Genomic DNA, 72,089 nt, shown 5'->3' with positions numbered 1-72,089 from the left:
GATCAAGAGATTTGGAGATGTTTTTAGTAATAATAATAATAATAATAATAATAATAATAATAATAATAATAATAAATTTTAGCATAGCATACAAACCAGTTATCTTCTCGTTTCCATTGTCTTCTTATTTTAGTTCTAATATATCTAATATGTACCATTTTTGTTGTTTAATTTTTACAATATCTAAATTCTGCATTCAGAACTTTGTATTTTATACAGAGAAATTTAACTGGGAAAACATATAAAAACACACATTACATGATTACAATATTCATTCAACTCTGCAAGCTCTTGGTCATCAGCTTTGAAATGTCACTTCAGAAGAAGATTTCACACCAAATGTTTTTATATCCAAAGGCACCGAGGGAACATCTTCCTCTGTGATGAAGCCCTCCCCTGCATTTTTCCACATTGCTATCCTCAAAACCAGTAATCATTGCCGCAGGCAACATCATCAGCTTGTGAGGATGGTGATTGTAAACCTTCCACAATTCATGTAGAGAAGAATTCTTTGATGAGATTGAGGAAGGAGGAGTTAGGTGGAAGGATCTGCATCGCAATCTGGGTGTTAAAACATTCTGTGATAATGGCCAAGTTATGAAACTTACATTGTCCCAAACCACTACATAGTGTCAAGTCATCCCTCACCAGCTCTCTCTATCTGCTGTCTATGAATTTATGTGTTGAAATGTGGAATTGTGCTTGGATAACTGTTTTGAATCTCCCTGAGAGGAATGGCAATGTCTGCAACAACCATATTGACAACAGCCCTTTTCTGCTCAGGGGTGAATACTTCTCCTTGGCCAACAAAATGGGGTAGTTGCTCAAATTCTACAAAACAATGCAGTAAGAGGCAATGGAGGATTTCCTGACATTAGGTTGTACCCTCAGTTTAGCTTCTCTCATATTTGGATGTCTTCACCTTCCTCTTCCCCTTGGCCTTTCCCCAGCTCTACCACCATGCATATGGACTTCCATTTTTCCTGCATCTCAGCTCATTACTGTTCAGAACTTCCCCTGTTCTAACTTGCTGATAATGCAAAACATGTGTATTTAAATTCTGATTGTTCATTGAATAAATTTGCAAGTGCAGTTTTCAATCTGTAAAGTACAGTTGTAAGCACATGAGATTGGTTGCTTTCAGCCATGAACAGATACATTCTCTTAGTTTTACAAGGCTTACCTGATTGACATTTGTGTCAATTGCTCTAAAATGTATTTAAGAATTTGCTAAAATGTGCTTTGCATTTTGTGTGAAATATGCTATTGCTTTAGGCTTTGCATTTACTGCTTTGCACTAGTACATAGCATTTCAGAAAATGTGTTAAAGCAATTGAGAAAAATTGTAATATCTGATTTATATCAGAACTTTTTTTAGCTTGTCATTTTTTTCTGTGTGGCTACATTTGGGGACATGGAACTGTGTTAAGCTTTCTCTGTGAAAATATGTAAAATGTTCCAGAGACATTTTCAAATTACCGCTAATAAATGAATGATAAAAATACCTTATTATCTCAAGCATTGGGTTATCTGACAGATCAAGGCTTTTTCAACAGAAAAATGCCAAACTACTGGGACTGAACCTGACTTATGCATCAAGCCCACAAGGAAAAATAATTGATTATTCAAAGACAGTGAAATGCCTTCATACAAACAGGAAAATGAAAAAATCATCTTAGATATAGCATTTGTTATCTTCTTTTAAAGGACCTGACCCGACCAAATTTATTTGGCAACCAGACCAATTCATTTTAGATTATCATGGTCTGCAAATGGATGTTTTGGAAAGCAACTGAGACACATCATTCCTAAGGCATACTTGGTTATGTATTTCAATTTTATATATCAGCAATCATTTTCTTGCTCCACTGACCCAAAAAATTCTGGCATATTACTACATTCCCCTACATGTGTGAGAAATGCTTAATCTCATTTCATACTTAGCAGCACAGTGCGGTTTAACAATGGTTTATTAAGCAATTATGCTACAAATGAAAATGAATTTCTGATTAACTCACACCAATATCAACATTTCTTAACAATTTTAGGTTTCAGGCTTTGAGAGACAGATAAAGAGACTCAGTGGTCCGCTCAAATGGGTGAAAGATTTGCAATTTTGAATATAGCTGTTTAAAACAGTGTTACTTCACTGTTCACAAATATCACCAATGGATAATGCATTTGTTAGGCACTAAGGCAAGCACAAGTACTGTATATTCATTATGAACACTAAGCTATTGCACATAACAAAAGACAAGACAGCAAAACTGTGACTCAATATTATTTACTGTACAAAAACTAGGCATCAGCAGCAGAGGAAGTTATTAAATGCACTACTTTAAAAAACTTAGAACATGTCTCTAATTACATAATATTTCATCATTAATAACTTCTTCAAGGAGTTTGAACTTCAAATATTGTTTGCAAGGTATTTCAAGGTTAAACAGTAATTTATACAACCCCTTTCCTTGAACATGATTATCTCAAAATTAATTACTGCAGTACTTTGTCACTACCTGTGTACAGGAAAAAAGAGCATTACATTTTATTACTTGAAACATCCTTAACAAATAGCACATATAAGTACAAATATTTCAGAAACCCCAGGGTCCTCATTTTCAGACTCATTTCTGAAACAAGATCAGCCTTTCCATCATACTTCCAATTTGAGAAAAATAATGAATTGCCCACATGCAAGTAAAATCATGTTTTGCCAGGAGAAAACCATAAAAAACAGTAAGAATCATTACCATGTCCTGCAGATGAAGATCTGATATAGCTCAGCTCAAAGTTCTACTCATGAAACATCTCTAATAACTGAAGTTCAAAACTCCTTTGCCTAATTGGATCTATATGCACAGTGCTTCTCTAGATACAATAGACCTCTTCTTCACTTTTCCCTTTGCTTGTTTGCCCATCCTTGCTCCTGCCCCTCACACTCCTTTTTCAGCAATAAAGCTCTAATTATTAGAGAGATCTTATTAAAACAGAGGCAATTCATCAGCAGATCAAAGCAACATTTGCATCATAACCTATTAACAAATGGCGTGTCTCTCTTGAAACAATTTTATACACGTATAGAAGTTTTATTGAGGACTTTCAAGAAAATTGCCTGAGAATCCAGGTGGGCAGTACAGATAACTGATTTCCTATTATATGTCATTGGAAGAGCCTTCAGGTAAAATAAGTTGTTCCCAGCAGAATCTGTACACACAAAAATGTATGAATGCTTATTTAATGGAAAAATAAATTACTTATTGTGTTCTGTAATTTTTCATGTAATCTGATGTATTATCAACTTATCTAAGTACCTTAAAATAATAATACCACAGACTTAAGTCTTTTATTTTAAAATGTGACAAGCCTGTTAACAGCCTTTGTGAATGCTAATAATGATTAACTGCTCACTGTTCTGTTAACAAAATAAATATATATCAGCGCTGCAACTATTTGGAATAATATAACTGTTCATGTTGTAGCGGCGAGGCTTAATAATAAGGCAGAATTAAGTGTTTCTGAGCTTCCCAAATGAGGCCCCATTTCTCTGTTCATCTCTGTGGTGCAGCCACAGAGAAACCATTCATGCAAGATGTTTTCTTTTGATAAGGACAGCTCCCAAAGGGGGATGCACTTAGCTAAGCCTGGCTATCATGATCAATGGTCACCCATTGGCGCCTATCTGTCTAGGGAGTGCCAGTTGGACATCTGGACTGCATTACTAAGTGTCAGGAGTAAGTGACTCATATCTCACCTTGATCAACCAATCAGGGACTGGTAGGGCCGAGTAACCCACGTGGGACTCTGATGCCCATGGAACTTTCAGCCAATCAATGAGCTGAAGTTCCTCCAGGTAAAAACAGGCAACACAGAGAGCCTGCGAGATTCAGATTCAGATTCAGATTCAGATTCAGAACAAGATTCAACAATTCTAAAGGGAATTCAAAGGAGAATCCCAAGGGCAGGACATTCTCGCAGCGTGCCTCCTGACCATCCTGAGACTCAGCCCGGACAACCACGGAACGGCCAGTGTGTCCGAGTGCCAGAACATTCCTTTGTTCTAAGAGTCTAGAGTGGAGGTTGCCAGAGAGTAACCAGCAGCAGGCCTCGTGAACAGGTCGGAACTGTGGACAGCTGAATTACTATTCAGAACTAGCTCTTCATCATAAACGAACTGGTCCTCTTCCTGACTTGCTGGGACCCACAGTCATCTTTTCTCCTGTGCACAAAGTGTGCTAGTTAAACAACACCAACTAGCCGGTCAGTGAGCATCAGCAGCGCACCGTCGCATATCGCACAGCACAGCCTGGCACGGAGCCAGAGAGTGCGGATTGGACAGCAACAGCCTGCAACTGTTTCTTTGTGCCCGCAGGAGATCTGAATCCCCAGAGATTGGATGAGTATTCAACTTCAATGCATTACAGCTCGAGAATTCAATTGTTATCCCAACCAGTTGATATCAATTTAATTCCTAAGAGTTATGTACTGGTTTGAGTATCTAATGTAGAAGTTGTAACCAAGTTCACTTTACGAAACGGTCTTAGTGAATGATATACTGAACGTATGTCCTCTTGATATGTGTAACTCTTTGTAACTGATTGAATATATATCTTTTGTATTCTGATAACCCTCTCGATAAGATCTGTTAGGTTTATATGCATATTCTATGTATTAATAAATGTATCCTCATGTATTAGTACCTGTGTGTGCGCGTTGTTTGAGTTATGTCGCCTGGTTGGATTCTAAAGCCATCAAAAGAATCAACTTTGTGATTTACTGCTACAATTAATAATTGTCTCGGTAAATGCCCAAACCCTACAGAACTGGTGCCTTCAGAGAGCCACTTTTCTTACATATTTGGCGTCCCTGAACCGGTTTTCCCTACATTATTTGGCGTCCCTGGGTGGGCGTGGCAAGACTGAAATGAGTCAACCAAGCGGAATAATTCAATATAAAACGCCGCGGGTTTCATACACGACAATACAGTGTGCTGAAAGCCGAAAGGAAAAAAGTTCCCCTTGCTCTTTAAGCAGTGCTTGATTGTTTTGTGATCTTTTGCGATCTACCGGGTTGATTGCATTATTGATCTTGTGGTTTTCTGTGGTAAAACTGTGATTTCGTACTTAAAAGTAATACTCTTTAAGTTTAACGATGGTTGCTAAAAGGTCTGAATTCGAGTCGCTATTAAGCACTCTCTCTAGCAGCGACAGGTCTGACCACGATCTCTTCCATATCTCCGTCAGCGGAGAAGCTAGGAGAATAAACCTCCATTCTCTGAGAGAGCTAGCGAAGGACATAGAGAGATTTGACCCCGCAGTGTCAGAGAATAATATCGAGAGTTATATTCAGGACCTCAGGTATAACCTGCAGTACCTACCAAACGCCACAGAACAGGAGAAAGTGTTTCTGGTCAGGAAAACTACCAGCAGAGCTGTACATGAGTGGATGGCTAGGCAGATGAAGAAAGTCTGTAATGACTTTGAGCAGCTTTGTCAGGCACTTATCGAAGAATACAGTGCGTTTATTGACCCGACTGCTGCGATAGCCGCCGCTCTTAACATTAAGCTCGAGAGAGCAGAGTCCCCTCGCGAATATTACGAGAGACTTAGACGAACTTATTTTGCAGGGCGAAATGATGAGGGTTGCGAAGAGAACACACATTTCAAGGGTTTATTCATTGCGAATCTCCACCCATCAGTCAGAAAGATGATCTTAATGCATACAGATGCACAGACCATGAAAATGACTGATATTAAGAGATTCGTGCAGAAAGCCTGGGAGTATGATGTCCAAAGTCGCTCTGAGCAAAAAGCTGCTAAAGCGACTGCGTTCGCTGTCAGAGCCAGCAGGGTTAATTCCCCCCTGCTCGAAGGAGCACAGGCTCCTGAGCTGGCTAAGCCCCGTTCCAAAGCACTCACACAGGACCGCACCCAGCGTCCTAAGTGCCATGAGAACACCGGGGGAGGGAAAGGGCTAGGAAAGGCTGAACAAAAGGATTCAGTAGCCGCCCGCCTGGCCAGGCTTGAACAAGCTTTATTAGGACAGGGACAACCGCTCCCCAAGGCTGCCGGAAGCGTGAATGAGCTGATACTCTCCACTGGAGGAGGCGGAGACCCGCCCCCTCTCCCTCCCTCAGTCTATCTGATTGAGCGGAAGGGTTCCTGCCTGGATGAATTCAGCCACTCCCAAGTGAGTGCTGACTCCACCACTGAAGTCACAGAGCAGGCAGTAAAACGCAGAGGAAAAGCAAGAAGCTTTTACCTCAAGGCTGCCATGGGAGATGTCTTACCCAGTGAGACACTGATTGACACTGAGGTTGAAAGGTGTTTGATGTCACACGGCAAGCTCAAACGGGTAGAAAAAGAAAAGGGCATGCGACTCAGAGAGGAACCTTTGGTGGATCACCAGAAAGGCAAAGTGTGGAAACAGGTCAAGGCTCCTAAGCCTTCTGTACAGAAGGAAAGGGGGGCCAAGAGGCAGACTGTGCTCACACAGTGCCCACCGAACACAGAAGCCCATGCGGAGATTCCTTCTGTTCCCTCTGGACAAGAAATAAAAATATTTTCTTGTTCCCCAGATATACAGGGAAGTCGTGTCCCGGCTGAGGTCACAACAGCCTCCATGCCACAGGAGCGGTGCTCCAAGCAGCCGCCTGATCCACCAGGTAAAGCACACACCTTTTACGTCCCTAAAGAGGAGCAGATCTCCCCACCTGGCGATGAAAAGGAGCTTTCCCTGTGCACCCTGGCACTCAAGAGGGGTCAGGACCACCACCCCGCAGTGGTGGAAGGGATCCAGATGGCAGGAGAGCAGGTTGGTGATGTAGCCCTCACCCTTAGCCCTGAGAGGTCCTCTATTAGTGAGGATCTGCTTGAGCAGCTGTCACGGGGCCACCACCCCCGTCACCCGAAAAGTCCCCCAGAAGGGACAGGGAATGAAAGCCGAGACGGTTTTCTTACAGCCACCAGCTCAGTCTGTCAGTCTGAGTCTGACCAACAGTGGTTCAGCCAGACTGGAGCTAGATGGTCAAGTCACCCGCCTGCCAGTGCAGGACATCGCAAAGAGAGGTGTCAGAATCCCCGCCTGCACTGACATGGGCCTGGTGAGTGATAGTGAGTTCAAAGACAGTGAACTAGCTATCCCAGTGCTGGGGCAGCTCCCTGAACCCCTAGCGAGGGAAGGGGGGAGCGAGCAGGTGTCCTACACCCACCCCCAGCGAACGATTGTAAACATGCCGATAGAGGGATTCCTCAATCAGGAAGTGTGCAGGGTGGACCTGAACAGTGAGAATGGGATAACAATCCCAGATCACTCAGGTGCTCCAGATGACCACTCAGCCGAGGGTCAGGCATGCTCCACCGCTGCACCGCCCCCTGCAGGGTTCCTAGAGCACAGGCATGAACAAATCGAAAAAGCAGATGCCCTGGAAACGGAGGAGCAGCATCAGCCGCTGCGTCAGATCTCCCCAGATTTCCAGGATGTTGGTGCCCAAGATGCCACAGGGCATACTGAGAAAGACACCATGTACACGCCACGCCAGCTTAGAAAGGCAACAGTCACTCAGAAGGAGATGACTGGGATCAGCCACCCGAAAAGACTTTTGGGAGGACTTATGGCTGCCACCACTGTTGTGCATTTGCTATTTCTGGTAGGTTTGTGTGCTACTGGCACTCTCACCCTGACTGCCCCAAGAAGGCAGGTGTCAGAGATGCCAGAGGGTAGTGACAGACTGTATCAACAGCAGCAAAAGTTGGAAAGCTTAGGGGAAACCCTACAGGCAACTTCCTATGCAACAGGGTTAAACCTTATTCCCCAACCAGTGGACATGATTGTTGGTGTTATACAGTGGGTTTATGCTTGTGTGCAACAGGCCAGAATGTTGACACAAGACCTGTTAAGGGAGCTTAGTGCCACTGTAGCCAGTCTAGACATGGCACAATTCCCAACCCACTTGATTCCACTCTTCTCAGTAGAGGAGTATGTGACATTAACCCCATCGCTCATAGCTCACCCAGAAGGCAAACCAAGATTGAATTCGGTTCCAAATCTTGAGATGGGTATGGCTACCAAAGCTATCCATTGGCTGTGTCTAAACGATTCACCAATGAAGGGTGTGAAGCTACTAATGGGCAGAGGGAGGTTAATGAACCCCATGAAGAGCAGGTGGGAAGTAAATGGCTGGTCAGCACACCACATTTAACAGACACTGTGACTTGTGACAGGTATGATACAGCTACCACAATGCAGCTACTTAATCAAAACAGTTTTCCTGTAAGTTCCCGAAGAGGCCATAGTACAGCATGGTAACTTAACACTGTACTATCTAGAACCAGACAATATAAGACCAAACTTGAGGTCTAAGATGCCTTCAGGTGCCACACTATTCAATTGGATAGAAATCCAAGAAACAGTAAGCCCTGAAGAGGTACAGGTAGTTAGTTTGCTTTAATGGAACAAACCTCCAAACCACCCTAGCAGATACCCAACACAGGTGTTGTGGTTTATCGCGGGCTGGGAACAGGAACTGTTGTTATTGTAACACTACTGCCAGGTAGCTGGATCATGACTGACAGTGTACTCTGAATGATGTAGTCTCACATCAAGATGTACTCTGGGTAGCATGAATGAGTCAAAGGTAGCATGTCAAAAGAAAGAAAGTGACTTCTCCCCAAATATCTACTACAGAGGTATCAGATATTGACAGTGAACTTCCTCATGTGTAATTCCTAGACTGAGATAATGTCTCCTACCGTGTTTATACATGCTCCAGATGTTATTCATCCTGTTTGTATCCAATGCTGGTTCCGGTATGAATTCTCGAGGAGTAATGTAGACATTTAAGATTAATGTTCTAATGGCAAGGGACATCACTTAACTCTGTTTTGTTTTGAAGGCAACAATGCCTCGGGACCTCGTGGCCTTCAAAAAGGGGGGATATGTAGCGGCGAGGCTTAATAATAAGGCAGAATTAAGTGTTTCTGAGCTTCCCAAATGAGGCCCCATTTCTCTGTTCATCTCTGTGGTGCAGCCACAGAGAAACCATTCATGCAAGATGTTTTCTTTTGATAAGGACAGCTCCCAAAGGGGGATGCACTTAGCTAAGCCTGGCTATCATGATCAATGGTCACCCATTGGCGCCTATCTGTCTAGGGAGTGCCAGTTGGACATCTGGACTGCATTACTAAGTGTCAGGAGTAAGTGACTCATATCTCACCTTGATCAACCAATCAGGGACTGGTAGGGCCGAGTAACCCACGTGGGACTCTGATGCCCATGGAACTTTCAGCCAATCAATGAGCTGAAGTTCCTCCAGGTAAAAACAGGCAACACAGAGAGCCTGCGAGATTCAGATTCAGATTCAGATTCAGATTCAGAACAAGATTCAACAATTCTAAAGGGAATTCAAAGGAGAATCCCAAGGGCAGGACATTCTCGCAGCGCACCTCCTGACCATCCTGAGACTCAGCCCGGACAACCACGGAACGGCCAGTGTGTCCGAGTGCCAGAACTTTCCTTTGTTCTAAGAGTCTAGAGTGGAGGTTGCCAGAGAGTAACCAGCAGCAGGCCTCGTGAACAGGTCGGAACTGTGGACAGCTGAATTACTATTCAGAACTAGCTCTTCATCATAAACGAACTGGTCCTCTTCCTGACTTGCTGGGACCCACAGTCATCTTTTCTCCTGTGCACAAACTGTGCTAGTTAAACAACACCAACTAGCCGGTCAGTGAGCATCAGCAGCGCACCGTCGCAAGCCGCACAGCACAGCCTGGCACGGAGCCAGAGAGCGCGGATTGGACAGCAACAGCCTGCAACTGTTTCTTTGTGCCCGCAGGAGATCTGAATCCCCAGAGATTGGATGAGTATTCAACTTCAATGCATTACAGCTCGAGAATTCAATTGTTATCCCAACCAGTTGATATCAATTTAATTCCTAAGAGTTATGTACTGGTTTGAGTATCTAATGTAGAAGTTGTAACCAAGTTCACTTTACGAAACGGTCTTAGTGAATGATATACTGAACGTATGTCCATTTGATATGTGTAACTCTTTGTAACTGATTGAATATATATCTTTTGTATTCTGATAACCCTCTCGATAAGATCTGTTAGGTTTATATGCATATTCTATGTATTAATAAATGTATCCTCATGTATTAGTACCTGTGTGTGCGCGTTGTTTGAGTTATGTCGCCTGGTTGGATTCTAAAGCCATCAAAAGAATCAACTTTGTGATTTACTGCTACAATTAATAATTGTCTCGGTAAATGCCCAAACCCTACAGAACTGGTGCCTTCAGAGAGCCACTTTTCTTACATATTTGGCGTCCCTGAACCGGTTTTCCCTACAATGTGAATGGAAGAACGATACACTTACTAAAACTATTGTAAAAAGAAAAGATAAGATGACAAAGGTTTTGATTATAAAGATCTCACCTTCTCCATCTGAGAAAAATTAATTCTGCAAATATTTGATCTCATAAGGTTAAATATGCCTTCTGAATATTTCAAGGGGCTTTACTGAAAGTGAATGAATACCATTTCCCATACTTCCATTTTTCAGATGTAACTAAATAAGTGACTCTTTTTTACTCTTTCAGGTCAATCAAAATATAAAGTAAAAAAAACTTTTTTAAATAATGCAAACTGGTTGTAGCATAAAGTGTAAGTAGGCCTCAGAGGAAGTACATTAGTAGGGTGTTGCAAAAAACAAGCTGGTCCTGATGCATGTACATAAATGAGAAACATCATAAACAGGAACAACCATCAATCTGTCAGGTCCAGTGAAAAAAATTAAATGAAAAGCATTACAGTATAGACTGTCGGTACAAAAAAGGAACCACCACCAATGTCTTAATAGTTATGCTGCAAAAATTCCAGGAAGTTCAAGCAATATGGTTTTACTTCAAATGTTATTCAGAGCATAGTGAGGCAAATATTAGCAGACCTTAGCAGATTGTGGTAACCACATCTACAAGCTATAGTTCCTGTACCCCAAAGAAACAACACGTGGATCGAATGTTAAGCCAGAATTAAATATCACCCCTAGGTTTTTCAATTTTGACTGAAGTTCAAGTGCAGAACTATCTACAGATAGGAATATAAGATTGCCTTTATGAAGTTGATGGTGGGTTGCCAATAAGCATAACTTCAGTCATGTCCCAGTTAAGATTAAGGAAAGTTTGAGTCATCCAAGTTTTTATGTCAGAGATGCAATTAGATAGAATAGAGCAGTGGTTCTCAAACTTTTTGGACCAAGTACCACCCCTGATCAAACCAAAGCATCCACATACTACCTACAAGTCATCTTCTCATAGGAACCACAGATAATCTCAATGACCAACATGAGAGCGCCATTCACACACACATATAATAAAAATAGCACTGAGCATTTAAAAAAAGAGTGCTATTAAGTAACTGTATTTTGTTCTCTAAATGGTCAGAGGAAGAGAAATGAGATAAAGAGGATAGAACAGAATTTGCAAACCTTGGCTGATCAATTGATTGCCAGTTGTGGGAATTTAGTCTGAGGGGGAAGTGTTAGAAACAGGTAGTTCCAGATTGAAGAGAATACCTAAGTGGTCAGAGAGGCCTAGTTCAATGGAAGAGCTGTAGGGGACAAAAGAGTAATTTCCAATTATTAAATCTAGGGTGTGTCCATTGTTATGTGTAGGGCTACAAACAAACTGAGTAAGATCAAAACATCCAAAAAGAGGTAGGAAATCTTTAGCCAGACTGAAAGACCTTGAGTCAATGTGTATATTAAAGTCCCCAAGAATAAGGATCCTTTTAAAACGTAAAGCATAAAAATGAGAGAAAATCAGCAAACTCACCTAAAAAGGTTTTGCTGGATTTGGGTGGCCTATAAACTGTGGCAATGATAGTTGATTGAGAGATAGAGACATTTTAAACAAGGCACTCAAAAGAATAGGGAGTGTATAGTAATAGGACTTAAATTGTAAAAAAGGTTGTAAATAACAATGATGCCCCCACCTCTGCCTGAGAGACTGGAAGGTCAAACAAACAAACAAACAAACAAAAGAACAGAAAGTCTTGTTGTTTATGGAGTGGGTATTGATTGCACTGATCTGAATGCACAGGGAAGTGGAGTGTGTTCGAGGCACGGTAGTGAGAGAAGATTTTTGAGGTCGGCGCTGGTACGGGCTGGACTTACAGTCTTGTGCCGAAGGGCAGGGATAGAGACTCTGCTGGCAGACGAATGAAAGAAACGGTGTCCTGTGCTGCAATGGAAGTAGTGCCTTGGTCATAAAATCCCAGTAATACGGCAATAATCAAATGTGTATTCTACCTGGAAGTAATTTTGTAGTAATTTTTAGTTGAAGCAGTTTATGCATCAGTGAAAGCATTCTGAAGTCTCAAAAATGTAAAAAATGTAACCTAATACTGTAGGTCACAAACCTACCTGTCCTGGATAAAGTGGTTAGAAAATAAATTGACTGGTAAATTTATACTTGTAAAAACAATCCAATTTAAATGCTATATTGAAGATATTAATATTAGTAATGAACATGAAGGACTCTACAAACATGGATTCTGTCAATGGCAGGGGTAAGAACAAGCCTTAAAACAAAATCGTATATATATATATTTAATAATTATAATCTAGAATAACAAAGTGATATTAAAAAGGCCACCTAAACATGCACTGAACCATGCTAAAAAGTCTGCGTTTAATTGCTTTCAAGTTATACATCTGCATTTAAATAATTTATATTTTGTCTAATGCAAATCCCAGCAAAAAGTGTACTATACTGTAAACAGGCGCCCACTATACTGTGAACAGGTGCTGTCCTTCGGATGAGACGTAAAAGCGAGGTCCTGACTCTCTGTGAGTAGGGGTGTAACCCTGGCATCCTGGCCAAATTTCCCATTGGCCCTTACCAATCATGGCCTCCTAATAATCCCCTTCTATGAATTGGCTTCATTACTCTGCTCTCCTCCCCACTGATAGATGATGTGTGGTGAGCGTTCTAGCGCACTATGGCTGCCGTCGCATCATCCAGGTGGATGCTGCACATTGGTGGTGGTGGAGGAGACTCCCCAAAACCTGTAAAGCACTGTGAGTGGAGTGTCCAGAAAAGTGCTACATAAGTGTAAGCAATTATTATTATTATTATTATTATTACTTTTAACAAATTGTCACTTATAGTGTTTAGTGCTTTCATTGTGCTTTGCCTAATCACAGTGGGGGAAGGTGTGTGGGGAAAGGTTTAAGTTTTAAGTTTCTTATTAGCTTTAAAACCATATGGCATCATGCTGTATTTATTGTATATACAGTATATTTATATGATATACCCTCAGTTAATTGTACACTATGGGTTCAGCAAATCTGTAGATACAGTATTACTTAATGTGATTTGTGCATATTGTACGTTGGTAATGAAGTCTTTGTTCATGTTTTAAAGTTACAGTTCAGGAAAAATTAGATACATATATTTTCATAATTTAAAGTTAAATTGTTTGCTGATTACTTTTTGCTGGGATTTGCATTAGACAAAATATAAATTCTCTTAATGCAGATGTAAACCTAAAAGAAGCTCATCACATTCACAGCAAGCCACAGTATAATGATAAACTATTTTTTCTATATCAAACTGAGTAATTTTGTTTTTGCGGTATGCACTGCATTATCTGGCATGCATTCAGGATGGCTGTATCAGTAACTGACTTTATATTTACCACGCTAAATAACAGACAGCTATAACTATCCTGATGATATTATTAAGATGTCTGCTTTATAATATTCTGAGAAAACAAAGTTTCAAGTGAACAGAAAAATACATTACTTTTCCTGACTAAAACTGTGTTGTTCTCAGCATGGTTTTTTAAACTGTTCAGTGTCTTCCATTGGTCCTAGGTCTTTCTGTTGTTCAGTATCTCCTTCTTATCTCAAGTATTCCAAGTTCATTTTCTTCCTTCTGTCTCAGATCTGTGTAAATGCTAAAGCAATCCTTCAGCGTTCTCTCACCCTGAACTTCTTCCAAGTTAGCTTACGCACTCACGATTGGCTTGGAAGTCTATTTATATAGGCTAGAACAGGACACGCAGTTGTTCCCTGTTCCAGCAATCGATGGCTGATGCCCCATTTGAGTATTGGTGTTCTCTTGCAGCCACACTAAAAACTGTTAGTGTACTGGATGATGCTTCATGGAAAGTACAATCTCTCAAGGACAATGCCCCTGTAGCGGCAAGGCTTATTAATAAGAAATAATTAAGTGTTCTGAGCCTTCCCAAATGAGGCCCCATTTCTCTGTTCATCTCTGTGGTGCAGCCACAGAGAAACTATTCATGCAGGGTAATTTAAGGTTTCCTAGGACAGCTCCCAAAGGGGGATGCACTTAGCTAAGCCTGGCTATCATGATCAATGGTCATCCATTGGCGCCTATCTGTCTAGGGAGTGCCAGATGGACATCTGGACTGCATTCCTAAGTGTCAGGAGAAAGTGACTCATATCTCACCTTGATCAACCAATCAGGGACTGGTAGGGCCGAGTAACACACGTGGGACTCTGATGTCCATGGAACTTTCAGCCAATCAACGAGCTGAAGTTCCTCCAGGTAAAAACAGGCAACACAGAGATTCAGTAAGATTCAGAAGGGATTCAGAAGAATTCTGTGGACTTTTCTAGAGGGAATTCAAAGGAGAATTCCAGGGCAGGACGGCCCAGGAGCAGAAGGCTCCCAAGGGTAGGACATTCTAGCAGCGCGCCTCCTGACCATCCTGAGACTCAGCCCGGACAACCACGGAAAGGCCAGTGTGTCCGAGTGCCAGAACTTTCCTTTGTTCTAAGAGTCTAGAGCGGAGGTTGCCAGAGAGTAACCAGAGGATCCACCCGAGGTTAGCACCAGCAGCAGGCCTCGTGAACAGGTCGGAACTGTGGACAGCTGAATCACTATTCAGAACTAGCTCTTCATCAGGAACGAACCGGTCCTCTTCCTGACTTGCTGGGACCCACAGTCATCTTTTCTCCTGTGCGCAAACTTTGCTAGTTAAAGCCAACACTAACTAGCCGGTCAGGGAGCATCGCAAGCCACACAGCACAGCCTGGCACCGAGCCAGAGAGCGCGGATTGGACAGCAACAGCCTGCTACTGTTTCTTTGTGCCCGCAGGAGATCTGAATCCCCAGAGATTGGATGAGTATTCAACTTCAATGCATTACAGCTCGAGAATTCAATTGTTATCCCAACCAGTTAATATCAATTTAATTTCCTAAGAGTTATGTACTTGTTTTGAGTATCTAATGTGGAAGTTTTAACCAAGTTCATTTATGAAACGGTCTAAATGAATGATATACTGAACGTATGTCCTCTTGATATGTGTAACTCTTTGTAACTGATTGAATATATATCTTTTGTATTCTGATAACCCTCACGATAAGATCGGTTAGGTTTACATGCATATTCTATGTATTAATAAATGTATCCTCGTGTATTAGTACCTGTGTGTGTACGTTGTTTGAGTTATGTCGCATGGTTGGATTCTAAAGCCATCAAAAGAATCATTTTTGTGATTTACTGCTACAATTAATAATTGTCACAGTAAATGCCCAAATCCTACAGAACTGGTGCCTTCAGAGAGCCACAACATTACATATTTGGCGTCCCTGGGCCGGCTATGATTACACCCCTCATGGCATCGCAGTTTATTATGGTTTGCTCTATTTCAGATGTGAAGGATGCAGTCAACAGTTTAAGATTAATGGTAAGCAGTTTAAAAAAAGGATTTCACATTTTTAACATTTGATCATATAATTGTTTTAAATTATTTATCAATGACTATAAATTACTTGTCTGCCTTTTAAATGTAACCATAGGTTTGTGTAAAATAGAAGTGTGCTGACAAATGTAACTGATGTAAAATTCATGGTAGTAACAGGTTTTTAGGTAGAATTCTAGGATGATCACATTTTTGTACTTTTACTCAAATAGTTTTTTTATGGATTTTTTGCTTGATGGAAAAGTAATTGCTCAAAGTAACAATATTTTTACTCAAGTGACACATTTCAATAATTTTATACCCCTGTTAGTCTTCAACTAGAGCTTTGCCATTCTCACGTACCTCAGATTTTACTTACTGCCCAGATGAATTTTTACCATATTTTTTAACCATATGATCAAAGATTGGTTGAGCATTCATGAATTATCTAGGGTGACACAGTGTGCTCCTTAACAGATTTTGGGTGCTACACTCAGTTCTGGAATGGGTAGTCTGCATTTTATGTCCAGGATTTTGCTTGGTGTTTTGCCTTGTATTGTCCCACTTCCGAACACATGAAGACTGATTAATGTCAATTAATTACTCCAGCAATCATATTACTGACAACTTTCATTATAAAAGATATCCAAGTTTCTTTCCAACCACAACTATTCTACTTGACTATTTTTTCTTCTGCACTGCTTGAAATGTTCCCTCTCTCCATCTTTTACTGCATACAAATTTAGAAATCCACTGTTGGTCCTTTTGACAACTCCTGGCCTCTACTTCTTCCCTCTGTCCCTCCAATGTCCCCCTTCTCTACCAATTCCCACTGCAACCTTATAACAGAAACTCTGTTCACTGATTCACTCTACATTTTCTGTCTCCACACTCTACTATGCTTTCACTACAAAAACATTCTGGAAGCTTAATGTAGAATCTGTGGTTTCTACAATCTCCCCTGCTTCTATCATGGCTTCCCTCTGTCCACTTGCATCTTGCCCTGGCTGAACCATCTCCATACTGTGTACTCAGTACTGTTAGAACTATGCTGCAGTCAGTTGAACAAAAATGGAAGATATTTAATTTACCTTCTGCTACAGACTTCATTTGTGCTCTTCTGTAATCCTTCTCTTCAGCAGCGGCCTCAGCCAGGCATTCCCATTTTCAATCTATCTACGGTACTTGTAAGCTCATCTCAACCCTTTCCCTTCTCAGATCTCCTCTTTTATTGTTCCTTTTTTCATCTGACATTTTTGCCTTCATTCTTTGCCATCTGCAAGCTTTTCATCAGTTTTTCTTCTCCTTCATCCACAACCTTCAACCTACTTACTCCCCACCTCTTGCTTTCACAACTGGTCCTCCCTCCTTCTACTCATTTACACCCTCACTGCATCTTTTGCATACAGTACCTACTCCCCACTCACCCACTTACCTTTTCCAGGTTTCTGCCCCCTTTCTCCTCTTTAACACCTCTTTACTCTGAGACTTTTTTTCCTTTTCTTTTTAAACAGGTCACAATTTAAAACAAATGCTCTTGATCTATAATATCTTCTCAACTATTGTCCTGCCTCCCTTTCCTTTCTCTTCAAAATGTGTGAGCAAGAGGTGAACTGCCAACTCTTCATGTTTCTCTTGTACAATTCTATTATCAACTTACTCTAGTGCAGCTTTAGACTCACTATACCCTACCTTTTAGATTGCCCAACTCTCTTTAACTGTTGCTTTTCATTCAGCACATACTGTCTCCCTCTGCTTCCCTGTCCTCATCCTTCTCAATCTCACTTCTGCCTTCTATGTAATAATGATTATATTGTCTTGTCAACACTTTTTCTGATATTTTCTGATATTGCTTTCATCTGGTACTCCTCTTATCTTACTGATTTTATCTCTACAGACACATAACTCGCACTCATTTCTTCCCATTGCTGAATTTTTTCTTTCCCACCCTCAGATCATCAGATCTCTCGCATCTCTGTCTCTTAGCTCACTCCTCCTGGATCCTCTCCTGACACATAACCTTTTCAGAAAGCCTAGTCCTTCTATACTGCTGTCTCAACCAATCTAATCCTGTATTCAGTCTCTTATCTCTCCTCTTGAGTGCTATTGAGGAAACCTAAAGTAGTGTATAGCATATTACACACAATGTAAAACTGAAGCAAAAACAAAGTGAAAGAAAAAAAAGTATATTAAATCGATTTACTGTAAATAAAAGTAAGATTGAATTCCACATATAAAGCTATAGTAAAAGGATTAAACTTCAAGCAAGTTTAAAAAATCTCAACATTTACAGTTAATAAATGATTTGGGTAACAAGTTCCATAGACACAGAACATCTTCTTTAGGAGAGTTAAAAGGCCATAATCCGTATCACCCTGCAACTCACAACTGGCAACCCACCAAAGCTAAGCAGGTATGAGTCTGGTCAGTACCTGGATGAGAGACCTCCTGGGAAAAACTAAGGTTACTTCTGGAAGAGGTGTTAGTGGGGCCAGCGGGGAGCACTCACCCTGTGGTCTTTGTGGGTCCTAATGCCCCAGTATAGTGACGGGGACACTACACAATAAAAAGGCACCATCCTTCCGATGAGACATAAAACCGAGGTCCTGACTCTCTGTGGTCATTAAAAAATTCCAGGGCGTTTCTTGAAAAGAGTAGGGTTGAAAAGTGCTATATAAGTATAAGCAATTATTAATTATTTTAATCAGATCTCAGATTGAGATCTGTTGTATATTTCTGCAATAAACCTTAAAATAATCTGGAGCTACATAATTAAAGGCCTTAAATATTCATTCAGAGGATAAGAGTTATGTACTCAGAGAGTACTTTCGGTTGTACTTTCAGTTAGTAGATGAAAATTCAGAACATAAAGAAGGCTATTTAATACCTTAGAAGACTGCAGCAACAATGCTTATTAATAACACAGAATTAAGTGTTGCTGTGCCTTTTCCAGGGAGTCCCCTCTCCTTCATCTCTGTGGTGCAAGACAGAGGCCATTCCATGTTGTTTCTGATTTCAAGTGTTTTCGTACTGATAAGGAACCATCCCAGAATGGGGACACGACCCAGCTATCATGATCAATGGCCATTCCTGGCACCTATCTTTCTCTGAGATTATTAGGAACATCTGGATTACAGTCCTAGGGTCAGAGTTGATTGTTACTCACTCCTAGATGGGACCAACCTATAAGGAACCTGCAGAGCACATGGGTCCAGAATGTCTGCCAAACTCCTGACCAATCAGCAGCCGTATTGTTTCTAGTTAAAAATGTGTCCACAGGCCTTAGACCTTTCTCCACTCTCACACTCTTTCTGAACTAATCATGTGACTGCCAGCACTTGTCTGAGTGTGAGACTTGCAACTTAGTTCCAAGCACCGAGCCAGGGGGAAGCCGGTACATAAAAACAGAATTCTGGTGTGGTCTGCAAGCCTGCAGCACAGACCTCGTGAACGCTAGCAAACTGCCGTGGATGCCCGCCTGATCAACAGAAGCATTACAGTTGGAACTGTGATGAGAACTGAATCCATAAATTCAGATGTAGCGCTACCAGTTTTCTACCACACAAAAGGCTGACTTGCTCGGACCCGCAGTCACTTTCTGTCCACAGACTAGTTCAGCCAGGTCTAACTAGCCAGGTCCTTGGAGAGCAACACTGTCTAGCACATCGCAACAGCAGATATCTCTCCTTCCCACCACTCTGAGCTACACCAGGACTTGGTTGATAAGTATCCCAATATTCTACATTGCATCTCGAGAAGTCAACTGTTTTCTCAACACAGGTTAATATCAATTTAATATGTATGAGTAAGTGATATTTACTTATAAGTATCTGTATTAAGGAGACTGATTATCGATATAGTATAGCCAGATGGTATACTGAAGCATATTCCTTGTTTGTATCTCTTTGTGTTTTGTATCTCTTGTGATATTCCATAGTAACTTGATAACCCTCACAGTATGATCTGCCATATTTATCCAGGCAGACTGTTAGATGTATTTATATGCACATTTGTATGTATTAATAAATGTATTCCGTGTATTTGAATCCATGTGTGTTGCTGATTGTTCTGACGATTGATCCTCTAATAGCCGTTAAAGAATCACCGCGTGAACTACTATTACAATTAATAAATTGTTCCAGTAAATTCACAAAACTCCTTCAAGACATACCAGCAAGGAACAGTTTTTAGAAGTTTAATCTTGAATAAATAAACAAATGCATCAGTATTTCAACATTGGAAAGCCAGAACAAGGGTTTTAACTTACAAATATTATGTAGATGGTAGAAAGATACAATTGTGACATTTTACCTTTTATTCATTGGGAAGAACAACAAGCAAGAACAAAGTATATTAAAGATTTGTTGAGTATTTTAAGTTATAATATCTTGGCAAATATACAAATACACAAAAGGAAAATATACAAATATTTTCCTTACTTTGCATGGGGATTCTAGAGGTTTCAACCCCCCTGCAAAGTAAGAAATAACCAAGAGGCAGTCACAGAGGTTGCGATGGGGTGGAGGAGGAATGCAATAAACATGCAACTTAAGGGAGGGAATGGAATTACATATAGTATTTAAAATGTTTAAGTGAGGAAATTGTATTATGATATATTACAAATTACAGACAGCTCTGGCTGAACTTGGCTATTGTCATCACTCCCTAACTTTCTCATAGACTCCATTAATAAAAGATGCACACACAGGCAAACACATATTGAGGTGTGCGATTAGGTGTGTGATGAGGTTCTATGATGTGTTTTATAGTATTTTAAATAATTATATGTAAAGTGAACCTTATACAGTAGCATTTAATCAGAAATCTGTTGCAAACTGTTACAAAGCACACTATAGCAAATAAAAGATTGAATTACATTTTTATTACCACTTAATGAATGTCTTCATTATATGCTAATTATATCTATAATATGCACTTCTAGTTTTCACTTTCAGCCAGTAAAAGATATCTTTTAAATGTCAGTGTACTGTTATGTAGTAAATGATTATTACAGTAGGTAAGAAGAATTGTTGTATTTTTTAGTTTATCACATATAATTTGTTTAACAGAGTAATTGAAGCAATAACATAGAAAACACATAGCCCACAGCAAACAGATGTTACCGAAGCTCATCAACAGGCTCTAAAAGTATGCATATATTTAGTGCAAACAATGTCTTTAAATCATTTGTAAGAAACAAATACTTAGAGAGACTGGTATTTGCTTATATTCTAAGTGGAAAATACATTGCAACATAGAAAATTTGAGGGAGCTCTACACATCTTTCAGTTCATGTACTTTTACTTACTGTTCCTTCCAAATTATTTCTCTGACAGTAATTATAATATATCAATAAAAAATGAATAAACAATATTTTAGTTATAATATAACAGGATCATACATAATGTATGAATAAGTTATATGGTTAATATTTAATTATAATAGAATTGCCATATTGTACATGTTACCTGTAGAATGTTTTCTTCTTTTTAGTTGCACCTTCATGAAAGTTCTAAGTTTCTATAACCACAAGAAAGACATCGTAATATGTTTATATATTCAAAGCAACAGATATTTCAAATGTGATCCTTAATTTATCTAGCTCTTTTTTCCACTGAAACTTTGCTGTTTCTGCCTTTAAATTACTTTTACTTCACAGTACCTGTATTTTACATACTGAAAGACTTTATTTTACCTTTAAATGTACTCTCCCCAGTCATAGAAATCTCAGAGTTCATAATACTGAATATGTAAGATTTCTACAGGTAATCACTGATTTCAGTACTTCAAGATATGATCTAGATGTTGTTATAAAATATACTGAAAAAATGTCCAAGGAGTCACTGCAAATTGTAGTCCCACTAAATTTGTAATTTATCACCGAACCTGTGTTATGTTAACACCATAAACTGCTTTAGGTTTCACCTACAGCAGACATTAATGAGAAAATTTACTTTACTTTTTTCCTCCTTTTAATATCAGCATTTAGGGATAAAACAATGATCACAATGTTCACATAATTATAAATGTTTAAAATACCTGTATTTATTCTGGAATTAACAAAAAAAAATACAGTTGTTAGTTTACTGAAAATTCTCATTGTCTCTTGTACTTATAACAGTAAGTCTCCCTGTGTCCAAAAGTTGCAACATTTTGGAATTAAAATAAGTAGCCAAACAAAACCACTATAATAAGAAAATGAGGTTGTGAAGAATTAATGATTACAATAACTTCTTTCTCCCTGTTGTGAGTGTACAATGTCATGTATTGCCTCCTGCTCCTTCACTCATCTTTTTTTTTGTTCTCCAAAAGCTTAAGAGTTTATTTTACTAGTGCACTTCTTTTGTTTGCTTAATATACATTTTTTACTAGTTATTTAGGATGTCAAGGGTTTCTCATTTATTTGTCAATCTTCCCCCTTGTGATCTGTACAGTTCCCATGGTTGGCTTGATCTCTGCCTTCTTGCTGCTCCTTCTGTTTCCCCTTACTTTGTTATGGGCCTTTACCACCTGTCCCACTGTTTGAGTGCAGCATCAGTTCACTGCTTGTTGTTATGGAGTGTACTACATTCACCACTTTGTTGGATTATTTTCCAATACTATTGCAGTTTGCTGGTATATTAATAGCTGCTGTTGGTCAAGCCTGGTCTTTTTCTGTCTACAAAGAGCCCCTTTGCTAAAGCATATTGCTTCAGCAAGGGATTGTTTGTTTGTAGAGAAAACTGCATTGCTCTGGATTGGCTGTGCAATTACAGTTCTCCTATTTGTTTAGTGTGTGACCCCTACTCCCTTTGTTAATAAACAGAGTAAGCTGTTTCATCACAAACTGTACATTGGCAATGCTGTGTTGCAAACCATCTCAGCACAGCAGCTGTGTCACCGTTTAGTCTTTAATAATGCTTCAAACTGTAATATTACTTCAATATTTTTTCATCAGCATTAGTATTCACCCATGGATTTCAGCATCCATTTTGGCTGTGTTATCCCCACAAGAATACATGTGCTTTATCTAAATCTAAGCTCTCTTCTGTAGGGATTGCTACTAAGTTTAAGTTTTCTTTGGTGATCGTTAAATAAAAAGGCTCTAATTTCAGTTTATTATTTATTTTACAAAACTGTAGTCAGGGTGGTACTACTCAAAAATAATTCCTGTGCAGAATGTTACATCTTTAGAATGGTAGGATTTTAATCCTACAGCCTCCTATCCTTGGTTATTATTCTCTTCAAATAAGTAAGAGCCTGAGCAGTTGTATTGTAATTTGTAATTTAAGGATGTGACTGAGTAATACTAAAGGCATGTTAAAGCTGCACAGTATGATATAACTGAACACAAATATAAAAAATAATGCTTACAAATAATAACAAAGATAATTCCTATTGGGAATTACACAATAGCCAGAAATTTCACCAACCTACAATATGTACTTAGCACATTTTAATCTAACAAATATTTCATCTCTTTCTGAATATGACTTTTGATTGTAAGCAAACAATCAGACAAATTCAAGAATGCATTTGGTAGTGTTAACAATACAAATACAATACATCAAAATCCATTATCCTGTTTCCTTATTTCAGTTTATTAGTGCCAGTATATAAGCAATTTATCATGCAAAATGCTATAATTTTAAGAGGTTATTTATGACCAATTTTTATAAAGCAATGTTTATTTCAATGTGGTTTAAAAAAATTAACAGAACAGCATAGAGATCCAACTCTGGACAATGTTACAAAAAAGGTGGTGTGAATAACAGAATAAAGGGTAAGTAAAATTACAAATTAAATCAAATTAAAATCAGAATCAATATCAGGTCCTGACACCATCCTGCTTCACAAGAAAATGAATGCAATTTAATAATGCTACTTCCTATTATAAAGAAACACCCTGATGCTCTTGTATTGTGTTTCAGTGGCACAGCATGATGACAAAGTAATAAATTACAAGAATCATTTTCCATAAGTGTGAAATACCCATGCATTGGTGTGTAGTAAAAAGTGATCTTTATATAAGTGTATTCCAAAACACACACAAATGTATCCATACAAAAACCTATACAGAAACCAGTGCTTCTTTATCAATTGTGTGCAGAAAAGACAAAACCAGACAAACTAACTAGACTTCTAAGGAACAACTAATAAGTTTATTCAATGCTGAAAAGAGAAGAGAGAAAACGCAACGTTTCAGCTGTGAAATCTTCTTCAGGTGTGAGAAAGACAGGGCAGACAGCGAAGATTAAATAGCACAGAAGAACAAAAGCTGGGGGGGGGGGAGAGGCAGAGAGGCCACTCAGGAAGTGCAAAGTAGAGAAAGGTGTGAAGTCAAAACCGGCATAAGAATAGAGAAGATTACACAAAAATAACTCGGTAATTGGGAGAAGAGGGGAGGTTTGAACCTAGTTTCAGAATGAGTTTTGTTTTTGTCGTTTTTCTGCTGTGGAAGTTTCTGAGAGATCAGTGTGATCATGGCTGTCTGAGGTGAAACAAGAAACTATGGGCTTGGAGAAATCTTTAATCTTCACAGACCTAACTTGTTCTCTGAAGCGGTCTCCTAGTCTCCTTCTGGTTTCCCCAACGTAGATATCTGGGCATTTTTTTGCAAGAGATACAGTAAATGAGGTTGCTGGAGGTACTAGATGTCATCTTGGTGATCCAGAATTGACCTGGGGGTTAGAAATATTTTTGCAGGTGATGCAGCAAGTTCTGTTGCAGGGGAAGGTGCCTGGTGGGGATGATTGCAGAGTGGTAGAGGGAGCTGTGAACAAGAAATTTACATAGATTGAGTGATCGGCCGAAGGAGATGATTGGGCGGTCAGAAAAAAGCGAACCAATGGAGGGATAGTCCTGTAAAATGGAGTAGTTGTTAATAATGGTCCTGGGGGTATAAAGTGTGTTAGAGTGGTAGGGAAGCACCAAAGGAATGCTGTTGTGAGACCGGGAGTTCCTGGTCGAGTTTATGATCCAAGTGCTGTTTTTCGCCAGGGTGAGGGCCCTATCCATAACATGGGTAGGGTATCCTCTTTTGATGAAAAAATAATACATTTTGAGTGCTTGGTTCTGGAAATCCATGTCGTCACTGCAGAGTCAACGTAGCCTGAGGAACTGTGAAAAGGGGAGAGAGTTTTTGGTGTGAGTTGAGCTGTACAGGAGAGATAGCTGTGTGAATCTGTGGGTTTCTAATAAATCAAGGTGGAGAGTCATGGATGGTTAAAAAATAAATTTATGTCTCGAAACGGAAGAGTTTCTTACAGGCATACAAACTATTATACTGACTCATACACTATGTTACCCCATAAAGACCAAAACAGTCAACAAAAGTCATCTTGGATCCCAGAACTAGCTAACCGAAGTCCATTAATCAAAAGTAGCCTGTTGCAGGAAAGAAAACCAAAAGAAATGAACTATTTCTACATCTCCAGAAGCTGTACAAGAAAATACCTCTCTACTTACTCTGCATCTTAAGGCCCTCTTGTCATCATAATATAATTTGCACAATGGCAGCAATCTTCAAAAATTGAGTCACATTCTGCCTCATGAATTACCATACAGCCATGGACTGATGTAGTGTGTGTACTGGATCAAGAACAGAGGGACAAAAAGGAAACAAAAGAGAAAGAAAAAGAGAACTGCATGACACTTGACAGTTATAATACCATTACTATCCAGTGAGTTACCATGAAATTCACATACAGTTGTATGCTTATGCCTATACTGTACCTTTAAATTTAAATACAGTATATTGATACCCCTGAGATGCAACAATATACTGTAAATAATGGTTTTAAGTAGTGTGAGATATTATATCAATTATAGGAGTTTAAGAATCTTTCAAGATACCATAGTGTTAAATTTGTGAGTTATTCTGCATGCAAATATCTCTGTTTTATTTAGAATAATGAAAATCTTTCCTGTTTCAGGAGCTTACAAGGCTCCATAGCATTAGCTTTGTGAGTTGTTCCACATGTGAAGTCTGGCTCATCTTATTTAGTATTCTGTCAAAGTCTTTGAGTTTAAAAATTATCGTATCTGTGAAGTCCCATCAACAAAGCAGTTTTATATTACTTGACAAAAAAAGAATTTAAAAATGTGTACAAAATGTAAATGAAATGCACATAAAAGATGTAAATGTTGCCGCCTGCCACTTTCATGCAAGGCACAGCAGACACAGATCAAATGCAAAGCCTGAAGCTTATGCAGATAGCAGCAAAGAGTCTCCATAAGAATGGAAGATAGAAAGTGTCTGTGTTTTCCTTTAAGGCAATGTCTTGCTTCATTATCAGGAATAAAAAATACATTTGACATGGTTGAGTGTTTCTTTTTTCCTTTATTGAAGTTTAATATCTTAAAACAAAGAATCATATATTTGTTTAACTGAGCTAGACTCAGTTTGAGTACTTCTTGCCTTACAGTCTTTGCTTCAGGCAAGCACTTTTAAGATCTCTGAACACCATGAGGATTAAAACTTTGAATATCAATGAGGATTAGAATAAACTTTTTGCCCTGAATTATGAATTCAATAATATGGCAAGAGGGTATAAAATACACATTGTATGAAGTATTGAAAGATTTCTGTCCTGCCACTTTCAAGAAGTCTGAAGTCTGAACCAAAATAAGATGTTAAACGTGTATGTCTTGGATATTTACATAATATTTAAGACAAATTCTGTATTTTAACTGATCGATTCTTGAAGCAATTCCAGAGCTTTGAAGAATCCCTGTGGCTTTATGACCTCCATAACAAGATTTCTTATCATGCATATATAATTGACAGAAACTCTCTTCTGGCAGCTGAGCCTTTTGGTTTCCTCAAGGCTTGGTTGTGAACCTTGTAACTAAACAGCATAAGGCATATATCAAGTTTAAGTTTAGAATGTGAACTACAGATGTCACAGTCAGTGAGTAGTTATCTGTCTGTCTAGTGCAAATTATTTTTCCTGAACTTAAGTTAGTTTCCATTGATTCTCAGAGAATAATGGTCACAGTAATGTCATGGTTGGTAATTAGTCATGATGTCATCAGGTATAATGTTCTTACCCATCTAGCAGGTTCCTCATTAGTGGGTCATCCTTGGATGATTGACACATGACATAGAGAGATACTACCCTCCACCTAGGGATCTACTCCACGTGTGCCCCCCACACCCTAAGAGCTGCAGATAAAAAGCCATTTTATCACTGGAGGGATCACAATTGACCCAAACTATGTCCAGGTCTGTGTTAAAGTCAGTATATACTGTTTATCAGAGAGAACTATCTTAGCCACATTCTTAGGGTTACTCAAAAGAGCTAAGTTGTACCAGGGTTATTGTCTGCTCAAGGCAATACAATGATTTCTAAAATCTTTTTGAACACTTCATTCTAAGAATAATAATAAGCTTTGCTCATACATACAGCATATCTATATATAAAGAGTATGTATTTTGCTCTTATATAGTAAGCTCTACATAAAGATTAATATCTTACAATATTATTCTGATTATAATATACAATATTAAGACAGTAATGCTAAAGTAAATAACAGAAAAAATCACCATTTATAACGTAACAACAGAGTAGTATAAAGAAAGAATGTGTAATTAAAATTAATTAATAACATACATTTATATTCTGTTAATATCAAACAATCATTTTTTTTAAATTCCAGGGACGAAGAAAATAGTGCATATAAAAAAAACAGATAATAACACAATGGTAAAAAACTGTAATGTTTTCTGCCATAAAGGACTGACACAGTAAAAAAAAAACAGCCCATAATATTGGGCTCCAAAGTTGTATACAGATTAAAAACATATATCAAACTGACACTATCTTCTTAAGCACACAAACTAATTCATATTTCTAGTACATAAAAAAAAAATCTTGACAATGTCATTGTCTGATAAGGGAAAGTTCTGTCAAAGAACAAAAAAATATGTAAGCACTCTATCCAGATGTGGAATACTGCAGAATATAACTGCATCATTAGACATGAATTTTGCTTAAAATAATTTCATTCAGAAAATTTCCAGAGGTGCGTTGAACTTGATTTCTTTTTCATATGTTTGTTAGTTTCGTGTGTGGCATGTCACAGTAGTTAACACTGGCGCCTTACAGTGCTAGGACCTTGGATAGAATTCCTGGCCTTAAGGTTGAAGAAAGATGTGAAGACGGGGGTTTGAATTTAATCTTTTCTGTAGGGGGTTTAGACTTCCAAGTCACAAGCAGGGGTTTATGGCAGGAAAGGGGGTTAACTGATAAGGATTGCAGATGCCAGCTAGGAACCCCCCTGGGTGTAATGTTAAACTGACCATTTGCCCAGAACATCGTAAACTGGCCAAATACCATGAACCCCCCTCTTTACCATCATACCGAGTGACGTCAGAAACGGAGAAGAAAACACTATATAACCCAAAAGTTTGTAACAGTACGTTGAACAATACTTCGGTTTTGTTGTTTCTTGCGGGAAACAAGACTTCGGCTTTATTGTTCCTTGCATGCAATAAACTCATCTGTTTCACTTCATCTCGGGATCAAGAACCTTATTTCTTCTGTTACAACAAATTTGGCGTAGTCGGCGGATGCTCCAGAAGGCGCAGAACTTCCCATCGGCAGGAGAGACGGTCAGCGCGCACATAACTAAGAGGTAAGGACTCCTCTTTTATTTAAAAGTCCCGACTCTCTCTGACCGATTGGGAAATCTCTGCTCCCTGCGAGAATCGCCCGAGATGACGGAGTAAACGTGAGTTTCTGAATTCCTCTGGCCCGGGGAAGGCACCGGTGTATGTAATGGGTTGTTTGCTGTAAGCCCAGAATTTGGTCTGGCAGGGGTTCCGCGGTATTGTGTACAGGCGTTCGAAGCTGGTGTATGCCTTAATTGCGCGTGGAGTTTTGAACGGGTTTTGGACCCTTACCGTGAAGTCAGGACTGGTGTGGGTCTTAATTGCACCCGGAGTTCTGAAGCTCAGAACTGGTTTGGGTCTTAATTGCACCCGGAGTTCTGAGGCTCTGAATCGGTGTGGGCCTTAATTGCGCCCGGGGTTCTAGAGCAAGTGGTGCATTAAATGCACGTAGTTCAGGACTGGTGTGGGTCTTAGTTGCACCCGGAGTTCTGAAGGTCAGAACTGGTGTGGGTCTTAATTGCACCCGGAGTTCTGTGGCTCGGGATCGGTGTGGGCCTTAATTGCGCCCGGGGTTCTGGAGCTGAGTGGTGCATTAAATGCACGTATAATCCAGGATTGGTGTGGGCTTTAATTACGCCCGGGGTCCTGAGATTAGCTACGCCTTGATCGTGCACAGATTGGCGTGGCGTGGTTTTTTTTTGTTTTAAAGGAAGCAGGAGTGGAGGAGATATATGTATGTATGTTTTTGGTGTTTTCCTTGTTTGTGAAATACATATACACACGCACGACACTAACATAAACACACCTCATAATAAAAGAGCAAAGCATTAATTAGCAGGATTTCAAGGACGTTGAGACCCGAGAATCGCCCTGATTGAGCTCAGTGCGTAAGTCCACCCCGGGGCAAAAGCAGCGATGCTGGTGTTCTGGGGATGGTGAATTACTGATCAAGAAAGGGGGTTTTCGAGGTCTCGTTTCTTACCTGTGAACAGTGCGGTGTAAATCCTCTCTAAAGTCTCTGAGAGGTATTTAGATCCGGAGGTAACAGACGCCCTTGGCTGAATGAGTGCAGTAATGCACAGGTTTTTCCAAGTGAAAACATCCCCCTACTGAATGAGCTGTTACCTCACACACGACAAAAGTAAATCTTAAAGAGACTGAACATGTGCGCTAACTGATGGTTTGAGAAAGTGGTGGAAGGGTCCGTTTAAATATCGGAAAAGTGTAAGTTGACGGAAAAGAAGGAGAAAAATATGGAAAAAGCTGAGTTTGTCAGAGGGAATTTGGGGCGAAGACGCCTGTAAAGAAAGCATATATGAGTATTGATTGGCAAAAGCACAAGCATGTAGCTCCCACCCTGGTGCACGGCCGGCACCAGTAGTGGCAAATACATGACGAAAAAGAAAGAAATTGGGATGTGACTTAAAAGTGTGTTTACGGGGAAAATAAAAACCCGGAAAAAAAAATATACTTTACTCACTACGAAAGAGTATAGGAAAAAAAAGCTAAAAGAGGCAGTACAGGAGAGTGAGAAACGAATTAGGAATTAACTCCTGGTCACGCTGCACTGGTAAATGTGCTGCAGCCAGCGACTAAGTTATGTCCTGCTCTCCCACAGGGGAACAAACAGGCAGGAAACGAAAATAATTGGGATCAATTCCCTCAGTGGCCATATGGAGAAGGGGGGTCTGATTGGGATAACACTTGGTATGAGTGTGATAAAGACGGATCAGGGTCTCCCCTGTTAGAGGGAGGGCGCCCGCAGATCTGTACTCTCACTCGAAGTGGGGAAGGACTTGATGTAGCAGGGGCTGGTGCCGTTGATGACAGCGCCACTCTAACACTGTCTCGCACCCCGTCGAGGGGGGTCTGCAATCGCACCTATCTTCCCTGATTTCCCCCATACGATCAAATCCAAAACCGTAAGATATTGACCGGTGGGCTAAAGTACCGCACCCGAAATTAGAAATGCAGCGAACCTGGAGTGCGCTTCAGGAATTAAAAGGATTCATGTAAAAGTAAAACAAGAATACAGCACATTGTATTACGAAGAGAAAAATATATTCTCGATGTGTATGTGTGTTTTATGAATTTGTGTGCCGGCATGTATGTGTGTAACTGTGAGTTTTGGTCTACTAAATGACGGTGTGAGTGTGTTTAGCCAGCGGGACTGGCTAGAGACGTAACTAAAGAGACTTGACGAAAATCAACTTAAGGAGATTGGAAAATATAAGAGCGTATAAGTACAGTACAGGTGGACGTAAAAGTAGTTAAACAGTTTTTGTATTATTATAAATTGTAATTTATACAATTAGTTGTAATAGTGGAAACAATTTGGTTTTATTCGAATGTCTCGAGACCAGACATGCTGAAACGCTGTAGGTTTAGAATCGAGACTGGGGAGAATAACGTCTGGTGAGAAAATCTGTTTACCTAACGATTAGATCCTGTAAATCCCTTGTAGCCTCCCTAAGTCTGTCCCAGTCCAGTGGATAAAAATGTACTGTTAATGGAGTGTTGGTTTCTCTGTTAGGGGATACTGGAGCACTACTGTCCTGCTTGTTTCACTCCTCTGTTCAACAGTGTACTATAGAGCAATGTATATGGGAAGATGGCAGGAGGCCACAGGAGTATTGGGACAGCAAGTTTTACTTGCCGAGTACCAGATTTTAATGGGTGGTTTGATCCCAGATCTATTGGGTTGAAATATTATGCATTACAAAGAATGACTATGCAGAACAGGGTATCACGTGGCTTCAACTGGCTGTGATCACTCAGTATGTTGATGGTATTCTGAGTGCTTCCCCTGACGAGGAAACCCACAAGTCTGAGTTGCTTCAGCTTTAGAGTGTCTAATAGAAGCAGTTATGATAAGGCCCTTTTGTGTCTAGCATTGTGGAATTTTAACAGGGCCTGGGTAATATGTTTTTTGCAGGGTGAGCACAACTCTTAACAGATCTGCTTAAGGAGGGAGTGCAGTACAAGGACAAGATTGCCTTGGTTCCTGCAGCAAAAGCCGCCTTTAATAATTTGAAACAAGTTCTCTTACAGGTGCTGAGACTGGGGTTTCCTCAGAGGGATCAACCATTCCTTTGTATTATTGCAAGTAGCTGACAGAGGCCACCCAAGGAGCCCGCGAGCAGGTCCTGGAGGCGTGGGGACCACCACCTGAAGGAGGGCACAACCTCATCCCAGGAGAGTGGGTGTGGATCAGGAAATTTCCTTCACAGGTTCTCCAGCCCAGGTGGGATCCAGATCCTGTTGACAACCGAGTCTGCGGTTCGAGTGGAAGGAAAAGATCGCTGGATCCACGCGCCACACTGCCGACGAGCCTCATCCCCATTTACAGACTCAGAATGAAATCATTTCTGTTTATAACAATAATTGTTGCTGTAGGACTATGTTCCGCAGGAATTAATGATCATCTCTCCCACAAAGGAGAACATGGAATTAATTCCTTTTTAGGCCTCTCCTATCTGACAGCTAAGAAAACTAACCAAAGTGCCTGCTGGGTGTGTGCCGCATTACCCAAATATGTACAGGGAGGACTTCCTATGGGAGCCATTACTTGGCGTCGCGAGGAAGTCATAGGCATGATCATTTGGAGGGATAATTTAGGAGATTTTAATATGACAAACTATGGGGGGTTGCCATAACACGACTTTAACCTGCACAACATTACAATATCTACAGGAGCGAGGCTTAGAGCCCACGAGTTTCACAGGCTCTTACGCTCCTAAATATAACAGAAGCCATACACCACCATACCTGACTCTCAATAAGGAACGTGAGGGAAACATATGTTTTCAGCACACTAATTGGTCTGCACTTGGTTGGATGGAGTCGTTGCAACCTTACCATCGCTGCAAATATATCCACCTCTACCTTCCAAATTCCAGGATGGGATCGGCACACCCCACAATTCGGTATAAGTTTCTTATTTTCAGAGGCATGGGGAGCGCCAAATGGAACATATTTCATTTGTGGAAAACGAGCCTACCCATGGTTGCCAGCCCAGTGGTCTGGCTCATGTTATTTAGGATATGTAGTTCCTCATATCCGTGTTCAAACCCACACCCCCTTCGGACCTAACCACAGACCACAAAGAAAATTGGCTGATTGGGAATATTATTTAGGTATAATATTTCCACAAGCCGGCATGAACTTTCTGAGTCGAGAGTTAATTCAAATGGCTTCGACTTTAGAAGAATTAGCAAATTCTACCTCATCTAGTCTGAAGGCTGTTAATGATGAGATGGTAGCCCTCAGAACAGTGGCCATGCAGAACCGACTAGCTTTAGATTACGTACTGGCAGCCCAAGGAGGAACTTGTGCAGTAATTGGCACTGAATGCTGCACATATATTCCTGATAATTCTGAGCACATCTCAGATCTGGCCCAACACATTTACAATGAGGGACAGAAATATCAGGACTATTATACTGAAAATTGGGGAATTGGGTCTTGGGTAAAGTCTGTGTTTGGGGCCTGGGGTGGAACCTTTTTATAGTATTTATCTGTAGGAGTAGTATTGTTTATATGTATAATTGTAATCATCACATTCACAAAAACATGTATCACATCTTGCCATAACCGTGGAACGAACAATGTCATAGCAATACATACCTGTTCGCCAAGAAAGGAAAGATCTGCCCTGACATTGTATGTATAAAAATAGGCTACACTGACGTATGCCATATTTTATAAGGGGGGAATGAAGAAAGATGTGAAGACGGGGGTTTGAATTTAATCTTTTCTGTAGGGGGTTTAGACTTCCAAGTCACAAGCAGGGGTTTATGGCAGGAAAGGGGGTTAACTGATAAGGATTGCAGATGCCAGCTAGGAACCCCCCTGGGTGTAATGTTAAACTGACCATTTGCCCAGAACATCGTAAACTGGCCAAATACCATGAACCCCCCTCTTTACCATCATACCGAGTGACGTCAGAAACGGAGAAGAAAACACTATATAACCCAAAAGTTTGTAACAGTACGTTGAACAATACTTCGGTTTTGTTGTTTCTTGCGGGAAACAAGACTTCGGCTTTATTGTTCCTTGCATGCAATAAACTCATCTGTTTCACTTCATCTCGGGATCAAGAACCTTATTTCTTCTGTTACAACAAGGTCTATCTGCATGAAATACATTATTTTTAAGTATAATGCAATATTAATTCTGCTACCACCTTCCATCATATATTTTTTATCTAAAGAGATTTGAGAAGCCACTTTTTAAGGCACTATATAAAATAAATATATTATTAAGAATATGTTTATTTATTACACGAACATGTATTGAACTCATGTATTGAGCCTAACTGAACGTATATACAGTACAGTATATACACAATGCACACACATAAATATAATGTATTTACATCATATATGTTATTGTAACTCACATTTAGTCATAGGGTACAAGTTTGCGATGTATTGCCATAAGGCGCTGGTTACTCTGGTTTACAGCAGCAACACACTTTATTACTGTCGCAAATAAGCGCCCCAAATCTTCAGTTACTGAGTCACTGAAGAGCGGTCCATGCTGGAGTACAAGAGCGGCCAACAACTCTCCCGGTTGTTTGAAACATTGCTGAAGCCTGCATGTACAGTATATATGCTCAAAGATATTCCCCAGATAGGTGTCGTGCTGAAAGGTGTCAGGTGGCTGACCACCTGAACTTTTTTTTTTGTGCGCAATGTTCAATAACGAGAACGCTGCAACTCCCATAAAGCGTAGTGAGTAGGCTTACTCACAAATAGGTGTACATAATTTTCGTTATTGTCTAGGTTTCCTTTCATTAATTGTTTAGTTATTTACACTTTATGATTTATGTGCATACAGTGCCTTGCGAAAGTATTCGGCCCCCTTGAACTTTTCAACCTTTTGCCACATTTCAGGCTTCAAACATAAAGATATAAATTTTTTATTTTATGTGAAGAATCACCAACAAGTGGGACACAATTGTGAAGTGGAACGAAATCTATTGGATTTTTGAAACTTTTTTAACTAATAAAAAAATGAAAAGTGGGGCGTGCAAAATTATTCGGCCCCCTTGCGTTAATACTTTGTAGAGCCACCTTTTGCTGCGATTACAGCTGCAAGTCGCTTGGGGTATGCCTCTATCAGTTTTGCACATCGAGAGACTGAAATTTTTGCCCATTCTTCCTTGCAAAACAGCTCGAGCTCAGTGAGGTTGGATGGAGAGCGTTTGTGAACAGCAGTTTTCAGCTCTTTCCACAGATTCTCGATTGGATTCAGGTCTGGACTTTGACTTGGCCATTCAAACACCTGGATACGTTTATTTGTGAACCATTCCTTTGTAGATTTTGCTGTATGTTTGGGATCATTGTCTTGTTGGAAGATAAATCTCCGTCCCAGTTTCAGGTCTTTTGCAGACTCCAACAGGTTTTCATCCAGAATGGTCCTGTATTTGGCTGCATCCATCTTCCCCTCAATTTTAACCATCTTCCCTGTCCCTGCTGAAGAAAAGCAGGCCCAAACCATGATGCTGCCACCACCATGTTTGACAGTGGGGATGGTGTGTTGAGGGTGATGAGCTGTGTTGCTTTTACGCCAAACATATCGTTTTGCATTGTGGCCAAAAAGTTCGATTTTGGTTTCATCTGACCAGAGCACCTTCTTCCACATGTTTGGGGTGTCTCCCAGGTGGCTTGTGGCAAACTTTAGACGATACTTTTTATGGATATCTTTGAGAAATGGCTTTCTTCTTGCCACTCTTCCATAAAGGCCAGATTTGTGCAGTGTAAGACTGATTGTTGTCCTATGGACAGACTCTCCCACCTCAGCTGTAGTTCTCTGCAGTTCATCCAGAGTGATCATGGGCCTCTTGGCTGCATCTCTGATCAGTCTTCTCCTTGTCTGAGCTGAAAGTTTAGAGGGACGGCCAGGTCTTGGTAGATTTGCAGTGGTCTGATACTCCTTCCATTTCAAGATGATCGCTTGCACAGTGCTCCTTGGGATGTTTGAAGCTTGGGAAATCTTTTTGTATCCAAATCCGGCTTTAAACTTCTCCACAACAGTATTACGGACCTGCCTGGTGTGTTCCTTGGTCTTCATGATGCTCTCTGCGCTTTCAACAGAACCTTGAGACTATCACAGAGCAGGTGAATTTATACAGAGACTTGATTACACACAGGTGGATTCTATTTATCACCATCAGTCATTTAGGACAACATTGGATCATTCAGAGATCCTCGCTGAACTTCTGGAGTGAGTTTGCTGCACTGAAAGTAAAGGGGCCGAATAATTTTGCACGCCCCACTTTTCATTTTTTTATTAGTTAAAAAAGTTTCAAAAATCCAATAGATTTCGTTCCACTTCACAATTGTGTCCCACTTGTTGGTGATTCTTCACATAAAATAAAAAAAATATATCTTTATGTTTGAAGCCTGAAATGTGGCAAAAGGTTGAAAAGTTCAAGGGGGCCGAATACTTTCGCAAGGCACTGTATATACTGTGTATACTGTATGTATACTGAAATGCGCTCCAGTCCAAAAGAACTGTATTGTATATGCTCTGGTTTCCACACACAGTTCAAATACATACTTATAGGTTAATTGTTTTCAGTAAAACAATTGGTTTTACAGGTGTATGTGCTTGTGGCTGTGTGTACCCTGTGATGGGTGTATTCTACCTTGCACCTATTGCTTGCTAGGTTAGGCTTAGGCCCTATACTAAATAAAGCAGTTTAAGAAGTGATGATTGATGGTTTGTTTACAACTGCTGGCATTACTTCTCCTCCATTCCTGTGGTGGAAGGTGAGGTAGAGGACCTACTGCAAGGAAGATGGGCTGCAGGGACCAGGTTTTGGCTCATCCTCCACTGTGGTTACTGCTTCTTTCTTAGCAAAGAAGGTATCAATGGTGATGTGCAAGCAGTTGTCATAAACTGAAAGCATTGCATTGCAGCATTGTTTGATTTTTTTTGCTGTGGTGTTATGTTTCACAACTGGGCCATTGTCTGAGAGAGTCTGAATTATCTTATGATATAGGAATATTGCATTTTCTATATATTCTTCCTTTATTCTTTGTTTGCTAAGTAATAGTCCAGTTTCAAGTAAATATATAAGATTTTGTTATGGAAGAAGAAAATATTAATTTTGCAATTTAAAATTAAAAAGAAGAAACATTTTGGTTGTTGAGCCTTTTTTAGGTGTGAGGGAGAGAGAGGAAGGTAGAAGTGATAAAGATTAGGTGAACACAGGAGAGATGAGCAGGTGAGAACATGGACACAACAAGTGAGAAGGAGTGTCCAGATGAAGGGGGATCTGGGGGCAAGTGTGAAAAGTTTAAATTTGTAAGTGAATGGAGAGGTTTTTAAAATATATTAGTGTGTCATAGATAGAAGGGAGAAGGTTAAGTTCCACTATGTTTGTAAGTTTAAGGATAACCTTGACTTCTGCTGTTTTCTGGAGTAGGAGTCCTGACAAATCTGTAAAGGAATACAGATAAAAAGGTAAATGAAATTATGTCCAGAAGACATGAAATGGGGAATTACATTACTACATTATATCTTTCAATGCATTTCACTACTACATTGTATTCATTAGAAATGGGTTGATTTAATAAAAAAAAGATATGGTTCTAACTGCACTTTTTAAACAAGGATGTAGATAATCTTCATCTCGCCATGATTGGAAGGAATATATGGTTAAATTGAAATTTATTGACAATTGGCTATCCAAACTGGAGAAAATAACAAGTTGAAAATACAAAATTCCATAAAATAAAAAAATAAAAACAGAAACACAGTGTAAAGATGGTAAGGGTGTTTATGAGAAAAAAGGAATATCATTCTACTCTGTTCCTTTGAGGTTATTACAAACATTGTCTTTTTAAATATATTTTCCCATTGTTTTTTTTTCTGTTTCCAGCAGCATGATTCATGCTGAGGCACAGAAAAGAAAGGCCAGGCTCACTTTATGTATCTCTGTACATTTGATATTTTGAAACATTGCCATAAGCATGAAAATGTGAGAGCTTCAAACACTGCAGTTATCAATAAGAAGCACAGGTTTACAAGGAAATGGAAACATTGTGCTGTTGTATGCCCTGTCAAATCATTGCCCCAGTCCCTGAAAGCAATTGGAAAAAAAAGTCAAAATGCTTTAGTTCTATAAAAGAAAAATAATACTTTTTGGTCACTTTTTGACAAAGACATACAGTACAGAAACAAAAAGAAAAGAGATATATTCTTAGTAAGAAAAAAATCTTTGATATTTTCCCTTTGAACCTTTTTGCTGTATTCCCCACAAACCAGATTATCCATCATTTCTCAAGCATCTTTCCATATTGCTAATAAAATGCAGCAAAACACTATGAACTCATTCATACACCTTGGAAATTAAATAGTTTGATGCTTGAACAATTTTCTTTTTTTTAAATGTTGCTTGTCCATTGAATGATGTGCTATTTTTTATATGCGTGCTTTATTTAAAAAAACACATCTAAGATGGTAGCAAACAGCTTAGAGATGCTAAGAAAATTGAATTATTTATCTCATTTTAGTTTGCATTGATGAGGATTTCTCATGCACTTTTCCTGACTGGATAATTTGGTAATCCTTAATTACACCAATTCACCTAGAAATTGTTAGATTGTAATTGATATATAAAGCAAATTAACTATTCTTCGTTTGTTAAAATGATTTTCAGTTGGAACTATGCTAAATGCTTTCTAAATTATTTTGAATGATTCCTTCTCAGAAATACTATTAGATTTGAATCCAACTTTAATATATGCTTTAGTATTGCAGTATCTTTCCCAAGGCCTTTTGCAGTATCCTTAAGAATTTAATCATGAAAATCCAACATGTTTATTTATGTTTATTTTTCAGTTAGTTTTAGCTGAAGCTGCAGTCTTGTGTTTGTAATAAATATGTGCGTTTGTAAGTAATGCCATGTTGAATTAAAGACTTGTTTGGCACAACAAACATTTCAGGCACTGCAAGAATGCTATCAAGTGATGGATGAGAGGTTATTATTGACTCTCAAGACCGTAGATCAAATATATCAATGAAAAAATCTGAAAAACTGGATCTCTAGAATGCCATTTTTTATGAATTGTGGTGTTTTACCATTGTAGAAGTGGACATGGTAGGTGGAGTGACAATGCAGCTGCCACTATTATTTGTAAATAGTTTACCTGCAAAAATTGATTTATTGAAATTTGGAATGAAATGTAAGTAAATTTACATGGGCTGTTGTGTATACAGTTCTGTGGGAGGCTTACAATAAGCAGTAGAAATAGTAATGTGGTTTTTGTTCAGACAGAATAATGCCAGAAATTTCCCTCAGTGTTGTAGTTAAGGTTAAAAGTTCCCCAAGCAACACTTCTGTGCAGATGGACCTTTCACTTATGGTGTAACTAATGGGATAATACCACCCCCTACAGCAGAGCTTGGCAACCTTTCAGAATTCAGATTATGAATTTGCGTGACACTAATACTTTTTAATGTCAATTAAGCCATACTTAAATCTTGCAAAGGAACAAGTAAAGGTGTATTCCATGCTGAAAAGAAAAGAAAAGAAACACATGTTTTGGCTGTGTTTCACTTAAACATCACTGAGACACTGAAAAACCCATGCCATTCATATAAAAACTGTCTGGTTTAATTAGAATATAAAATATTGAGCTAAACATCTTACAATTGGACAGAAAATTCTGATGCCTGTTCCAGCATGTACACTACAAACTCAGCAACATACATTGTGCAGTGTTTTTTAAAGTTCTTTAAAATGTTGGAAATAGTGGAAAGTGGAATATCCTAAGTGGACAGTGACAATATCCTAAGAATAAATGGCAAGTTTAAATGCCTTCTACATTTCTAAAAAACTTTAAGTTTAAAAACTTGATATGCACTCTGCAGACGGAGGTTAAGTTAATTTGTGACCAACATGAGCACGTGTGCACACACACTCACACATACGTATAATAAATATTATAATAATAAACTTTATTTGATATAGTCATTGATTAAAGTTGGCTTCTCAAAGTGTTTTACAGAAAAAAAACAGTAACAACAACTAATAAAAAAGCACAATTTCAGTGAGAGGAGTGAGCCTGTTTAGTCGAGCAAAGCAGATGTGAATTCATTGGTCGAGCCTTGATACAATTCACAACAGAGTCTAACAGATTTTAAATCGTCAGGCATTTTCTTGATGGCAAAAGTCTCACGGTGGATGTTGCAATGCGTCCATTAATTTCTGGAGCAACCTCTCTAATTCATGCAACTACACCGCTGTGTCGGCTTGTTATTGCTCTGGCACTGTCTGTACAAACTCCAACACATTTTATCCAGACGATGCCATTCTCTTTGATAAATTCATTCAGAAGCTGAAATATGTGCTCTCCTGTAGTTCCTGTTGGTAGCGGCTTACAGAACAGAAAGTCCTCATGGGACATACCCTCAAACTCGTATCTAACGTAAACGAGCAAATTGGCCAAATCGACTACAGACTCATCTAATTGCAGTGAAAAACATCTGCTCATCTTAACGTGCTATATCAGTGTACTTTTGATATAATCCTTCATTTCAATAATTCTATGAATGACTGTGTCTTTTAGGTGGAGGGTGGCAGCAGGTCGAGCTGTTTAGCATCTTTTCCTCCACACATAATATGTGTCAGCTCTTTTGCCAACGGTATAAGAAATAAGGTTCTTCAAAAATAGTGTGGCTTACCTGCTTTAGCAATCCGCAAGCCTGCATTTTTCCACATTTCCGTTTTTATTTCTGTATTTATTTAAAGTTTTTATTTCATGTGCATAGGAGCGAAACACAGAGATGCTCTGTATATTTTTCTCAAATAAACTAAATATTTTTCTGTTATCTATCACGCTTTCCTGTGCTCACAAGATTACCAGCGTTCGTAGCACGTATTTCTAGGCATTCCTTTGTTTACAACGTTGGCATTGTTCCAAAATCACGCACATTCTCCTTCCTCCCTATTTGCTGGAGATATAGTAGTCACTTGCATCCGTAGCACACATTCCTATAGAGTGGTATAGAATTACAGAGTATCTCTTGTGTCCACTGAACTATTAGCCCGCACTGTATCGTAGTACGTAGGCTGCGTATTCGACACGTATTAAAATACAAAATATGAAAACCCGTCCTGAGTTTTCAGCGCACACGACACAGTTCCAGGGTCATTTGGCGTCCCACCTAGCGGCACTCCGCGTACCACTGCCGGTACGCGTACCACAGTTTGAGAACCACTGTTGTAGAGAATTACAGAACAGTCTAGCATAGTTTTTGATCATATTTTAACTTAATTTCTTTGTGGCTTATTCAGAATGTATTGCATAATGCAACGTTCATTGCACGTGCTGTTAAAAATCCCTTTGTGTGCCAATAATGGCTTATGTGCCGTAGGTTGCCTTTCCCTGCTTGTTCTAAGTTTCAACTAATTTAAGGCACTTTGCCAACATTTCTTGATGTGGAAGATTTAACTTTTGCATTGAGACTATGACTGAACTCTATGCCTAGAACCGTGGCACACCAAACATTGGAATGTGTTTTTTTAAAGCTAATAATAAGCATGATCCAGAAACAAAAAGTGGGAAATAGAATGAAGCAACACGGCATGTAACATGAAATATGAAATAACATGAAACTAGCAGAAAACAAGAGAAGATTTGGAGAAGAGCTCAGCTAGATAACAAATTAAAGCTTGATATGCCTCTCACTCTCTCTTGTCAGTGCTTGACCTACACAAACTCTTGAGAAACAGATCACCCTTGAAGCCCATTTTATGTCGCACCACACATCTAAGAAATCCATAAGCATCAGGTCATATTTGTTTTCCCATTATTCAGAACATAAGTGATAGGAACACAGTATGATGGCATAATTTGCTTACATTCATAGTGAATAAGTAATTAGCATTTGTCTTGTACTTGAGTCTAATGCTTTGTGATGATAGCTTCTACTGATATCTTTTCCCCTTTAAAATGTAATATTTTGTGCAATGTTATACTCTTTCCCCTGAATTAGAATTATTGTTTAAAAGTACTATTTAGTCACTCCATACTTTGGTTCAGAGTTGCTAAAAGAAAATCAAAGGTCCAAAGTACTGTGATAATATTCAGTATGAATATACTGTACATTCATCCATGCATTTTGTAACCTCTTTATGCAATACACAGTTCTAGGGTTGCCTGTGCCTATTATACGTTTGTATTATTAAGAAGGTATTACAGAGATAATTTTCTTCAAAGTCACTCCTTTACTCATTGCATAATGTGTTATGTGTAATAAACACATTTAAAATCACTTTATTCTTAGTAAACATTTTCAACTTTTCCACAAGTCTTTTGATGGTAATTTATTATTCAAAAGAAACTCACTTTGGAGCTTCACTAAATTGAAGCATTACATAGATATACCTTCTAAAATTGTTTTATTTATTCTTTTGTATCTGGAGATGAAACACCACTAAAAAGAATAGGTAAGAATAATAAACTGTGCAAGTAAATTTACAATCACTACAATAGAAATGAGAAAAGAAACCTACATAAACCGTAGCATACACTTTATTGAGCAGATGCTAAAAAACTATTATTTTACACTATACTGTTTTCCTTTGTCTGAGGATTGAGTCATACATAGCCCAACATGTTACCAATGCAAGTATGCTCATGCTACCCTGAGTAATTTTTTTGACCTTGTCCTAAACATTCTAAACCTCTTTTTTCAATTTTTTCCTGCACTCTATCTAAGACCTTTGAGCTCACTCATTTCCTTGCAGTCTTTGGAGTAGTATAAGAGAATATAAAGCTATCAAGGGGATAGTTTCATGTAATGTTTAATGTTTCTTTATTAGCCCTATACAATTTCTTGCATTAGGAATTCATCTTTTCGCATACCCCAGCTTTTCTCCATGGAGACACAGACAGAGAAGCTTGGGGTCAGAGCGCAGGGTCTGCCATTGTACAGCGCCCCTGGAGCAGTTGGGGTTAAGGGCCTTGCTCAGGGGCCCAATGGAGTAGGATTCCTCTGCCAGCCACGGGATTTGAACCAGCAACCTTCCAGTCACAGGCACAGATCCTTAGCCACAGAGCCACCGCACCGCCCTAATGTACTAGCATTTGCAACCCCGCAGGCCAGACATCTTATTGTATTACATTTGAAATAGGCTACCCCCACCATGTCTGTAAAGTGAAACACAATGCACTTTCTTAACCTAAAAGAAAAGAAAATTCAAACTCCTTAGTTGCACAGAGACTTTATATGCAATTTACATATAAGTAATTCTCTTCTAAATTACATTGGCTTTGTTTATGATGTTTAAAAACATTTTTTATAAAACCTTTTTTAAAAAATAAATTTGCAAGGCAACATTGGTTCAAAAATTGTAATATTATTTCACATGGACACATCTGTAAATGAGAAAAAAAATACTTTCCAAAATGCTATGCAATTCAAATCCCGGGCCTTGGGGAAAAAACAGCTTACTGGTTTCCAGAGGCTGACAGAGATTTTCCGAGGAGAAATGGCTGACCAGGGGAAGAAAATCAGGATTTGGAAAACAGGGCAGAAACAGGCAGGGAAGAGCACCATGGGAAAAGGTGCTGGCAGGACAGGAAGCAGGACAGGACTCAGGCAGGTTTTGAGTCTTCAGGTCTTGGGTTTCAAATCACTGGGACCAGGGTTTTATGTTATTCAGATTCACTGGTAGTGCAACAGAGCTGAGTGGAGCAGGATCTCCATATCTTAATGATAGATCTTGTGATGTTTTGGGGCTAAAATAGACAATCCAGATGAAATTTTATGGATGATTGGGTGCAAGCTTAGTAGGGGGAAGGTCGAACTGAAAAGCAGCCTGAGTGTGGTTGAATCGGAGCCTCTAGGAGAAATGCAAGCACTCGTCAGCTACAGCACTATACTGATTATGCAAAGGTAGTGTAAGGTCTCATATAATTTATGTAACAATATTTTAGGTTAAATCAATAATAATGGAATTATTAATGGAAAGGAGTTTTGTTCTGTTTATGTTCATTTTATTAATAGATAGACATTAGGCCAATATTTTGTGATATGTCTCAATGTTACTGCCTATTTCTTGGTGGTGGTGTTGAAAAGGGCATTGTGCTGGTACGCCTGGTTCTGATAAATGAGAAAAACTGTATTCTGGTTACCTGTGTGCTAATTGTTTTTTTAGCCCAAGCAGAGGCTTGGGATCATCTACGTTTAAAGTGGTAAATAACAATTAATTGTTATTTTTTGTGGATTTATTCAAAAATTAAATCTTCATCATATCACTTTAATTAATCACAGTGGGAGAGAAAAGTAATTTTATTTATTGAAAAGGGGGGGAAAGGTTTAGTGAACACTTACATTTTCAGAAATTAATTTTCCAGATTGAAAAAATATCCTGTTTTTGATTGTTCAGTGTAAACAAATAAATACCATTTAGTGCAATGGGCTATTGAATAGTAAGTTGTGCATACTGCATGCTAAGTCATATTTTTAACACCACGCTCTTTCTTTCTTTTATAGTGTTTAAGCCCTGTGCTGCTTGGGTGAAAAGCTCAATTGTATTTAAGTGCACTTTGGAGAACACAGTTTTGCATGGTGAGTCATATGTAACAATAATACAAGCTGGCTGTGTTTGTGGCTTGAGGAGTATTTTCAGCTTTCTCAAAGACTAAGCAGTAAAAGTTCTGTTCAGAGAATTAGTTCTCTTTAAAATTTCTAAAAATGATTTTCAGGAAAACCCAATTTATTATCAGCAGCGATATTTCTCAAACTGATGACAATGTACTTACATTCTGTGTTGGTACAGTATAAACTGGTTTCAGAAAGTGCATATAATTATGAACATAAGATTACGGATATCTTCATGAAGTTACAAATGAGAGGAGGCCGTTCAACCCACCTATCCTATTTGGTACTTAGGAGCTTGAAGCTCCAGAATGCATCCAATTGCACTTCTATGGAAGTATTCCAATGCAGCAACATTTTTTCAATAACAAAACTGAGCACAATATTTTGTATTGTACTGTACTAGTAAAATTCTACACGAAATTATAGACATATGATTGTTTGTTTGATTGTGTGCTTTTAAGAAGTCATAACTGTACTAAAGGTATTTGATGGTTACATCTATGGACATTGTTACTTCTAGCAATTATGATAATAATAATAATAATAATAATAATAATAATAATAATAATAATAATAATAATAATACATTTAAACACATTTAAAACATAAAAATCAACTTCATTTTATATATCACCCTTAAAAGTGGCTTCTAAAAGCACTTTACAGTAGGAAAAAAACATACAATGAGAGGAGACAGCATAATTACAATAACGGTTTGGAAAATGATAATAAATAAATGAAAACCCTTCTAAAAAAGAAGTTTTCGAGTCTTCATTTGTAAATGTTAACGGAAGGTGACTCACTGATATCCTCAGCGATTAAATTTCAGAGCTTTGGGGCATAACAGAAGAAGGCCATAGTATGTAGACCAATCTGGTATCAAATAATAGAACTAGATGAATGTTTCTAGGTGGGGAGTAGGACAACAGTAAGTTAGAGAGGTACTGAGGTTCCAAACCATTATAGGTGAACATTGGATTTTGAAGTTGACACGGAACCTGATAGCAAGCCAGTGTAGGATAGGAGTAATGTGATCACATGCAAAATACCTAAATGGCCTGCCTCACTCCTCTGTAGATGCTGTGGTCTCTCCTAAGGAAATGTCTGTAGGCATAGAATTATCCCAGCACGCCACGTATGGGTTACTGTGGTGTGTGTGTTCAACTGAAACAGCGTGAGGCAGAATAAACAAGCCACAGGTTTGTTGCGGCACAGGGAGAAATGATTGTGTGCGATTGTATATCCCGTGATTCTGTCAGTCTATGATTGCTGTGGAGAGAAAATGATATGGCTGGGAGGAGTTCACGCTGTCCATCTTGGCTCTTGGAGATACACTAATGTTCACATACTTTTTATACAGCAGAGATGGTTGGCTGCAGTCTCCTACAATCTTGCAGGACTGGACAGAGACTGGCTGTGTGGACTATAGAAACCTACGTGTGTGTTTGATTGATGGGAAATACTAGAAAGGCATTGTGGACTAGATGGCTGTGGGGGTGTCAGCTATGCATACCTAGGACATTGCCTGGATGGCTGAGTGGTTGTCACTCACACACATCCAGGAAATGAAGCATAGATGTGTGAGAGACAACAACTGCAGGAAGACAGCAGGTTGGAGAAGACCACAGCCTTCCCAGAGGGGGAGTATGATCTAGGGATTCAAAAGGGTTCCATCCCTGAAAAAAATGAATTCTGAGAGGTTTTTTTATGTGCTCTGACAGAACAGGGGTGTTGGACTGCAAAACACTGTCTCTCCAGTCTTGTTATGTCTGAGGAAGTGAAAAAGGAGGCTGAAGAACAAGGAGATTGAATGAGGCTGGAGCGCCCTTGTTCACTTGGCACAAGAGTCTGCCCTGCTGTTGGCTCTCTGACAATTAGTGGTGTCTGGCTTGGCTCCAGAGACAGAGAAGGGACCTGGCAGTGGTGAGTACATACCAGACTGATTGTTGTGTGAGTTAACTGAGAGGATAGCATGCGAGTGTGGTGGTGACTGGGATGAAAGCACGGCCAATCAGTCGTGAGGAATGTGCGGGTGTAGGATAAGAGAGCAGGAAGTGGGAACTGAAGGAACCCTGCCTCTGTAAGATATCTGCCAGATGTTTGCCTAGTCTTGATTTCTATCTACAGTAAATCTTTTGGATTTGGATTTGCATTATGGTCTGTGTATAGCCACTGTCAACATTTAAAATACCATTATGTTATCCTTTTTCTAACTGAGCCACCAATACCACTAATTAATAACACTTCTAATACCTCATTTTTGTTTCAGATTATTTTGTTAAACTATTTTGGTAAAACTTAATAAGTGAGAATTTAATTTTTTACATGATCTGGCTTCTAAATTAAGATTTATAATGCTACTTTCACCAACCAGTCTCACAGCAGCCCATATTCCATCATTTGCCTTGAATATGAAAATCGTAATTTTTTCCTTTTTAAAGCTTCATTTTAAAGGCTGAGTTAAAGGGAATGAGTGTCACTACTGCATACATCTTTGTTAGCTCCTGGGTATAATTTTCCATCATTGGAAATCGTAATTTAAACTTAGCCAAAGGCAACATAAATCACCCATTCAAAAAGTTGGAAGCCCCCCATTAGTAAAAAGATACATTGAATTTATGATGGCTTATATAGGGTTTGAATCATTCTTAGTGAACTTTTGTGAATGCAACTTTTTATGTTTTCCATTCATGGAAGCATTTAACAGAGGAAACAAAATATTTTTCTCTGCACACTAATTTGTTATTTTACTAAATATATATTTATTGAAATTTGTCTGAATTTTATTAAAATCTGTGTGAATTAAGCTACATTTTAAATATTAATGAGGAAGAAACACATCCAAAAATTAATTAATTCTGGTTTACTGACTATTTTGATAATGAGAGAGCATGTGTTTACAGTAAAAAATCACAAAGGGTTTGCTTAGGTCTGTGTAAAGGAAATATATTTTTGTTGACATTATCATAATGTTTTTAAGGGCCATTGAGGATAATATTAGAAGTCAGCTTGTTTCCCATTCTATAATAAACTATTTTGCAACCACTACTTTATTAAAGCAAAGCCAAATTTAACTGAATTTGGGGAATTAATAGAGAGTCTACTTGCCTAAATTGAGCTAAACATTCTATGGAGAATAACTAAAATGAAGTACTGATGTTATTGCCTATAAGAATTAGTTTACATATCTGATTTGGTTAAATATATCATCAACATACAGAACTGATTAATCAGTATTGAGAAGCAAATCATGTATTACTCTTTCCCTGGAGATTAGATTGTAAATTAAATAATGCAGTAATTATAAGCCTTGGGGTGATTTTAGTTTCCTAGTGTTGTTGTCTTTTTACTAGGCTATTTGACAAGTGTCTTATCCAGGCACCATTACTCATTGCAAAGTCATTACCTAAACAAAATAAATTCAATTTCAAAAGTTAAAACAGAATTAAAAAACAAATGTGTTTATATATAAAGTATATGCTATAAACTGTATACATAATGTCTTGATAAAGTATTAACAACCCTTTGAATTTGTCACAATTTGTTAAGTTGAAAATTAAAATAGAAGCTGTTTTTTGTGCAGACATTATTCAGCAAGGTTGGCCACTGTCTGAGTGCTGGCAGTAGCTGTATTTACTAAGGTCAACCACTGCATGTGTAGTACTGTTATTTGGGAAGCTAGCAGGCAAAACAGGCTACAGTTTACTCATCTCACTCCTCATAAGGGATTAGAGTTAAATCGAGAATTCCGGAAGGAAATGTCTAACACAAGACTTTAAAATCCAGTATGATTTCGAGGCGTACCGAAAGAACAGAGCTGTGGAAGTTGCCATCTGTTGAGTTGCATGTCTTGCTTTTGATTATGCATTGTGGCCAATGGCTCCCAATTTAATATGCTAAGCAGCAGGGAGCTCCAAACCAGTAGCAGATTCAGTCGTTGCCATAGTGGGCTGTCAGTAGGGTAATGAAGACGGTAGACCAGTTCTGGCCAAATGAGAAATAAGACCAGGAATTGGATTTCTACTGCTATTACCTGTGACAGACCAGATTGCTGTTAATAGTTTGACACCCTGAGCCAATGGGTGAGAGGCCAGGGTACTGCAAGCAAAGACCTTAGTGTTCCTGTGTTCCAACCTTGAGCATCGCCACATAAGGGGTTAGTGTCATGTTAAGCTGCCATGGTACAGCTTGGGTAGACAGATATCCTGCCCTGGGTAAGAGCAAGTGAAGGGCTCAGAGATCCTCAGTGTAGCCATTATTCAAAAGGAACTTGATATGAACAATAACTGGAGGTAGCAAGTTAGATAACATCAAACACCACAAATCTAGAGTAATACAAATACAACACAACTCTCAGAGGAGGGAAAATGAAAAGGGGAAATTAGTTCAAATTACAAAGTGGAAAATTTGGCTGGCAGTCTATGGAGGGAGAAGTAATGGCTCAGACCTGCCTGGATCGACGCCTCTAAGTATGTGTGTGTTGACTTACAAGGTGTTACAATAGTATTTCAGAAGAAATAAACCTGCCTATAAAAATGTTCCCTCAGTTTAAAGAGCACATTGGAGCAGAAACTCTACTGTGAAGACCAAGGAGCTGTCCATACAATACAGTGATAGAATAGTGAGGAGGCATAGATCTGGAAAGGGTCATACAACATATCCATCATTAGGAAATGGAAAGAATATGGAACTACCCAGAATCTTCCTAGTTGTGGAGCAGACTGTCCTTCAAAATGGAGTAACTGGGCAAGAAGGACCTTGGTCAGAGAAATGCCCAAGTACCTATTGACTAACCTGACAGGACTATAGAGTTCCATGATAGAAGAACCTGGACAACAACCTCTGCAGCACTACAAATATTTCACCTCTATAGGAGTGTAATAGACAGAAGCTACTCCTGAGAAAAGGCTACATAATAGCACACCTTGGGTTCGTAAAAGGGCACATGATAGACCCGGGGACCACATAGCAAAAAGGTTTCTAATCATCTGTGTAACACCATACATAACATGAAGCATGTTGGTGGCAGCATTATCTTATGGGAATGCTTTGCAGTGGAAGGGACTTGGTCGCTTACAAGGATACAGGGAACAATGAAAGGAGCCAAAAACAGGAAAATCCTTGAAGACAACCTTGTTCAGTCAGCAAAAGACCTTAGACTGAGGCAAAGATTCACATTCCAACAGTATAAAACCCCAGGGCATACAATCAAAACAACACTGGTGTGTTTCAGAAAAAAAAAACAACATGAATGTCTTTGAGTGACCCAGCCAAAGCCCAGACTTGAATCCCATTGAAAAACTGCAGAAGGATTTAAAGCTTGCAGTTCAACAATACTCTGCATCCAACTTGACAGACATTGAGAAAAGGAAAAATGGGCAAAACTGTACTTGCCAAAGGTGCTCAACAAAGAATTGAATCATGGTGTGAATATTTCAGTATACAAGATATTTCTCTCTTTCATGTTTTTATTCTTTTTTTTACACAATGAATAAAAACATGAAATTTTCTGCCCATTTACAGTAAATAATTGCATATTCTTTGGCAGAAACTATATATAAAAATATATATAGCTTAATTTGTGAATTATTTTTAATTATTAGTGGGTAACAGTACAAATTACAAATTGGTTTAAAATAATAAAAACCTATAACTTAGAGAAAGATATTAAAATATTTTTGATTAAACTTTTCTCTTCTTGAAAATCTGATACGCATTTTAAAACTTGGACTATGAAAAAAGACTTCTACAGATTTCTCCAAATTAGAAACTATGTAAACATTTGGGTAGAATAACCAAACACAGAGCAAGGTAAGAAATTGCTTGATAATTTTATAGCTTCTTACCAGCAAAGCAACCAAAGAAGGTTATATAAAAAATACAACACAACAACATCTAATAAATAAAAACTGAAAATATCATAAATATATAGTGCATCACTCATGGTTACACAACTACAGTTTGACCTATAACCTATGTGGTTAAACAGATGATCTTTCTGCTGTCCTATGAAACACTGGAATTAGTTTTATTTTTTATTTTAATTCCTTGTTTTTGGTGCAATACACTTTTCAACAAATAGAAGAGTCCTTGGAGGAGAGAGATGTTTTGTTTCTGTTTTTCTTGATGGATGGTGAACTAGTCTTTTTTGCAGACAAATTGTGACTTTTTAATTGCACCCTTTGTGAATACATTGTACATGCAGGAAAGGCTGCTAAAAATATATGCAGCAGGTTTCGGTTATAATCGATAAAAGATTACATAAAGGCATGCAACTTTTTTTAATCACAAAGATGTTACCCCATAATACACTCTCACAAACTGATCTGAAAGAAAGAAAACTTTTTTCTAATCTTATGGAGTACGGTTATGCTGGGGTACTTCTTTCTAGCCCACAAGTGCCATATTGCCATTTAAATATTTTAACATAAGACCTTTAATTACCACATAATAGCACAATTTATTGTACTATAAAGGAACATGGATGTTTTTTCCCATAAATAATTGTAATGAATGCAGTTATATACTTGTTTCTTTACCATAGCTATAGCATAAGAAATAGTGTTTAGATGAAATGCAGAGACCTTTAAAGCATTGCATTGCCTTGATAATTAAATTCAAAGTTAAAAATCTGTTACACATTTGTTAGAGATCCCATAATGCTTAACATTAAAACAACTCTGTTAAAAACCCATTTCTGAACTCACGTAAACTGTGATGGTATATTTAAAGCTTTTTTATTGTCTTATTATGTGGAATATGTAGCTGAGCAGAAACTAACTTAACATAACTGTATATCAAAGTTATCTTGAATTAAAGATTCAGATTTTCTAGAAGTGCATAGCCATCCCTTACGTAATTCCCAAACATTGCTGTTGGGCAGATACAGGTAAATTTAGAGCCCATGATCACATATTTCATCATGCTATAAACAAGAAACAAGAAGACAAATGCACATCAAATACAAACACTAACAGTGAATGACTCTTACAAAACTAATAAACACTGCATGTATACAGATGCAGCCATTCAAAATGGGTGAGGTATTTCGTGGCATACCGCGACACGCCCACCGGGGTATCACGCAGTTCACGTGTGTCACGTGACTAACTATCCGGCGTCGCCTTGTAAAACCGCCAGGGGGAGCTTAACCTCTCATGTACAGCATTAGAGCCTTTAATTTTGAACTGTGTATTACAGCATGTTAATCATCAGTCATTAAAATGTTGGTATATTTTATGAAAGCAAGATTGCTCAGTTGGACAAAAGTACACAACCTACCTTTATCAGAAATATTTATGCATCAAAGCCTTTACTGAAGATATTACTAATAGTATTAATAATGGATGACTTTGGACAAGCTGTATACTCAAAGTATAATTTCTTTAGCACATTTGTACAAGCACTTGGAATCTGTCCAAGCCATACGTTGTCAGGCATTTTGTTTTACTTCAACGGGCATAAAAACTTCCTTGCTTTTAACAGGGTGTTTCATAATTTCTAACTACGAAAATGATTTAAAATGCGACACCTATCATGAAAAGAAAAAAATACACACCAGTATTCTATTTCTCCCTAAACATTGTAAGCTTCGAAGTCTTTAACTAACGTGATACCGGAGTCAACAAGCATACTTTTAGAATTTGATTAAAAGGGAATATAATATGGAATCGCGTATCTCAAGAAATTAATAACGATATAATTATATTCATGTTGCAAAAGAACTGCAACGGACATAAAAACTCCCTTGCTTTTAACAGAGCGTTCCATAATTTCTAACTACAAAAATTCCAGGTGAAAGGATTTGTAAACATATTTTGTTAAAGCAAGTCAGTTTTTTCTGCAACATATAAAATACATTTTTCCAAGAAAGTTTAGCCTTTGTCACTAATGAAACCACTAAATAAAGACATAAATATAGAAATCTTAAGATTTGTTTTATTTAATGTTGGTAGCAGGATGAACTGTGAGAGTGTATATTTTGTTGCAAAGTTGCTGCAAGATGTAAACAGTGAAAAAGGTATTTAGAAATGAGTTATTTCAAGATGAAAAAGAAAACATACACGAAACATGGTTTCATTACGACCAGAATCGGTCTTGAGATATTTTTATCTTGATTTACAGTATTTGAGAGGTATGTCTTAACACCGATACTACAGTGCTTAAGTACTGCTCACGTATATGTTTCTAGGTTTATATTATGCATTTCATACGGTCAAATTACTTTTGAGCAACTAATAAGAAGTGCGAAACGGTATGCGTTTTAGTTTCGTTTTGTGCTGGAACCTGTGGATTGATTAGAGATATCAAGTCATACAAGTCATTTTTTAAATGTTGTTGTTCGTCTTGAAAAAATGTTACGAGTACATCATCTATCAACAATTACACAGGTTCTGTTTCCATATTGCGGATTTTGGTTAGGTATTATCCCGTTACAGTATGCTCCTATTCTTTTTATGCTCAGCTACTAAGATTTCCCTTCAGTGGTAAAATTCAATATCTACAACGGGCACAGTAAAGACGTTCACAGTAAGTCTTTCTACGACAGACCAACGGACCACGAGTGCCCCTGTCGGTCAACCAATCACGCACCGCGGTACCCCGTGTCATCTTACCTGCGGTACGTGTCTGTACCGCTCACTTTGAATGGCTGCATCTGTACAAGTGTGTTCTGGCTTTTAAATATACATAAAGGCCTTTATTACGGGGAAAAAAGCCACGGGGAATTAAGTTTGGAAAGTCTGTGATTCTATTTAGTGACAGCATGTTGAAATAAAACATCACATCAACAGAAACATGGAAACTGGGAAAATAATTTTGTATATTTAGAATACAAAAACACAATAACTTGGCAATTTTGACAGTAGATTTAAAGAGTTTATTTAGCAAACATACGTTTTATTTCATATATCAAATATTTCACTGTTTCAAGGTGAAACAAAAAAAATCATTTTTATTCTGCCAGACTAAACAAAGGAACAGGAAAATAATGAATCGTTTGAAATCCTTTATTGTTTTCCTGTCAAAGTACAACAGTGGAATAGGAAAATAATGAACAACACATACCTTGCTATATACAGGTTGTGAAAAATGACAGTTTAAGTACTCAATTCAGAAGAGGTAAATGTAATTATCTGAATGTTTTTATCATTTTTATTTCAATTTAAAATTTTCTTTAATTAATAACTAATAAGTAGGATACACATACAGAGTATTGCAATAGTATTCAGTATTCCCTTGCACAATTTATTGCTATAAAGCTTGAAATCATTGTACTTTGAAGTAGGAGTTTTTTTTTATATGTACAACCAATTCCACCCATTCAAAACAAAAATAAAAAATAAATAAACCAATAGCCACTATTACTTATGTATTCAAAGTAATTTGTGTGTTAAACCAAAATTAATTTATGTCAATACAATTACATTAATGAGACACACAATTAGGTGAGTTGTCTGTGTGCAATAATATTGGTACACATTATTTCAAAATAAATACAACAATCTCTATGCGGACCCTCAGTCAGATACTTAATATGAAGCAAAGATTCTAATATGAAAACCAAAGAGTTTTAAAGATGGCCTGAAAACTAAAGAACAAATCATGGAACAAATTTTAAAAATGTCCTTAGAAAGGCAATTATATAAAAGACCCTTAAAAATCACTTTGAGCATAGTGATGCCAATGATTAAGAAATGTAAGGTCAACAATATCCAAGTAACTCCACAAAGGAGGTTGTGATGCCACGTGGGGCAGCTCACACTCAGGAGCATTGATTCAAGTGGGTTCATGCTGTCACCATGCCCACCACAGACAAAATGTATCACTCTAATTTGAGCTACAGTAATTTCCCCTTTTCACATACTCTTTTCTGAGAGTAGCATTTTTTTCTTTTGGTCACCATCAATGGTGCAGTACTCTAGAGAAATCCTATGTTTTAATTGGATTGTTTCCAGATATTTTTCCATATTCTGTCTGAGCAATGGTTTAACTAAGGATCTTTAAGCCCTTCTCTCAGTTACCCAGGCCCAGATATCTGTCCACCAAGGTTCAGAACTCTCACCAGTATGACATAACTCATACCTTGGCACTAGCTTTTATGATCCATTCCCAGGGTCAGAACATAGGATCACTGAGCCCTTCATTTATGGTATCCAAGGATCAGAGACCTATTCTAGTTCCTACATCTTACATGCCATGCTTAACGATGCCCAAACTCCTGGCCCCTCATTCATGGATTCAGCATTAGGGTACAAACAGTCTCACATTTATATTTTGTGGGTTGTAGCAGTGGAAACCCCAATTTTCATTCATTCCTCTTCCACCTTTTTACCATACAAGTGGTCAGGAATAGCAATGATAAAGCCTGCTACAATTTTGAAGCTCCTAGTTCCTTTGTGTATATAATCTGGAGCACTAAGCATTTGGCTCCCTAATATCGGAGCGCCCAGCTCTGTGATGTTTTTATTTCAGAGCACTTGGCTCCACTGTGTAAAAAGACTGCCTCAGCAGCAAATGGCTCACCTGTTGTTCCTCCAGGTTGTCCTTCAACTTCTTGTCTGCATACAGCCACTAGCAACTCCAACCTGCGCCGCCAGAGTGCATACCACAAATATAATTGACATTACTATTCTCAGCATTACGTTGTACATTAAGCCTAAACATACACTATTATGGCAGTTTCCAGAGCTCCCTAGCACCCATCCTGTCTGCACTTGAACTTCCTGTCGGTGGTATTGACATCACATCAGCCTTGGCCCATACTCCATAATGGCTGCTACAATTTGCCTCACACATAGCAAGTCTGCCCTTCAACTTACCATCGGCATACAGCCTTGTGCCATTGGACTAACCAGCAGCTGCCAGTGTTGCCAGAGTTCGTAGCTACCGTTGCATTACCAGTGAAGTACTCTATGGGGAGGAGAGGCCCTGGCTTGTGTCTGTACATGTGAAAGGTGGTACATGTAATTGTATAAGGGTGCGATCATAATGTGGATGGACCACTGTGCCATCACCACAGTTTTCATTACTTCATAAACAGGGCAATCGACCACTCAGACTACACCACTACTCTGAGAGGCTCCAGCAACAAAATTTCATATTATAGTTCACTCCAGGATGTGAAAACGGGACCTGCTGTTCCACTCCTTTTCTAATCCACCTGGAGGCCCTAATGCAGACACACTCAAGCCTTACCTCCCAGGTCTGCATCTTTATACACTCGGGCTGGCCCTCCAAGGTCACTGTGGAGCAGGGCCCCTTCCATCACATAAAATACAAGCTCTCACCTGGAATGACTCTTGTGTAGCCTGGGGGACCTACACTGTTTTCCCAGCCAGTCTACCAGCACATGTCATGTAGATGGCACATGAAGGCCACTTGGGCATTGTAAATGTCAAGCAAAGGTTCTGGGATCAGGTGTGGTGGCCAGGAATCAACCAGGACATAGAGGCACAGTCAGAAATTGCGAGGCTTTCCTCCTTAGAGGGAAAACAGGACAGCCTGCTCTACCCCTCTTCAGCCCCTAGACTGGCTGGCCAAGTCCTGGAATTATCTCAGATTGGACATCCTGGAGGACATTGTGGGGGCGGAGCAGTGGCTCTGTGGCTAAGGGTCTGTGGCTGGAAGGTTGCAGGTTCAAATCCCATGGCCAGCAGAGGAATCCTACTCCATTGGGCTCCTGAGCAAGGCCCTTAACCCCAACTGCTCCAGGGGCGCTGTACAATGGCTGACCCTGCGCTCTGACCCAAAGCTTCTCTCTGTTTGTGTATCTGTGTGTCTCATGGAGAGCAAGCTGGGGTATGCAAAAAGACAAATGCAAGAAATTGTTTATGGCTAATAAAGTGATCTTATCTTATCTGGGAGACATCTGGAGAGCTACACAGTGTCTTGCCTCACCAGCATTCCCTAATAGTGGCCTATGACCTACACTTAAAATGTCCAGAAGTAGCATCCACAGGATTGGTCACAACCTGGACAATCACAGATCTCCCAGACTCCCTCTTTGCCAGCTGCCAAATGCCATCACCACTGACCACTATCACATTTTGTGTCTGCAGAGTTTGAGACAGGGGTTGACAGGGGCATTCAATGCATCTGTACTGCATTCTACAACCCAAAGGTGAACGGAGATGTGGAATGACTGAACTAGACTCTCAAAAATGGCTTCAGAGCCCACCTGGCTGGGGCTGCTCCTTCTCAGCCATGCTCCTCTGCATTTTCTTCTCCACAGGACACACATCTTGCCACAACTGGCAGCTCACCAGCCTTCCTCATGCTCTCTCATGAGCAACTAATGCCCCTGGATAGCCTCTGGGCGTACCCTACTCTGAACTCTCATGCATGCAACTACAGCAGGGTGGCATCGCCAGATGAAAAGCCAGCATGACAGGTCACATAGGGTGAAGCCGCCTGGAACCACTGTCCAGGATTCGGTACAGATCCAACAACCTCATTGGGAGCACAAGCTCCAGTCTTTTTGGTCAGTCTCCAGTCTTTTTCACATCCTTTTGCTGAGGCTGATGCTGCACCTGCTGGACTACCAGGCGAGGTTGACTTCCGTATCGGAATACATTTTGAGCATTCAGATTTGAAATAAAATATAAAGTTTAAAAAATGTGCTCACAGCATTTTGCCATTTCACAAAATGTAACACCTAGGAAGGGTCTAAATATATTTGCAAGGCACTATATTGATTTATTTCTGGGATGCAAATATGCAAAAGGCTCATATTCAGGTGATTCATTTCACAAATTTAAAAGGGGGTGGTATACTGTAGATACATTTAGCATGCATAAAAATAAAATTCTAAAAAAATAGGCAGGCATGGTTATCATCTGCAGGTTTTCATGACTCTTGATCACCACCGAAAGATAAGTTCAGTTTATCTCATACATTCAACAATGATCTGATATAGCTCTTTAAAAGACAAGCTGGAATGAAAACCAGCAATCCATGACTAGGATTGACTTTGTCTTTGAGGTTTTTGATACCAGAATCAGGTCCCCTTGTAGTCTGTGTTGAAGACAAAGGCCCAAGAATGTATCACATCACTGCTATATGGAATAAATACAGAGCAGCAATACAGTCCTCTTTTTAAATACCTTGACCAAAATTATACACATTATTATTAGTAGAATAAATCTTACTAATTCATTGTACAATTTTAACATAACATCCCTTGATTTAAAGTATAAGTATTCATATAAAAGTATATGAATTTTGAATATTGATTAAGTGTTTTGAGTGCCATTTTGATTATTTGGTTATTCATGAAGGACTGTGATGAACATGAGCAATTCTGACTTGCATAAGCAATAAATCATGTTATGAGTGAGAGACTTGGTTGGTCATGGGTTATATACTGTATGCCTCGCTTATTAAGAGAACAATGATGTGACAGGCAGTCAGCCCCAATAACCAACTGCTGGGAGCCAGCTGCCAATTGTAAACATTCAGTTTTACTGACAAATAAGCTCCTCTTTGTTTAAACTCTTGTGTTTGCTCCCTAGCGTAAAGATGCTGAATCCACACACCGGGGCTCAGCAAGAGAGCTAGTATTTGAAAAACTGACTGAAGGACTGAAGAGTGCTTTTATGGTTACTAGGAATACGTTAAGCAAAACAAATGGCAACACACAAATACAGATTTAAAAAATAAAACACACAGTTCAATTGATGTTAATAATAAAATGTACAAAATCATCAAATACAAAAGTGAAGATATAAAGTATATCTGAATCTGCAATGGTTCACAAATTTCTGATCAATTATTCAAGGATTAAAATATAACAACAGTAATAACAGGGTTAAGATATGCTGATTATAAATTAACTTGAACTTTATTGCCATATGTAACCGGTACTGGTACAATGGAATTCTTACTTACAGAAAGTCTCTCGATTATAAAACAAGTGTAAAAGTAAAACAAGTGTAAAAATAAAACAAGTGTAAAAGCATAGCTGTGGTCAGCTATGACCACAGCTATGCCTGTGGTCATAGCTGCTACTTTGAATATTCATAACAATCAAATTGTGAATATATAGAGTTATGTTCAATACTTTAAGTAAGCATGGAACAGGAATGTCTACAGCAGGTGACATGCCCACACAGTCTGTTGGGGAAACTTTTTTTTCTTTTTTAACTAGTGCATGCTCTTTCTATTGTTGCTATTACACGGTCCATTCATCGGGGAACTAGGACTAGGCATAACATTCTATTTTCCTACACTCTCTCCGTTTGAGCTAGTCTACTCTCAATACTCTCTGAGCCCTCTGCTTACCAACTCTTGGGCTCAGAGTCTAATACGTTTGACACATCTTATCCCCTTGTCATTACTTTCACTGATTCTCGTACACTCACACATTATCTCTCTCATGCTCAGGTACTTTCATGACCACCTTGAAGCCATCTCCCTCGAGCTCAACTTGCGTCATTGAGTCCTCAGCTCGCGGACTCTCAGACTCAGTGAATCTTACACCTGTGGTTCTCACTCTCATCAGCTCGTCCTTTTCAGAGACTAACAGTGGAAGATCTTCAACTTGGTTATTCTCATTAGGCCAGACCCGCTATATCACCTTTTTTACCTTACCAGCGGGCCAAGAGGATTGTAGAATTGCACAGAGCTTTCCTAAAAAGTGTACACAAGTCTGAAATCGGGTTTCCCTGGAAGTCAAAACTTAAGAAGTCCACTTGCCTGTGGTCATAGCTGCTACTTTGAATATTCATGATTTCAAAAAAAGCCCAGCAATATTATTTCAATTACAGATCTGATAGTTTTTTATAAGTCTTGTCTTGTTGCATAGAATATTTTAGGCAGACTACGGGTTTTTGTGTGGTTTCTCTTTTCTGTCCAGCAGGTTCCTTTAGCCAAGTTGGCAGTACAGATAGCGATGATTACAGTAATGTGGTTAGTTAGCTTGTCAGGTTGCCAGACATCCCTGAATTAAAGGTTGCAATACCCAATTACTGGGCAGTATTTTTTAAGTCAAGACATCACAACACCTGATTAAACATTAGGTTCCTATCTTGTGGAATGTCCTAACCATGTTGGTAAATAATTAGTAACCCCACCAAGGTTCTGAGTTCAGATGAGAAACTTTCATGGAGACGCAGGCAGGGAAGCATCAATATAAACAGATAAGCACTGAAGGTGCAAAAATTGAACCGTCTACATGATATCTTGGTTTGTGTCTGAAATTCCTGATTGTCCTGAATTTTCAGTTTAAGGGAAAAAAAATATTAAAAACTTTCTAAATACTTAACTATAAGTATATGTACTATAAGCATTTCATTGCACTTATGCATATGACAAATCAACTGAACAGAACTGAAAATTATAGCTTTGCTGCTGCTCCATCAGTATGTTGGAGGCTGCCCTCAGCATACTATCACCTACTATCTGGGGCATTCAAAAACAGAAAATTTAACTTGGCATGAAATTTCAGACAAACACAGTCTATCACTATAGGCTACAATATGTGAGACCACAAGTCATTACACCTTAATATAATCGAAGGAGAGGTGTGTGTATGATGGTTTGGTTTGGAGTGTTTATTTCCTACAGAAAAAAATAGCCTAGTGATTTTACTTATGTAATTTCAGTACATTAAAGTACATTTGCTACCAAAATAATTTTCCTGAATAATATTAGAAATTTGTTGCAGTTGTAAGTGATAAGTTTTTTTTATTGTGACACACCTGGTGGATGGAGTATCATAACAAGTGATCTTATAATATGTACATCCCAGGAAAGCAGACACAAAAGCAGCAGTGAGGTAGAAAATGAGTGCTTTATTTATAGTGAAAGGAAGCAGAAGTAATTCCACAAAAGAAAACAAACAAAAAAAAACCCTAAAGCATAGCTCCTCTCTGAGCGTCTACCTGGACATCTTCTAAACTGTGAATAGCCAGGCAGCTAAGCCACTGGCTTCTCAAAATAATTTCTAAATTCATGTCACACAAATTCATTTCCACAAAGGATCCTTCCACCCACGCAGGGTTCTCTCTTCTGCTGTTCGTCCCACACAGGTTTCTCTCTCTTGCTTCCATTTCTCTTCTCTCTCTTGGAAGCCTTTGCTTCCTATAGTTTGACCAACTGTATTTTAGCAACTGGCCAGATAACTGAAGGCAACAGGACATTTTCCACAGCTTTCTGAGGAATGTAGTTCAGGCCAGAGCTGTCACCTTCCCTGAACCTGCCATACTTATATGATATTCAATATGCTGTATAAATTTAAATTATTGTTGACTTAAGTATTGCTTTCTGAATCCTCGTCTCTATGAGATGAACAAAATGTTCTGTGTAACACTTTCCACGTCTTCATGAAATATCATCTGCCAGGTCTTCATACAACCTTTGTTGTCATTGTGCACATCTTTTGCTATGTTTGATAATCCTCCTATTTTGTATTATCTGTGAACTTGACTTGCTTACTATACCACAGTCTGACATAATTTAGAAAGAGTAGTGGTCCTAATACAAATTACTGTTCTCCCGTAATTACATCAAAACCAATTTGAACATTCACCCCTTATCTATAGCTTGGTGCCTTTTCAGTAATTAGTTCTGAATAAAAATGCGTGCCTTTACATGAATGCCTATCATCTGCAATGTGAAAACTAATCATTAACGAGGAAAAGCCTTCAGAATATTTAGATGTAGTATACAATTTGATCTGTTTTGATCCATTACTGCAGCTATGTGATTAAAGAACTCTTAAATGTTGAACAAAACCTACCTTTTCAAAATCAGTATTGATTATCCACTATAATTCTACTGCCATACAAGTAATCCTCTTGTTATGCAGGCTTATGGAGAGTCAAGCAAGCAAAGAGGAAATATCATCAAACTTTAGCTTAGCATTTGCTTAGTACCAGTTACCAAATGTTGATGATAACTCATAAAGAATGGAATGTTGTATCAGAAAGAAAGGATACCAGAATAACCAGCTAGAATATAAATTCTACTCTCTATTTACCTTTGCAATAATTTCCTGTTTTATCTAAATCTTAATGAGATTTCTTCTGATCCTGTGGCTAAAGTTGCTTTGACTACCAGAGACCTTCCAACCCATTTTCCAGTACAGAACTGACTCTTCAGAGAATGGGTTGGCCAGTGGTAGCTAAACAAATGTGTACAGTATAACATTTTTCCCTAACCAGTGGGAAATACAGTACCATTATGGTATGCCCACTTGTACTAACCTTACATTAATGAGAGAGCTCTGAACTTAAATTGTTCATTTTGATACTAAGTCTTAAAACTAACCTAAACAAAACACTGGTCTCAAAATGAGATAGTTCTCAACAATGACTAGTCTAAGAGACCCAACTGATCTGATCTCACCTCAAGACTAGACACTATGTCCTATGTTCTTTACTTATTTATAGAGAAATCTATTTGAAACCAGCTGCATTAGATGACTTTCTTAGAACCTTTTGTGGATACCAGCACTTATTTCCTCTTCTGATTGTCTAAGCTGCCATCTGGTCCATTACACTCTCCTTTTTTGGACTGGTTCGGTTTTAGCCATTTTCAGTAATTGGGCATTAACGTTTTTGAGTGACTGTTTTAAGTGTTTTACTAACAGCTTACAAATAACATCTTTCATTTATGTACAAAAGGTTGACTACCATGAGGCGCTGAATATTTGTTAATCTGTTAATATTCTATTTGTGCCTGTAACACTCTATTAAAATAAGAAGAACTGTCTTTTCTCAGTCTGTGACATGCTGTTTATTAGAATCTTTGTTAAAAGGGCAATTTAATTCTTTCTCTTTGTCTAAAAAAAGCTTTTCTGTTTGAGGCATTCTAATTAATTGTTATTGTTCCTTTGCTGTTGCAATACAGAAATGCTTAGTTGCGCAGCCTTAATATTACATATTATGTTAGCTAATGCTCAAAAGAAAGATCTTGACATTTGTTATTTTTTATTGCTTTACCTTTGTTGTCTTTTTTATGTTATGTAAAATAAAATGATATTTTTCAATTTATTTTGCATTTCTGTTTGCTATGTGAAAAACACATAGCCATTACATGTATTCTGGAGTCCATGTGCTAAATAAACTTACTCTGCAACAACACAACTCGCTCTCTCTGTAAATTTCCCTAGGTCTCCCACCAGAGAAAAGTAGAATCTTCTTTAAAGGTTGGATTTTCATTGACATGCCTGAAAATTTCAATATTAAAAAGTAGAAACTATGCAGGGAGCAAATTGAGTTTCTCCCCCATTAGTGACTCTCCCTGGACAAACAGTCACACATGTGCATGAACTTTATCCTCATTTACACAACACTCACAACACTACCCAGGAGGTCCTACTAAAGTCAGTGAGAGGCTACAGAAGAATTCCCTCTCTCTCTCCCTAACACAAGAACTGGATGCTGCTTCAATCCTCGTGTTTGTAGCTGTTTATAATCTTAATATCTGTAATATCTTGATAACCCTCAAGTGAACAATCTTCAACAATTTTCATCAAGGCTATTCAAAGCTATTAGCTTTGAATGTTTTTATATACACATCATATATATTAATAAACTTATTCCATGTATTTTGAATCCATGTGTAGCTTACTTTTTATTCTGTCTATAGATTCCTTATGAACAAGGAATGCTCATGCAAATTTACCCTTACAAATAAATATTAAATACAAATATAAATAAAATAAACAAATTGTGCCAGTAAACTCAAACAATCCCTATAGAGTAGACCTTGCTGCTGTACAGCTGCTGCTGTAAAATGCATTGCAGATTCAGACATTTCAACATAATTTCACTTAATGGGCTTTTATTAAGCTTTTAATATGTTGTTTGCTCAGCTTTTCTTTTTTCCTTTCTTTTTACTTGTATCACATGTATTATATGCAAGCTAATGCACTACTTGAAAATATTTTATAAATATACATTATTATGACAGACATACAACTTTCATTCTTTTGTGTGACACTTTATTATACCAAAAACAATTTAGTGTATTTTAATTTTCTATGATAGTTGTAGCAGTTTTAAGCATTCCTTGAATTATGTTATTATTGCAAACCTCCATCACATCTCATTGTAATCTTACAAGGTTTAGTATTAACAGTGATTTTCGGTATGTTTTGCAATTTTTACCCTTCCAAATCTTAAGACATACTATATGCAAATATTAATTATAGCTGATGTCTCATTACAACTTATTGTATTTTGTTTTAGATATAAGATAGATCCTTCACAATTATTTATGTCTTCTTCTGTGACCTATAAACTGAATTCTAGTTGAATTAAGGCTGAGGCTGAACAAAAGAGGTCACTAGTAAGCTTTGAATGAATGAGGGGCATGATAAGACAAAATCACGGAAAACCATAGTTCAGACTTCTGTGCCTGGTGTGCTGAAATTGCAGAATACAGCTTAAATAACTTTCCTGATTGTGATATGATAACTAAACCTATTTTGTTGGACTTCAATTTTGTATTGTGGGGGTCATCACGACTGCAAATGTGAAATCACAACATGTAAGGTTATTTCACTTTGCTTTTCATTGTAATGCTTATCCCTTCGTCTCTTGAAAGAAAGAATTGATCTCACTTATAGGATCCCCAGTGTATGAAATAAAGAGTTTGCACCCTTTACATTCTGTAAGAACGTCAAAAGAGCAGTTATTGTCTTTAGTTAGTTACAGTATGTGCTGTTGTTTGATCCTAGCATGTGCAATTTTTATCATCCTCATTTTTTTTGCATATTGTATTTTCTTTTAGCAAGCAACCATGGTACATACCGCAAAGAAAATTAACTATCCAGTTTCCTATCTATTTAAAAAAACAAGATATCACTATTTAGTACAGGAAACTATATATTAGTTCCTTTTTTGAAGTGTCAGCAAATGCACTTGCCTTTCCTGTTTTATTTCAGTGACAATGATAATGTGAAATATAGTACAATTTCAAAAACCCACAATACATCTGGTTCAATTAATTGAAAGTCATAAAAATACTATAGGATATCAATATTTCCATTAAACCCAAATGGAGAACACATTCAGCTTTCATTTACTTCCTTCCAAGAACTCCCTTCATCTTTGCTTCTATTTCCTCTTTCTTTCTGTCTGTTGAAGTTATCTCCATTGTGCTTTTTGAGTGTTATATGTAGAGGAAGCTTATCTTTTCCATATGATGTAGTGGAACACATTGGTTTTCTTTTCAGTTTCAAACTTTCATTCACTGTTACTGATATATCAATTCTATCTTCCCTGCGGCATCGAACTCTTGCTGACATGGTTGTATGGTATTTTCTATTATATAAGAGAATGCAAAGGTGAAAGCAGCATTTTACAGTTGGACATGATGTCTGACAAACTGCTAGCTTGGTCTAAGTCATTTTCAACATGACATCTTAATAACATATTTGTTGAATATATTTGTGGTGTCCCATCAATATTTTAAAAAAAAAAGTGAAATATATTACTATGCAGATGGTTAACATTTTATTCAAAAAAATATTCTAGAGGTTTAACTATTGCATTTCCATTGTAATAAAATAGTTCACTCTACTCATACCTCAGATTACGCACTGGAATTCCTAAGATTAACATATTAAACAGGTATTGGACATAATGATGTCCTTTTCATTCTCAAAATGATGTATATAGATATAGAATTTTTCATCCATTTAACCCTTTTCTGACCACTTCACCTAATTCAGTGTTGAGGGGGAGCCGGAACCTTTCCCAGCAATCAACAGATGAATAGGGGCATAGATTCTCAGATCCTAAATTGAATACAGGGTGCCAGCCACCTCCATATACAGTTTTATTTAGTTAAAATCCTAAAATCTGTGGTTTCTGGTAACCATACAGTACATCCACTAATGCTATCAGTTGTATAGCTACTATCTCTGAAAACATAGTCCAGGCTCTCCCAGAAAGTAGTAAGGAATAATTTTGTTACAAAAAAAACAGGTTTGTCCTTTATGTTGCTTTTTAAAGTATTTTGCATAGATATTTTATCAACTACAAAAAGGTAGCAAGGGAAAAATCCATTTCACAGGCTACAGTCTGGCATATTATTGTTGATTTATAATTAGAACTGGCATTGCAGTGATTGTCAGCATAGCAAAACCACTTGCTTAGTGTTCCTATCACACCAGCATTTGTGGGATTTAGAGGAATGGGTATCTCAGTAACTCTTCTTCTCATTTATGCGTTTCACCTTCTTTGAATTCTTTCAAGAAATATCGGCGATTAATAAAAAAAAGCTTAGTCTGGAGATAAACATTTTGACGTCTGCCTCCTTCGGTGTTCAATCACATTTTTTTTAAATCTCATTGGACCCTTCTGCATAGTACTTCACTACAAATCACTTTGTATGATTGATGTTTACAATCCAGGGAAACCATCAATCAGCCTTACAACTGTGAAGGAACAAAGAAACACAATTACTAAGAGTCAGAAGATGAAAGTGCACTGCTGATTTTATTTAATTTATATATAAAACCACCTTGTACTTTAACATGTTGATCTATGAAGCACAATGTGCTTGTTTTTAACATTGATTTTTCATTTGCATGCTTTGAAGTATTACTATTCTCTATTTTTAATATAGCAGGATGTTTAAATTAATAGATTGCAATTCCTTTGCAGTCATTTGCATCATTTCAAATTTAAATTCATATTATTCATCCAAAAATATTTTTAGAATGGTAATCAAAAGAATTAAATATTGTATTCTTTCAAAAAGAATAAAAATATATTTAATTTAAGCAAGACAAAAAAACTTGCAATCAGTGATACAAAATTAATGCCTGAAATGAGTAAAAATAAGAAACTGATAGGGATTTGTCTGATGTAAAAGTTTCCTACACATATTGTCTACAAAGTTTGCTTTGTACTGTCGCATAACACATTTGATTAGACAATAGTCATTCAGTTGCATAGTACAACATCCTACTTTTGAAAAGAGGAATATGATGGGTAAAATAAGCATTTTTTTTGTTTGCCTGCTACAAATGATCAGTTCTCTAATGGAAGGCACATGCCACATGCTGACAATTTTAAAAGCTTTTCTCTCCACTTGTACAAGTTTCCGTTGCTACAATGCACAATATTGATCATAGCAAAAATAAACCAATTGATTGTGTTTGGCTAAATTTGAATAGATGACATGTTTCATTCCTTTTACATTTCTAATTAAATGTGCCTTTTGAAAAGAACACTGTAACAATTCTGAACTCAGAAAACTGAATTCAAAATGCAAAATAAATGTCCTAATCCTGAAAGGTAGAAAAAAGGCAAAGAAAAACTAGGCCAGGCCCATGAGTATAATGTTTGATTGTGTTTTTTACAGTTTACATCCTTTCTTTTTAGATGAGGAAGGGCACTCTCATCTATGACATTTACTGCTACATTGATTTGATATAATTGAAGAGGTGATTACTAGAAGGATAATTTATTGGACACCTAAATGCAGAATTAAAAATAATATTTAACTTAGTGTTAGGAGTGCCAATGAGGAACCTGAGGATGGCTCCATAGTGGAAACACTGTGTATTTGTCTTCCGTCCCCTTTATTTTTAATAATATATAAAGAATTAAAAATGTTATTTTTTTCTAAAAGAGATAACTGCAGACTGGCTCTTTATAAGTATATACTCTATGCACTAAATACATATATCTACTCAATTGCTATCAGGATGCTGCTTCTACTTTACTTAATACAGTATATGTTAAGTGAAAAGCCTGTGGTCTGACAAATCTAGTTTTGCTCTTGTGGAGATATAGATTTGCCAAAAGGTTCTGGAGAAATCCAGTTGTTACAGCTTTTTTACACTCCTGTGCCTATGGAATCACTGGACAGTAGCTCTATCCCCAACTCAGTCCTAAGGACTTTTGGGGTTTGCATTCATACCATCTCCTTAATATCTATGTCTAATTATGCAATGTACTGTAAGTAAATTGAGAGCAAGGAATGAATAGCTGTCCAAGCCTGGTAGTTGAGATTCTCACCCACATGTTTATTACACTGCAACATGATTAAATATTTTAATGTGTGGAATTCACAATAACCCCGATTACTGTTTGTGACTAAAAATATGATCCTATTTGCCACTCATTCACCTAGGTGATTGAAATCTATTTAACGAAATTCCTCATTCAAGAAACCACTGAAAAAGTATTACATTTCCTACACTACATTGTAATTAAAACCAGAGTATTTACCATTATGTTTTTAATAAATTGCCAAATAACATGAATGCAAACTCTAGTGCAATGGTATGGTATTATATTTCCACATTTTCTTCTTTACTTGCACATTGAAAAGCTGTCCTTCAATCAGTTATGTGTTTATGAAGTTATGCAGTGCAATTAAAATTGCATCTCTTCTCCATTATTTTTTTTCCTATGTAACATAAAACAGCTTCACGGACCTTCATGCTTAGGGTTTTAATGTCACAATATACTATAAATTATTTTCTACTGGGATTAAAAAAAGGTTCCTAACAAAATTTCTTTCAGTTAAAAATTGTAGTATGACAATTGAAAACCTAAAATAGGAAAGAAATAAAAGTAACATAAAATAAAGAAAATCAAGAGTAATAAAAATTGTGTTTTGATTTAATTGCAATAATTCTCAAGGCTCTGCAGGTGCACTGATAAAAATTCTGCATTAATTCAGTTATGGAAAAGAGAAATGGTCATTTCTAATTCTTGCAAATAAGAAAAAAGTAAAATTGTTAAGAGTTAAGAGTTCCCATAGGCAACGTAAGTGTTTACGTTTCTTTTTTTTAACAGAATAAGAGCTTGTTTTGTGTTTATTTCCATCTTAATTGTAACAACTCACTAATTGAGCCTCATCATTGTAACGACTCACCAATTGATCCTCATTATCTCACCATGCCCCTTCTTCTGCAATTAAAACTTTCACCCACATTGCATCAGGAGAATCTCCAACCTCGAGCTCACCGCCTCCTCGGCAGGCCCCTCGATAAATAGTTTCATCTAATTTATGGCTCTTTGACCTCGACCTGCTCCTACTCGACCACGCTTTTTGTCTCTAGTTGTTTGGATCCTTTTTGACTGGTGACACACTTCAACCTCTAACCTGCATAGGGTCCTGTAACCACATGCTCATAACTTTAATGTACCAGAAATTCCCCATCAATACAGCCTAAACATATCTTGTAAAAGTATATTAATTGTTGTTCTTGCATTGTTTTATATTTCTCTGTTGTCTTTACATCTTAGGCTATTAAGTATGTAAAAGAAAAATTGAAGGAATATGATTAAATTTGTGTTTTTAAATGTTATTCTTTTTCCACTGGCCTTAAAGCAGTTTTTAACTTAACTGACCAAAATATTTCTCTGTGTCAATGTGTGGAGAAATGATCTGTGACAAAGATATTGAGAAAACTGACAGAAAATCAGTGTTAGAATATCTGCATTCATTAAACAAGATTAATACCACCATTTAATTTTTAAAGTGATAACAGTGGGTTTAAAATACTTACATCATACATTCCCACTTCATATATATTTTCTCCTTTGATGTTTTGACATGTACATTTTCCCATTTGGAAGTTAACTTATCTAAAATGTCACATATGATAATTATGATGCTTTTCAGTGCCTGTAAAACCTAATCTGAATGATGTACATCAGTTGTAATTCAAATACATGTATAGTTATGGAAAAAGCTGGAGTTAAATTATTAAATGTTTGTTTTAGCTAGTAACAGACTAATCATGCTAATATGACTTATATTAATTGCTAATTAATAGACGTGATATTATATATTTTTCTTACTATAAGGGATTTGATGTAGTTCAGCAGAAAAGACTAACCCTCAAACTGAAATCTATCTACATTCAAGTCAATGCATGCACATGGATTAAGAAATGGGTAATGTTAAAAAAACAAATGTACTGATAGGAACAGTTACTGCAGACTGAAATCAAGGGTCATCAAATGAGTACTGTATAATACAGTTACTGGATCAGTATTACGGACTACTCTAAAACTTTAGACTGTGCTACAGTACAATATATGCTCATGTCTGGCTAGTATACAAGTTTCCATGCCTTTCCCACTTAGAAGACATCTCTGACAATTATAGCAAAGTTCCACATAAATCTTTTCTGTCTGTGATTCCTCAATATTGCAAGGAACGCAACCCTTCTTCCGAATGAAACATGATTTCTACAGACTTCATCATAAACAACATAGTCATTTAGGATTGTTAATTAAGTATGGCACCTCTCAAGCCTGGGATAAGAGAACCTCTGTCCCTGAGACAGGAAGGAAATCACCAAATGCCCCAAAACTAATGAGAACCACTTGTTTTTCTTTTCTTTTGATGATAATAATTGAATGCATTTGAAATGTCTGTAAGCTTCAGGTGATGTCTGATTCCCGGAGTGATAGGAATATATCTCAAGCTTTAACTTTTAACTGAATACATAATTAATTCCTATTGTGCTTGTCTTCTATGTTTGATACCCATATATTAATTTATATTCTTTATGAAGTTATTCAAAGTATTTATATGTTTTTCAATACTTAATCATTCTGTATCTTGATTCTTTTTTTATTTTCCCCGTGCACCAGCGTGAGCCCACAGCCCAGCACAGGCAGGCATGAGATGGGCCAACAGTCTACCCCGCACATACTGGCACTGTTAGCAGCTTTTCACCCAGGCAATTCCACCCCTGTAGGTCAAGATGCCTCTCCGGTGCAGGCACCATCCGCCAACCCACAGGCCGCCCTCCAGGCAGCAGAACAGATCTGCAGAGGGGCACTCACATTCACACACCACCCTCAGTCATTATGACTGTATCTTGAGTCTGAGTTTCTAAAGGAAGAGCAAAATATCGCAATTGTTTTCAGCATCTATTTATTCTACTGTTAGAGCTAGATATATTATGACCTTTACATTTGCAGCAAATGTGACAAGTTCCTGCATGATTTGTATAATTTTGGAACAGTATGCAGTCATCTGAGCTTTGTTTACTTGTGGTCTGCACTTTCTAATGTAGAGCCTTACTTACACTCTCTTTCAAAATGTTTACCTTCTGTACCTTAGAGACCTGAAATTAAAATGCATTAAAATATATACAGTATATTAATTTATCAACACATTCTTCAACTTCTAAATGAAAATTATATTCTAGATTTATTTAGGAAATGCATTAAGCAGGATTTTATCACCAAGACTGGTAAATGTGTGCATGTGAGAACAATATTACAAGCAATCCACAAATCTGGCCAGTGTAACAGGATGGCAAGAAGGAAACCATTACTGGAAATAACTGCAAACATATGGCAAAACTCTGTGTGGTCTGATTAAACTAAAATGAAAACATTTGGCCTAAATGTAAAGCATTATAAACCTAGCAACACTATCTTAAAAAAGCCATCCTTAATGTGGACTAGAACACTTGTCTAGATAGAAGGGTAAAAGCACAAAGAACAGAAACGTCCTTGAGGAAAACCTATTGGCCTCCTAAAGAAAGCTAAAACTTGGAGGGAAGTTCACTTTTCAGCATGCCACCTGGAATATAGTGAAGTGCTAGTAAAGGCCGCCTAAGATGCAAATATGTTGTAATACTGTATATGTATGTACTAGTTAGAATAGTCAGAGTGGAGTGTGTGAGAGTGTTCATATTAATGCCATTTGGTTTTTAAATTGGATTTATTAAATAGTAAATAAGGTATAAAAAATTAACAGTCCATTTCTTGTAATAGTTATATCTTAGTAGTAAGTCTACAATTGAACCCAAAAGAAAGATACAGTATAATAATGATGACCTGAAGTACATGCCTAAAGCTACACTGGAATAGCTAAGGAACAAAAAGGTAAATGTCCTTGGGTCACCCAGTTAGAGCCCTGACCTTAATCCAATTGAAAATGTATGCTATGCCTTGAAGATTGCTGTCCATCAACGCTGCCCAAGGAACAGATCAAAGAAGAATGGTCCAATGTTGCCAAATCTAAGTGTGCTAAGTTGGCAGAGACCTATCCCAACAGACTCAGAGCTGTAATTGTTGCTAAATGTGCTTCCACTAAGTATTAACTCTAAGTAAGGAATAGAATCTTATTAAAGTATGTCTTGTATTTTTCATATATATATATATTTCCAATAAAAACATTTTCTCCTTCAAATGTGGAGTATGGTGTGTAGATAAGAAGAAAATAATCCTCATTTAAATGCATGAAACTCTGAGACACTCACACAACAAAATATGAAAAACATTCAAGGGCCAAGAGTAGACTTTCCATAGACACAAATTGCTGTACGAACACAGGATCTAAAAATACAGCATATTTGACATTTGGTCATGTGTGAATGCTGCCTTTTTATCCTTGTTATTATTCCTAGAGATTATCTTGAATTTCCTGGAAAATTCTAGATTTTGTTTTATTTAAATGCTATTTGAATAGACACCATTGATATTTTCTGAAAATGTAAGGTAAGGTATTTAAAAGCTGCTATTAATAAAGGACAAAAACTCTATATCGATCCATATAGTGGTATGAATATTCTTTGGACAATGGACAATGAAATTTAAAGGTGCTCCTGATCTCAAATGGTTTGGTTAAATGGTTCAGTTTTTATTGTTAGGTAATTTTTCAACATCATATATTTAGAAGCAGCAACACAATTTGAAAGCTCATTTTCTGGATTTATCTACACATTCAAAAATTATTGACTTGACACAAACTAGTCCCCAGACTAACTATCCATAATCCTCATTTGACTACTTCAGTTGCAACAGCTGCATCTTTGTAAAACAAACGAAAAACTGACTAAAGTTTAGCCCATTACAGGCTAATGTTGTTAATTTGGTATGCAAGCAATAGGTGTGAAATGTGCTGTTTTTTTGCATGGTGTATTAACTTCATTCCTGTAGAGTGCTCAAATTTTGACAGTCTCTTCATGTTAATTTTTAATTGCTCCATGTGTATGAAAAGCATGTAGGTCAAATAAAGGAGATTTACTTGTCCAGATTGTGAGCTGAGCATATAGGTTGGCAGACTGCTACTGTATTTAGTACATTTTTTGTCTAAGTATTTTTCTTTACCTTAAAGAAAATACCACAAACCAGGTAAAATACATTTTCTGGGTAAAATATTAATTACCATATGGCTAACTAGTTTTATGGTCTTAAGAAAAAGTATAAATTATA

Source organism: Lepisosteus oculatus, chromosome 12, assembly GCF_040954835.1.
Source record: "Lepisosteus oculatus isolate fLepOcu1 chromosome 12, fLepOcu1.hap2, whole genome shotgun sequence".
Lineage (NCBI taxonomy): Eukaryota > Metazoa > Chordata > Actinopteri > Semionotiformes > Lepisosteidae > Lepisosteus > Lepisosteus oculatus.
Note: the sequence above shows the minus strand (reverse complement) of the source record.